Source organism: Bemisia tabaci, chromosome 9 (genome assembly GCF_918797505.1).
Source record: "Bemisia tabaci chromosome 9, PGI_BMITA_v3".
Classification (NCBI taxonomy): Eukaryota; Metazoa; Arthropoda; class Insecta; order Hemiptera; family Aleyrodidae; genus Bemisia; species Bemisia tabaci.
This window is the reverse complement of record NC_092801.1, coordinates 40,213,805-40,285,893: the sequence shown is the minus strand read 5'-3', so window position 1 is coordinate 40,285,893 and position 72,089 is coordinate 40,213,805. Positions and strand designations below refer to the sequence as shown.

Genomic DNA, 72,089 nt, shown 5'->3' with positions numbered 1-72,089 from the left:
TCTATAGGAACCAACAATTTGAACCAATAGAATTGCTCCATACTTCCTATGTCTTCTTTGCCTATGGCTTTGTCCATCAATATCAAAAGTGCTACTGCCCATCGGATCACCAGCGTTGCTAGTTTAGCACGGCAGACATTATTGTGCCCGAAGTGAGTGCGCCTGCATTGTCCTGTGTATGCAATACAGACAGTCGTCAAACACGAATAGTAGCATCGCCGCGCCAACTAACTCATGTCCACGCGTCCCTCAACAACTCAGTTGACATGTCTACTTCTCTTTCGTTGAAGGCCGTTATGAATAATCAATCCGGGGTAAAGGAACTTGCATCAGTTTATATCAATTGTTTCACATACGTATGGTAGAGCAAAGCCCTGTTGCCATCGATTATAATTTATTATCGAATTGTTTCGCTGTTTTCGGGTCCCTCATCAAACAGACATTCACGGAAAAAAAAATTGCTGATTCAACAATTCAATTGCTAAAAACTGTGAGTGCAATGTTTCAACGCAGATTTTACAACAAAAAAATGCTACTTTAACACCCCCGTGGTTAAATTAGTTTACAATGTGGTTAAAGTAACACTTTTTAATTGTAAAATCTGCGTTGAAACATTGCACTCACTGTTTTTAGCAATTGAATTGTTGAATCAGCATTTTTTTTCCCCGTGTAGAATTAATTTTCTTTTTTGTACACAATGATAACCACTGCATTCTTTGAAGACAGCTACGCTGAGATAAGAAATGTTATTCTTCTGTTAATTAAAATTTCAGCTGTCATGGGATAGCTGAGATTTTAGTTTGATCTCTTTTTGGAAGGATTTTAATCGAATTTACGAGAATTTCATTGCTAAAGGTCTTAACTAAAAGATTCTTCTCAATTTGAGGATTTCTTTCTCTTACGGGAAAACTTAAAATATATGACGACGATACATCGATGCGATAGTGCTTCCTTTAAAAAAATTGAGAAATAAGCCGAAAAATGTATTAAACGTAAAAATTCAATAAAAATGTTTAAAATTACAAATAACAAATATAAAATATAAAAAATTAAAATAAAAAATGAACGGAGCAAATATGAAATAAAATAAATGACAAACGATAAAGGAAACATTTCGTGAAAATAGAATACAAAATAAAAATTAAACGATCAAATAAATGGGCTGTTTCAATATTTGTACAATAATACTCGGCCACAGGCTGGTGGTTTTTTTTTTTTTTTTTTTTTTTTTTTTTTTTTTTTTTTTTTTATTTTTTATTTTCTGAACATGAATCACAAGAAAAGTTTGCGAAAATGGCGCATGAGCGCAGGAAATGAATGTTCGTAGACTCTATCACTGGCTTTTTGTTGAAAGGTAAGTTGGTTTTGAATGCGGCTGATTTCGTAACTCATTCTCTGACGTAGGGTATTGGTCTTCGAGTAGGTTTCTCCACTCTCACTCAAGTGAGCGTGAGCTATGTTGTTCTTATCGATGGTCAAAGTGCAAAACCGCGTATCTCTGTTTGCGATGTGGCTGACTTCCTATCTTACTTTATTGTTTCAATTTCAGAACCGATATCGACGGTGTAAGTCGGCAATCACATAACTCGGTTTGCGATGTCGCAGACTTCCCGTCATAATTTATTTTTTGAATGAAAAACTACCCAACGGTAATTCCTCAAAACTGCCGAGATTTGTCTTCTCTGTACAAAAACAATTCTGCAAAAACTTCAAGGAACAATGTCAATTTGTTCTCCCTTAAAAAAACAACCTAGAGACGGAGATCTTCAGACATCGTAAACAAGTTAAGTATGTGGTTGCCGACTTACACCGTCGATATACGTATGTAAACCAATGAACACTAATTTTTTTTATCAATCAGTCACTTTTAGACTTTTACGGCATGTCAAAAATTTTCTGCGTGAAATATTGTAATGAGGATACGCACCTTGCGATACTTTAATTCTCACATTGTCTAACGATTTCTTGAGCGAACATTGACAGAGAAGAACCAACCCTGCGGGCTGAATTTTGAAGTTGATAGACAAAGTGATAGACAAAGAGAAACAAGAGGAAATTAAGCGATCCTCTACATAGAAGCGGTGACAAATGAGGTAAATAATAGACTAATGGAGCTCTTGCATGTCTCAAGAATTTGCGATTTAATTACTCATCACCATGTCCAATTTCGCGAGAAACACGATGACACCACAGGTTTTCCGGTGTGGTTTCTTTCGCTTGAGTTTCTTCAGTAGGATGAGATTTGTCGATTTCAATTTGGTTCGTTTGGGTTTTTTTCTTGCTTTAAATTGTTGATGCGGTATCTTTTTATTATTGGCTTTTAGTTGTGAAGGAGGTATCTTTTTCTTTTAAAATCTTAATTTAATCGAGGCAATTTCAATTTGTTCGTCCGGGCGATTTCGACGATTTCATTAGCCGCGACCTTTGGGGGCGCGCAGTAGGTATCCCGGGAGTTGGCCTGCGTAGCGGTCATGGAGCGGGCCCCCTGGTCAGTATTATTATTATTATTATTTCAGTGTCCTCAATGGTATGATCTCCCTTTCTAGGCTTCGTAGAAAGGTGAATCTAAAGCACATTGTAAAAAATTCCCGTGACTCAAAGTTGCTTAAACTTTTGTACGCTCATTACAAAATTCCACGTTCCAACAAAACAATTACAGACAAGAAGGCCAAAATGCATCTATTAATTAGAAAAGAAGAGATAGCTGCGAGGGGAATCGTTTCTTTTTACGGTCATCAGTGTTATCTATTTTATGGGGGTCCCGTCCTTATCGGAACTTCAAACATGTAAACAAACACAGCGATTTTTTTTAATGAGTCAGCCAACGATTCGTCGCAAAATAGGAATTGGTTGATCAAAGATTGGTTTTACCCGCATCTTCATAAAGGAACTATTGAAATTCGATTTATAGAGGGGCTATCATATAATATTTAACTTCTAAGTATCGTTCAGATTAAACTTCTAATCTTTCGCGACTTTTAGCGTCTCGGTTGTGAAACTGCAGAGGATGCGTATCTTCGTTTTTGACGTCGCAGACTTCCTGTCATACTTCATTTTCTACATGAAAAACTACGAAACGTCGTTTCTTGAAAAATTCGGTGATTGTTTTTTGCCCCGCGTGGAGAAGACTCTGTGAAAATTTCAAGTCATGATGTCGATTCAATCTCACTACTCCAAAAAATAAAATAAGAAATATTGAACCGAGATACGCTCTCTTGCAGTCTCACCGTCGGTATGCAATACAGGGTGACCCAAAAGTTGACATGAAATTTGCGCTAAAAATTTTCTCTCTTTATTTTCTATCCAACGGTATGTCACAAGATAGAGGTTGCAATTTGATGTATATATATATATCCCTTAGTTCCCCCGCAGGAGGACCCCAGAATTTGGGGTGTTCAAAAAGTAGTTTACATAGGAGCATGATCAAAATTTCAACTATCTATATCAATCCGCGAATGAGCGGAGACGGGGATAATCACCCCGTTACACCCCCTCAGTATCCGATCTCAAAAATTGTCAATGTTTTGGTCTCGGGAAAGTGATCCTCTATCACCTCTCAAGTTATATTTCGAAAATTGTGCCGAGATTAAAAATGGCCAATTTTGAACAATGTCCTTTCATTTTCCATCTCTTACTTTACCCATATTGCCGTGCTAAGGAAGAACGCCGTACGAACATTCGAGAGTTGCCACATTTCCTCTCAGAAAATAGTTATTTTTAAAGAAAGTTATGAATATTTTTCCTTGAAATTTTCAGGAACTTAAGGTGAACTTGCGAACAAGAGTATTTGAAAAATTGGAGGAAAATATTCATAAGTTCACCGGGAAATTCGTCTTTTATCGAAGGAAATGTGGCAACGCCTGAAGGCTCATGTTTTTCCATGACACGGCTGCATAGGTGCTCCATCTCAGGGGCCGAATTTTGTCGGTCCTTCCACCGTACTTAATTATACTTAGGACGGGCTTCAACTTCACTCAAGTCCGGCTTAGCGCTTCTGATTGGCCGGTGGTGCGGTTTAAACTCATCGATGGATGTTGCACTCCGTGTGAAAAAGCCGACAAAATTCGGCCCCTGAGGAGAGTGTATACATATACCAACTCCGCTGCATTGCGTGTTGTATTCTGCGCCTTCAACGGAACAGCCACTTTTCGGGTATACACGCTCGGCAGTCTAAAGCTCCGGTCTCGTGAGTGGGCCCCAGGAGTCCAGGAGCCGGCCGGCCGGGGGCCGGGCCCATACGCGTGGCGAGGAGCGCCCGGGCCGTGACACGATGGAGGGAGCGAGGGGGGGGGGGAGTAAGAGCGAGTGCCCGCGTACTACGGTCAAGAACTTTTATTTGTTGCCAACAAGGAGGGTGGACCGAGGCGGCCGGCGCTGGAAGAGGGGGGGAGGGGGAAGAGATTGAATGAGGGTTGTAAGTCGGTCGTAAAATTGCCGTGGTCTCTCGTCTCGTTGTTGCGAGGAGAGACCACTCCAAACCTCCTGTCCTCTGCTTAATTTGGTTATTTTGCGGCAATCGTAGTCCAGGACCTCATACGGTCGAACAGGGCACCGACCCTAACGAAATTCCCGGAGCTTCTCGGATCCCCCAAAGAGGGAGTGGGGTTAAACATGCGTCCTCTCTTCAAATGGTGGGGTTTTTTATACATTTTAAAACCAGTAATAAAAATCTGAAAGCACGAAATATTTTGACCAAATTCGTAGGAGCGCATTAATGGCCCATTCCTATCTGAAAACCTGATCTCTAAAGGCGGAGTACAGAGCTTTTCTCATAAAATGTAATTTCGTAAAATTGACGTAGAGGCTTGTGGAATGATGTTCCTATGTGGAACACTCGTTTCTGCAAAAGACTATGTTAATATTATGATTGATTGTGAGGCACGACAACGTCGGCATTTCACGGCGACTGTTGACGGAATGAACCGAAAATGAAAGAACTTCTAATCGTTCATGTTTCTAATTTTTATTGTGTTAACAACACCAGTGGTGGACCTTTTTTGGTCCGGTCGGTGGCACCCTGTGTTTTGATAAAATACCGTTTTGGGAAATAGTTCACCTCCCGAAGATTTATGACGTTACCAACCGAGCCAAAGAAGGCCTCACCCCCCGCCCTCCCCTCCAGGGCCCTGGCCAACGAGCCAACATCCGCTGAGCTGATCTTGACCACCCCCCCCTCCCCCACGCCACCCATTGAAATGGCGCCCGTGGATGCGTCGACCGGTGTTGTCTGTTTTCGGGGAATAGTATAATATTTGAGTCCGAGTGGGTTCATGAATGCTAGTGCGGTAAGAAGACTGGCATAACCAAAGACCGAGACGGAGGACTTACGGGACCGTTTCGGCAACACTGCGCGGGGGACCCAGGCTCGCGAGGCCCGGATAGAGGACCATCTTGTTTGGTCTAAGTGTATTAATAATTGTACACCACCATCACCATGCCCCCATCCCCTTCGTCCCCCATCCCCCCACTTCTGACGTCCAGTCGAGAGAAGTGGTGCTATCAAGGTCGCTCGTCTACCGATCCCGATCTACAATTCGAGTTTAGTCATTGTTTCGCCGAGCATGTGAGCTCACTTGCACGCACACACCCTCGCGCAGACGGTCCATTCACGCACACACCTCCGCCTATTCGCCGCCAACCTTGAGTGCCCGTTCAATGGCGCGAATCGGCAGAGAGCACGCTGAGCTTATGGCGCTAAGTTCAAATTCAAACTGCGGCCTATTAGATTGATCTAGTGGCTACTAGAATAAAGATCACACAAATTGAACGTTTTTCGTAATCTTTTGATCGGCTCATTCTCAAATTCCTTTCTCCGTTCCTCCTCTTATTCCGTTCGTTCCTTGCCGAACCCGTTATTCCCCGGTCCATTCTAGATTATAATCTGCAATCGGTGAAAATGTAATCTGTATTCCCGTTTGTGACACTGTGGAGGCCTAAAATACGGGAACCAATCAGAAACGGATTCACATTGTCTTAACACTCAGTATACAGGGTGGCCCAGACCTACCGTACCAGGCCTTTTTTTCGGTTAATTTGGGTCGCACGAAGTCCAGGATCGCGGGGATGTATAGAGAAACGACCCCAAGGAATTCGAATTTCATGGTCCCAGAGCCCCCCTGACGCCCCTTGGGGGATAAAAGGGGGGTCCGTACTTCAAAGGTCAGGGTTAATGTCAAAATTTTGGAATTATTTCATCGGAATCAGAACTTACGGAAATTTTTAACTTGAATCGACGCCAAGAAATCCAAAATCGGCCCATCCAGGTCCAAAATACCGACCCCTAAAGGTGGGGGACAGAGCCGCCTTTCAAAAAAAATCAAGTTCTTTAAATTGACGCGGAGACTCGGAAAAAATGTGTATTCATGGGTAATCGACCCCAAGGAATCCAAATTTAAGGGTCCCATTGTCCTCAGACACTTTTCTGATAGGGCACAGGGGGCCTCTGAACTTTTAAATTTAACCGGTGTGGTGGTTACCCCTGTGCCCCATCAGAAAAGTGTTTTTGTTACAAGTCGTTCTAATGATCAGCTGGGCTGATTTTAATGATTTTCTTGCTATCAATATGAGATAGTTCTCAAGTAAGTCCGCTCTAATTATATTAATTTTAAGAGGGGCCCGCGAAACGGGTCTTAAAGGACGCGGAGTACTTCCGGGGGCTAGGCCGCGCAGCGGCTACGGAGCGTGCTCCGTAGCCTAGTAGACAACAAGGTGGCGAAATGGTGCTTGGTCCCCACCATTTCACCACCAACGAACAAACGAAGCCAGGCTCAGACTGGCCATAAGGCCAATCTGCCATTGGCAGATACGCCCCCTTGGTGCGCCGAAAACGCGCCCCTCTAGATAGCAAAAAAAGAAGAGAAAAAAAATTACTACCGAGAATACGTGCGGAAAATTCCTTAAGTGAACGGAAGAAGAGAGTTAGGGGTAAAGGAAGGTGCTTTTACGCATGATGTGGTGAACAGCAGTCCAAGAACAACTTTCTGAAGAGTTAACACTTTTCTGTGAATTTTTCACCTTTTTGTTGACATGCAGGCGCTTTATCATCCCCCTCCTCCATTCGCTATCGTAACTCCCCTAGAAGCGATAGTCGGTTTGACTTTTAGACATACGCACCCTCTATGGACCTCTTGAGAGACCTTTAAACATATTTTAAAAGTTAAAAAAGAGGTCCGAACACATCTCTCCTACCTTAAGCTGTGTTACTCTCGTAGTGCTTGAAGCACCATAACAAATAAGACAAACGCAAATAAACACAATATGGAAGTAAAACGAGGGAAAGGATACGCGTTTACGAAGGCGCAGAGATACAACTATTCGTACTTGATGAACGTCCGTGCTGTATCTGAAAAATTGAAGGCGCGATGACGCGAGGCGTGAGCTCTCCTGCTCTGTTGCATGCTGTCAATGAGGTGTCGACCAAATTTTGAAGAAAAGTTAAAAAAGGGGCTGGAACACATCTCTCCTACCTTCGGCTGTGTTACTCACGTAGTGCTTGAAGTACCACTACAAATAAGACAAACGGATACAAACGGAAACAAACACAATGTAGAAATAGAGGGAGGGAAAGGATGCGCGTTTACGAAGGCGTAGAGATACAAATATTCGTACTTGTTGGACGTCCGTGCTGTATCTGAAAAATTGAAGGCGCGATGACGCGAGGCGTGAGCTCTCAATGCTCTGCTGCATGGTGTCAATGAGGTGTCGATCAAATTCGGAAGAAAAGTTAAAAAAGGGGCCGGAACACATCTCTCCCACCTCCGGCTGTGTTACTCACGTAGTGCTTGAAATACCATTACAAATAAGACAAACGGAAACAAACACAATATGGAAATAGAGGGAGGGAAAGGATGCGCGTTTACGAAGGCGCAGAGATACAACTATTCGTACTTGTTGGACGTCCGCGATGCTGTATCTGAAAAATTGAAGGCGCGATGACGCGAGGCGTGAGCTCTCAATGCTCTGCTGCATGCTGTCAATGAGGTGTCGCGCGAATTCGGGGAAAAAGTTAAAAAAGAGGCCCGAATACGATTTTTCTATATTCGACTGTGTTGATACTCGTTCTTTTTTTTTTCAGGTTCTTGCCTGACTCTTTTTAGGATGGATTTGCAGACCTACGTCCTAAGCGCGTGTAAATCGCAGCACTGGCTCGCTTTTTTTGGAAAGAACGGTGCTTGGATGCGTCTAGTGGCTTTAATTTTTCATGTTTTTTATAATTTCAGAAGCCTGTTGGTTACTTCAATACGTTCAATTTTGCAATTTTTACTCCGTTCGATTAATAAACGTTGAACCTGAAAATAGCGTAAACTTGTGCCGCTTTGCCAAAATGTTCTGAACCCCTCTCCACGCAGGATGCCCTACCAGGAAATATCACATTGCGCCCCCTTAACCAGCCAAGGGTCTACGCCCTCACATGCGAGCCAGTCCGAACCTGAACGAAACCAAAAAGTTCCTAAAATTTAAGTATCCTTAGATTCATCCACAAGAGGTCCGTGAAGCTGTCAGGAGTCCCTCTAGTAGACTATAATTTTGTTGCTAATGATTAGCGGAGGATTTCGATGACTATCATTGGAATTGAAAAAATGAAGATGTTTTGTCCATGTCACCTGCGCTGGGAACAAGGTTGGATCTGGGTAATATACTATTTTTATATCTTCCGAATACATACTATATGTTTGGATTTCTCACTGTCAGTGCAATCAGTATGGGGTCAGGCACATGGTTGCCAAATCTAATGCAATACTTACTGTAAGTGCCTAACTGCCGTACCTTTAAAGTGCGAAAGCTTTTGGGCAACGAATTTACATAATTACTAATCATCCTTGTCCTTTCAAATACAGCAAATTGTTGTGTATTTTTCGAAAAATTTATAAAACTGTGAACCTCGGACAGTGGCCTTTCGCGCCCTAGATCGGATCACCTCCTCCTCTCCCAAACTCCTTTATAGGGGTCTGCGGGCCAATTTTTGAAATTTATAAACACAGCTATAGAAAAAGAAGACATAGGGAGTATAGAGCGATCCTTTTGGTTGAAATGGGTGGTTCTTATAGACTAAGGGAGTAAATGATGAACTAACTATCGGGTCTCTCGTGGGTTGCCAACTAGTTAGTCTATTCCTACATCCATTGTCCATTGCAACCGCCCGCTTCCAACTATAGGATCCCTCTATATCCTTTTCATCTTCTTTGTCTATTGCTTTGCCCATCAATTTCAATAAACAGCCCGCTGTCCGGCAGATCCACGTCTTCCTTCCCATCTAGATTCTGACGTACTTATGGCAGGGGCGGATTTCGAACGAAGCTAAGGAAGTTTCTGCCTTTGGTGAAAATCTGGTAGGAGCGTCGCGACTGCTTGTGGTATATTGTGGATTCTCTGGATGTTGAACAGTCTCGGGGCGTCCTTCTGGCTCCGTCGGGCCGCTGACTTGGGAAACTCCTCTTGGCAGTCCTGGCGGCCTTGGCGGCAACGATGCGAGCTTTCACTGGAGTCCTGCCGCGCGGCGCGCGGTGGCCGTGCTCCGGCTCCTGGATCCGTGGTCGTGTCGTGGAGTCGCGCGTCGTGGCGATAAGCAAAACAATAGCCGAGATTAAAATCGCCCGACCCGAAGTCCCGAACGCGGCCCGAGCGCGAGCGAGCGGGTAACTCGCTGCGAGTTGCGTTGCGAGTACAGTTATCGGCTCCTGCCACCGCTGCGCTGCGCTAGCTGCTGCGCCGCAGGACATCAACCAGCATAGTGTCACTCACTCTCACCTTCATAATCCATTCTCCATGCTCCCGTCCATGAGTAAATCCATGTGAAGTACCTTTAGAGTACCTTTATAGACAGAGTATGGTCATTTCTGTGCCGGTTTTTCATTGGTCGCGAGTAAACAGGCTGACACGATGTTCTTACGGCCATAAATAACCGAACAAGATGGCTGTTATTAGCAAGCAAGTTTGAGGTTATGCTCATCTTACATCCTCCTGTGATAAAGGCGAAAGGCGATTTAACAGTGTTTTCATGTGTCTTTTATATGTTACCTATTCGTAGATATGCTAGTTAAAATTGTTACTGCCGTGTGATTGTACCTAATTTTTGTCGAATTTTAGCTTCTTATCAATGTTACGATGAGTCGCCATCTTGTTTGTTTATTTACGGCCGTAAGAGCATCATGGAGCCTAAAAACTCGTTGACAAATCAAAAAGCGGCACACTTTTCCTGTGGTAAAAAGATACATGGCCATACTCGGTCTATAAAGGTACTCTAGAGGACCGTTAAAGGGAGAGTATGACCTCTAAGTTTCATGGAGGGCCTCAGGCAGAGACAAGAGACCCTCCACTGGCCTTTTGGTGACAGGTGGGAGCTTTTACTCTCGGGGATTCAATATTTCGTTTAAGCGTCCAGCCCGAGTATAAACTAGAGGTTTCAAAGAAGCTCATCGTTGGAATTGTAGACTGTTGGTTTCAAAGATCTTTGAAAATAACCGATAGGCTCGGTACCTATAAAAGTTCCGATCTTGAGATTTTCAAGGAATTTTGTGCAGAAATGGGTGAGAAATAAAAAAATTAGTGCCAGTTTGAAGGCCCTCGTTTGTACGTGGGCTGGACGCTTTATGGACAGTTATAAGAGGGCAACAGTCATCATCCTTTTTTCGGCTGTTGACCTACCAACTAAGTGGATGATGAGCTTCGGGTGACGTCATGAGCCAAGCAAACCTCCTAAACTTTGGTTTGTTTGCAAAACGAAACTCTCAACACGTTGTTACCCATCCCCCTAGTAGGTAGGTCAACAATTGAATGTCGAGTCCCCGAAAGTAATAGCATCCAGTATACTATTAGGACTCGATACATGACCAAATTCCCGAACCAATCACCATCAAAGTGTCGGGAGTCATCAGTCTGAAAATGGTTACTTCGCCTAATTTTTAAATTAAAACCTTGCAGAAATGTTTCGTGTGGCAAGAAAGGATGAATGGTGGCTCTCCATTCTGATTAAAATTTGACGGCCCATCCAATTTTGATCAAAGAGGACTGTTGCATATGACCATTAGTCATCAACTGGTCTACTTTGATCGGAATTGGTTCGGAATTTGATCGTGTATCGAGACCTATCGCTAAAATACCAATAGAGGGTCTCTTTGTCTCTGATTAAAACAGCGATTCTTGGTGAGGCACCGTTCCTCACCTAAAATCGATATTTTTAATGGATTTAAAAACAGGAAAAACAGTGTTGCCAACTGGCAAAATCGCCACTACATTTTAAGTGGAGGAGGGGGGCGGGAAACGGGAACCCTTAAGAGGATCGAGGAGGCGCAGGGAGAATGGTGGGGGGAGGGACGAATTCAACCCATTCAACCGAGAATGACATTGAAATTATTCTTCATTTCGAAGTGCCCAGAACTAGCGTGCCGAAGAGGCCAGAGGTGGGAGGTGGGGGTGGGGGAGGGCCCCTTTACTCCACCCCTCGCCTGCTAACTAGCCGGAGAGTCGAGACCCGCGAAATATGCACTGCTAATGTTCTCAATCTCGCCCCCGCCTTGTCCTCTGAGATACTTCGAAAACGTCTACTTAAGTGTCGTAGTGCTATTAGAGCTTTGACTGACTCTATGGATGCCTGAGTGGCAGCGGCTCGCACGATTGAACTGATTTTTCGCTGATTTGGTCTTCATTAATCTGATCCGACTAGTTTTTGCGAAAAATTACGAAGAAAAAAATTCTGCGGAATTAAACGTGGGGAGACATTCCATCAGTGCATCAGTCTGAGACACAGGCAAATGTCCATGCAATCATTGCAATCCCCATTCCATCCCGTCTCGGGGAGAGAATGTATCGGTCACTCTTCATTACCATAAAATGTTGCCCCTCTCGTTCTGACTCTGATTTGCTCAGGATCGCTTTATTTAATTACTAAGTCAAGTCATGCTAATGTAAAATTTCCTAATACCTACTGTCATGGAAGGTGAAATATATAAATGAAAGGTATAAAAAAAAGAAAAAAAAGACTAATAATTACACCTACGCGCCAGCGGTCTGATTGTTAAATACAAAGCTATGGACAAGAAACAAAGAATACGGAGGGATCCTACTCTGCCGTGCTAAGGAAAAACGCCGCGCCGTATGAACCGCCGCACAGTGGATCGAGTCAATTCGATAGGTCGGACATGAAATTTTTGACCAAAACTGATAATTTTGGTGTATATTTCGTCACATTTGAATTTCAAGAGGTGCTTTTAGAAGAAAATTTTACGAGGAAACCATTAGAATCACTTTAAGAGCATCAAAGTTTTGTCTAAACGGAGTTATAAGCGTTTAAAGTTTCCAAATGTTGTCCAACTTCTTCCATTGACTCGATCCACTGTGCGCCGTACCATCTAGACCATCTAGATCTGCCAACCATCGTCAGCGCACTGATAGTGAATCAAGGGTCCAGTACACGAAGAGATGAGCAAGTTGATCATGGAAATTGATAGATATAGAGAGTGTAAGTACGTTTTACATGCAGATTTTCATAAATTGAACTGGGAATTTTTTGAATGCGATGCTTTCATTCTTTTTTTGTATTCGTCCACGGAGAATGAGTGCTTTCAACTAGTCAATGGAAATGACATTTTCATAAGAGCGTTTTTCGAATTGGACATAAAATGCGCGTCTGCACTTGTCCTGAATGGTCGTACCTAACTTGTGACACTGATGGTTCCCCAAACAGCATGTCTTTTCGAGGGAAAATTGTGCGCGAATGAGCTTTTTCCCTTGGTTATGATAATTTCAGTTTTATACTGGATTTTGACGCACGTTGGCTAAATCAAACACTCATCTTGAGCAAGTGAACCAATTATTTTCCAGATTACGCAAACGCCAATCTCTATTTTGGTGGTTGAGGGTTTTTCCCCCTTCGTCTTCCTCGGTGCCTATAATCAATCATGTACGTCCGATTTCAAAATAGCCTTCTAAAAGAACATACATTACTTGGAAATCGAAGATTGTCAACAAAGCGAATAAAACGGTTTTTCCTTTTTTTCTCGCATTCGCAATTTTGGCGCTTATACATGATTTGAAAAATGGAGAATTTGGACGCATGTTTTTTATTGCTTCGTCTGAAAGTGCCTAAAGAGCTCATTTCGTAGTATTTTTTATACTTTTTTTCTGCAATCGGAAATAGTATGAAAATATATTTAAAAGTGAGAAAATGCACCGCCTAGTGACGTCATCTGGCGGCATTTCCCATTTAAACACATGTATTTTAGCAGATTAGGTTATTTTGTCGTATCTCCTCCAATAATTTTTCAATCTATGAACCAAGTGTATCCTCGTGTTCAGCTCACTTGGTAGCGCGGAGCGTCCACTTAAACACGGAATTCATTTTTCAGACACCTGCAAATTCTCCATTGGTCCAATTTTTGTTGCTACTCGTGTGATGGGTCCAAAAATCAGTTTTTGAGTCTCTCTAAATTTGTCTCCGAATTTAGTATATAAATGAATGCATGTAATTACCTAATATCCATTTGATGCATTACGTCTGGGAGGGTTATTGCATACTGGCATGCATACCTCTCTATCACCAGGCATGAGGCTCGGGTCGCGGGCTCAAAGGTTGGCTGCCATGCCGGCTCCATTGCAACGCTCACACCGGATACTTGCCAGCTTAGCCTATCAACTTACGAGCGTCTGGATAATTTTATCAATTCATTTAAAATAACTGGAAGGAAAAATAAGCGATAATGGAATCTTCTGTTATCTGAGACTCTGCACTGTTGCCGCCATCACTCGGACTAGCTTGTTTACTCAGGTCTGATTCCACCATCTCCTATCACAAACCTCTCGACAAAGGAACACTTTAATTGCTTATACCGAACATTTCAAAGCCTGAATGACATTTTCGACTCCTGTGGAACGCTTTGAAATTTAAAAATCTCGAACTATACCGTTACACGGAGGGATGAGGGTTAGCAGGTGTACGTAGGTCATTTGGCTGGCGGGGGGGGGGGGAGGCCCCCCTACCACCGGAGGATCCGGCCGGGGTCCTGTCCTGGAAAATGTTTGACATTTTAAATATATTTGGACGCATTTTAAGGCTGCCATGTCGCAGAGGTTCCATCAATTTCTGCGGAAAAATTATGTTTACTTTTTTTGAAAATGAATCGAAAAATAGTTAAAATTCAAACATTTTAGAACAGTATTCCCCTCTGTTATGGAGGAGCAATTCATTCCCACAGAGAAACATCATGGAAGGAGGTCAGAACACCTCTAGAAATATCACCTACCTATGACTATGCCGTTTAATCATGTTTTACCTAGAACAGGGATGGATAGGGAATGATAGATCTTTTCGAGATAACTCACGATAAAACGGGCATAGTCATCGTTAGGTAATATTTCCAGAGGTGTTTTGGACCCCCATAATAATTAATTTTAATAAATAACCTATCAAATCTGAAGCAAAATATAATTTTAAATTGTGTACAAAATGGAAAAATACTTTTTTTTTCTTTCTTTTTTTTAATAATTCGAGTAATGTAATTGTTCCGTCATTTAACGGGACCATTAATTTGCATGAAGCGACAGTTATTTGTATAAATCTTGACAAACGCATGAAAAATCAATTAAAATCATTGGAAGTGCATAAACTTTGATAAATAGTGTAACAAAAATAAAAAAAAATTACTCCCTTTTCATCATTGAAATATAACTCTATATTAACCTCATTATTTCCTTATAGAAGCAAACTTTGTAGCGAGTACCTAATTAATATCACATAATGTAACATATTTTTCACTTCAATATCACGGAAAAATGAAAAATTGTTCTTTACATCGATGCGTGCATAGCAAGTATTCATCAACGTTAGTAACTAGAGATAGATTAATGGATATGATTTTCCTTCAATTTCGCTCGATACCACATGCCTACTCCGAAGTCCGTACGGTTATTCGCTGAGTTTCCATGAATAAAAAGTGAGAAATAACACGAGAAATTTAGGTTTTACTCTAGAAAGTACTGAGACAAAAATTGCGAAATTTTTTTTTTGATGGAACGAATTCGCTGGATACACCTTGTACTTCTCACTATATTGATATGATACTCCCGTAATTTTTTACTTTTTGTTCGCGGAAATTATGCGAGCAACTATTCGAACTGCTGAGTAGGTATGTGGCATCATGCGAAATTGAAGGAAATCTTAGCTCCTGTCTGCATCATGTTACTATTCGAACTGAACTTTTGTAAAGCGATTTACGAACGGATTCTTTTAATTAATAAAAGCAACGTCAAAATAAATTAATATATCCATTAGAAAAAGCATGTGGTGGACTGGACTGAGTGAATGGTAAATAATAAGTAGTTTCGTCATACTAAAGCATAGGCGGAGTCTAGAGTCTTTTTTCATTTTTTCAATTAGGTTCTTTATTATATATTAGGTAAAATAGTTTGCTCAAGACATTTCAGTCTTGATGTGAACATATTTATTATAGATTTAATAAGACACCAAAAATTTTCACACTTTGTAAAAATAAATGTATACAAAACTTGTTCATAACAATGAAAGCAGGATCATGAAATTTAGATTTCTACGGGATCATCTACTCGTTTTACGTATTCTTCAAAGCCTTTGCGTCAACTTTGAGACACATACTTAATGAAAGGTTAATCTGTGCACTCGATTTACATGTAAGGCCAATTTGGATTGTTTGGTCTCGATTTTAGTGAAAATGTCTAGAATTTTCAGATTTTGAAAGAAAATTGTCAATATTTTGCTAAATGCAAAAAATTGTTAAAAAGGGGTAACTTAAATGGATACTTCCAAATCAATAGATTTTAGGCTCGAAATTTTGAAATGGTAACCCCCGACTTTTCATATCTATATTTCTTCAAAAGTTTTAGACCTTTCTCAGTTACTTTTGGCCCACCCTGCATAAAACTTTATGAAAAAGAAACATTTTAAGAATTCCAATACAAAAAAAGAAACTATCCAAAAAATAGAGCCATGCCATGACCTAAGACGGAGAATCTAGTACAGACATCGCAAAATTCCTGCCCATTTTTGTCAACGGTGTCTGTTAATGAAGAACAAAGAATGTGGAAGCTTGCAGGTATAAAAGCTTGAATCGGTGCATTAGTACTGCATTAGCAGGTAGTACGTCTCGAATATGAGAGAGAGAGAGAAAAAAACAAGTTTTTATGGAGCTACTCATTCCTAACGCAACAGTAATGAGTGAATGCAAGTACAGATGCATATTTTTATACTTTAGCAATCAGTATGTATATCTGCACAAGGTTGGGAGGAAACAAATCCAGAGGCAGGAAAGAGATGTGTTAGGTATATTATAATCTATATTTGATCATTTATCGACATTTAAATTTTATATTGATTCCGTTTAAAGAACGAAGAACCATGGCAAACGTAAGTCTTAAGTCCTCCGTTTTGTCCATTGATTCCATCGTGAAGTTGCGTATTAAGTTCGATAATAAGATTTTTTCCTCCATCATTGCATATTTTTGTCCTGAAATAAACGGAAAAAGGACATTAAATGTACATATAAATTGCGAAAAGTTAAGGGTCTCAGGGTCGTCTTTATACTCATTCTTTGAACCGACTAAAGACTCAAATTTCAAGTCGTGAATCTTCTCGGTGAAAACTGTCACAAAGTTTGTGACACAAACTGGCCGTTTACACCAGCCGTAATTCTATCCGTTGTTAATAAAACAGCGCATGCGCTGGTGCACAGCGCCGCATAGTTCAGCGTTTTTCGTTCGGGGGGTTTTGAAGAATTTATAACTGTCGTGAACACCACCTTAAAAGCTTTGTTAAACTTTCGAGCAAGGCACCACACACAAGCCAAATGAAAAAGTCCAAGCAATGTGCCACGGAGCAAAGCTCTATATTATAGTGGCGTGGCGTACTTTGCGACTTATCGATTGATCTGTCATTTAAACCTATGGGAAAGGATCGATTGCAGGGTGTTCGCAACAAACACGTTAATAGTCGATGTTTTACCATAGCTTCAAATGAGAAAAAATCGATAATCGATCGTTCACGCCTCGCAACTGCTATACTAAAGCTAATTTAACTGATATGTGTTAAAGCGCAAGCGTGACCCCACAACCCGTCGTGTCCCGAACGAAGGAACGTAGCTCCATTCCGAGGTTGCAACATGGACTAAAAAAAATTCAATTTTTTACAAGCACGTACTTGTGCAACTTTCGTCCGAAATGGGTCAGTTTTTGCATATGATCAAATGAAAAATCAGTAAAACTTTAAGTTCCAAGTGCTCAACATTCTCCTGGCAAAAATGGAATATTCGAAGGGAATTCTGGCAACATTGAATAGGAGCTACAATCTCTTGTGAAAGAAACGACGAAGTCAGGTCGCAGCAAAAATCCGGACAATTTGCCGTAGAACAAAGTGACATGATGCATGCACAGTTGCCTGTCGCTGGATTGAAGGCGCACGAAGACGCACTGACAGATACTCGTTTCTGCCAGTACGTACAATCTAGGTGCTGAGTAATCAGGCATTTGGCGCTTTACTTTGCGGTGCGTTTCCTTGATTTTTATCCCAACCTGCGGGCTGATTATTGAAAATTATAGACAAAGTTTTGGACAAAGAAGACGACGCAAAAATTGAGCGATCCTATTGATGGAAGCGGGTGGTTGCAATAGACCAAGGAGGCAAGTAATAGACTAACTAACGGCAATCCATGAGAGATCCTGTAATTTATTCCATCATTTTCCTCTTAGCCTATGACAACCACCCATTTCAACCGAAAGAATTACTCCATTTTCCCTTCGTCTTTCGTGTCTGTCACTTTGTCAATCAATTTAAATAACCACTGAGTGTTAGGCATGGTGCGTTTCGCACTGTGGCAATGTGCCAGAATTTTTCGAATGAGCTGATAGGTTACGACTTGCGCAAAATTTCGATTAAAGTTATCGGATGTTTTTATGTGGTAGTGAAAAATCTTCAAAGCTCAAATTCTCGCTGAACTTTGGGTAAATGATGACATTTCAACATTTTCAGCTGATATATGGTGCCACGATCTGTGCCGCCATACTTCGAATTTTCTTGTTTTTCGGGGGCCTGCGCGCTGATAATTAAAATTGATAGACAAAGCGATAGACATTGAAGACGTAATAAGTATGGAGCGATTCTATTGGTTAAAATGGGTGGTTCCTATAGAGTATTTTATTTCAAGGCACAGATATCGTTTCATAATATTAATTGTGACACATACTGCTCATTAACTCACAAAAACATTCTTACTGCCGGGCAATTAATTGAAAGTAATTGAAACAAAAGAGGCTAGATAAAGAAAAACTAATTTATTTTCAATGCCGTTCATTATTTTGCCTTGCTATAATCAAAGCCAAGGATTTTCTTCAGGGAGCGGAGTACCATCTAAGATGAAAGTTTTAAGTCCTCGGTTTTTTCCATTGACTCTCGTACACAATTGCGTATATTATATGATAAAATGTTTCTCTCTTCCATCATCGCATAATTTTATCCTGAAATGCAAAAGAGAAAGTTTGCAAGGTCTTATACCGAGATACGTGCTTTGGGAATTTCACCATCATTATAAACTTTTCGCGGCTGTTTGAGAACTATGCTCATAGCTTTCATTATATCGTGACGAGGAAACACCAACATTGAAAACAAAAGTTAAATTCCAAATCCAGGGAAAACTTTCAAATTTGAAGGTTTTCCGTCTTTACACAATTTACTTACAATGAAATACAGCGAATATTTTCCTCCAGTTTCAAGTGTAAATTACCTATAAAAGTGGACAGGTGTTAAATGATTCATTGTCGGAGACATTTCCGATTGCTTTTCGAAACGTTCAAAACAGGACATAAACTTGATATCTGTTATTTTTGACGTAAATATATACCATTTCACAAAAAAGTTGCTCACAATCCAGACATGAAGTGAGGGTAAAAAAACATGAATATTTTTCAAGTTATAGACAAGAAAAACTTACCATGAAAAAGGGTTTGACGTTTTGGTATTAAAATTGGACGTTATTGCCACTCTTCAGATGACATAAAAGTGGATAGTCTGACGTACTCTGCTATGCTAAGGAAGAACGCCGTACGAACATTCCAGAGTTGCCAAATTTCCTAAGATAAAACATGTATTTTTGAGGTAAATAATGTATATTTTTTCTCGAATTGTTTAGATATTTTCGATAAAATTGCGAGAAAAACTGTCCGAAAAATTTGTACAAAAATATTTACAGTTTCTATTTGGTGTTTATTAACGGAAATCTGGCAACGTCTAAAGGCTCATACGGCGTTCTTCCTTAGCACGGCCGTATGGTAAGTAGAAATTCTAAAGAGCTCTGTTTTCTTTTGGTGGATCTCAGGATGACCTCCAATTTTGCGAACGTTTTAGTCCACCGGTCACTGTTATATTCTATGTCTTGCTGTTGTTACCCATTGAATCTTCCGACCTTATTATTATTGTGCCCCATGGTTCTTAAAAATGATCCCGCAAAAAATCCAGAATAAACGGAGGGAATTCCAAAAGTATATCGGGCTTAAATTAATAATGTCAATTACTCCATTCCTATCTTGCACTGGGCCCAGCATACAGCGTCATATTCTTGACGATAAAGAAACCGTGCAATTTTTATCAAAGGTATGTATTTTTACAATGGAACGCTCACATCACCAGTCCTTTCATACCGTAAAGTTAGGGTTGAATTTTGGTCCTATTGATTTGATTCACGATTTGCAAACAAATATGATCCCTACCTCTCAGGTAAATAATGTAGAGAGCTTCAAAAGCTACTTCACGGACAAACGACCAAAAAACATGCTGTTTTTACTGGAAGATTATCATAGCATCATGAATTTGATTTAGGAACTCAAAATGTTGTATTAAACCCTCAAAGTAGCTCAAAATTTTCGAATCACGCATTACGAGAAGATAACGTGAACTATGATATTTGGCCGACACACCAAATTATTGCATAACTTATGGAAACACTCCTAACAACACAATAAAAGACCGGAGGAGACCTTGTGACGCGAATCTAACGATCTTTGAACATGACTTGGAGGAGCTTTCTGTCCTCTTTGGCGAAGTTTTCAGTCGCGTTTCTAGCTTGCCTAGAAATAACGTATGGAACCCTCAAAACTATCTGATATTTTCTCTAATTATTACGGAGTGTCCTCACTCGTCTGTGGAGCGGCAGGTTTCTGGCTCAAATTCTCGCCTACTGTTTGTATTCAAATTTATTTGGCGTACGTCCAAGGGTCAAGAAACTTTGCTTTGCTTGAAAATGGTATGCTACCGCTACGAGCCTTTCCACGAGACGATCGAAAAATACACCGGAGTAGACGGCGAGGGTTTTTTCGATTCTTCCTGGCATTCGATGAATGCAAAGACAATGTCTTGTTCTTTAACTGAAGCCGATGGTATCTCGGGCTTGGAGGATCCGGCGAGTTGTGTGTGAATGCTGGATTGGCCTTTATTGACGTTGCTCAAACGATAATTTCACGCTTAAATGGCTCGTTGAATATTACATTCGCTGTCCGCTCAAACACGGAAAACCCACAAGAGCAAGTTCTTGAAGTGGGATTGAAGCACGCTTAATAGATTTATATGCCGTTGAAATTGCGGTGAAAGTTACTCAAGATCTTGAAGACCTCGACGTTTCTGCTCCGATCGAACTATGCCACATGATCATAAGGCTTCCCCACCATAATTATCCATAATATCACACTAGTATATCAATTACCATACTAATTACCATACTAATTACCATACTAATTACCATATCAATTATCATACTAATTACCAATTCAATTTTATAAGAAAACAATTTTTAAATCAAAGGACGGGTATTTATAAGGGCCTTTTTTGGCCCCCTATAGCACATCATCTAACTAGAACCAAACCAGGGTTAAAATGCGTCCTTAAGCCTCCTTGATAACATATCAAAAGCTCAGTTAGACAATGTGCTCGGTATCAAAAAAGCCTCGGAGTGATAGAAAAACACGCATTTTTCGCTAAAATACGCCTGCAGACCAATGTTCAGGCAACCGTTTAACACGTATCCAGTGGCCTATGGATAGCAAATCATGATTATTTCCGTAAAATACAGTGAGTGAACTTGGAAAACCCGCATACATTTCCACATTCTATGGGGGGGGGGGGGGGGGGCAAAAAAGGCCCTTGTCGATACCCCTCCTTTTTAAATCAAATTTTCACATCTAAAATAAAAAAGCGAAACTATTATTAAAAACTTTCCATTTTATGAATAAATTACATGTTGTATAAATTATTGATAAATAATCATTAGAAACTCTAAGCGGTGCTGGTACTGTCATGATGTCACTTAGCTGGATGCGTGTGTTTTCCTAAAAAAAAAAGAAAGCATGCTTGGAAGTCTCCAAAGTCGCAAACGGGGATACGCGATTCCACATTTGGCCATGGATTCACTATATGAGGGACTCAAGCTATCGCAGTACCCTATCTTTAGGTCCCATTAGTCTTATAAATTCGCTGATGATGTGACCTTCCTGATGTTTCACGGTGCTCTGCTGTAGACTTGGGATCACACTGTCAGTTTTACTGCATTTTCTGAGATTCCTGTCCGTGACTGTGACCGAGAACCCGTGTGTCGGACACAGGACAAATACAATACGGAAGTCATCTTCTCGGATATCTGCGGGTGGTTTCCGATCGGAACGGAACTCGCAATGAAGGAGAGTATTTGCTATGAGGTACTTCATTGATATCATGGCGTATTTGTTTCCTAAAAAAGCAAATGGTTGTCAATAGAAAAAAGATAGCATAGATCAAAATAGAAGCATATGGAGGTAAAATATGGTGCACAGTGGTCTCGAAGCAAAAAAAAATGCGACAAACATGTACCCAAAAACGGTTTGCAGAGGGCGAGTCCATGGAACCTGTGGACTTAAAATCGCGAAAAATCAAAATTTTAGCTGATCCTGATTTCGAGATACCGTAATTTGAAATTATCATTGTAAATGCAAGCTTTTTACTGATTTTGATCAGCTTCTTTATTTATTTGTCCATTGAATCGGTGTTGATCGGTTCTCGTTTTTATTTTCCGTTCGATTCATGCAGATCGAATACATACCCTCTCGTTACATGTAGACATCTCATACTTTTTTTTAACTGAACAATTCGCCTTCTGCTGCGTCTGCAGCAATTGTTGTAACGCATATGTTCTGCGTGCTGATTTCAGCCCATTACATGCTCGACTCTCTGAAGGCGTTTTGTATGCGCAAGTAGCGCTGTCTGTCGAAGAAAGAACGAAGTAGGGATTCAGCGATTCGTTCAATCTGATTTATACAGGGTGATCCAAAAGTCCCTTCCACCCCCTCTAACTTTTTACCTAATTGAGGTAAAGATTTGAAACTTGGGGGATATTCCTAGGTCAAAGGGAGCTACTTTTTGGGCCCCCTAAAATTTTCAGGGGGGCCCCCCTTGGGGGGGCAACGGCCCCCAACTTTTAATTTTCAAATGGGAAGACCCCCTTTGTGATAGCTTGTTCAAAAGAGCATAAGAAAAGAAAACTTTTCGCGCAAACCCGAAGTCAATATCTCAAACCGTTTCAAAATGGCGGCCGGTTAAAGTTCAAAATGGCCGAAAATTCAAACCGGTTATTTGTCGATGGATTTGCGCGAAAATCGGTATGTGGGGGTATTTTGACACGAGAAAAACGAATTTGACGTTAGATTTTCAAAAAAACCGAAATTTCCAAAATGGCCGCCGGTTAAAGTTTAAAATGGCCGAAAATTGTCACCTCGGTTTTTTGCTGATGGATTTGCCTAAAACTTGGAATTTGAGAGTATTTTGGCATAAGATAAACAAATTTGAACTTAGATTTCTAAAAAAATCAATTTTTTGTCATTTTGAACTTTAATCGGCGGCCATTTTAAAAATTTCGGTTTTTTTGAAAACCTAACGTCAAATTCGTTTTTCTCGTGTCAAAATACCCATACATACCGATTTTCGCGCAAATCCATCGACAAATAACCGGTTTGAATTTTCGGCCATTTTGAACTTTAACCGGCCGCCATTTTGAAACGGTTTGAGATATTGACTTCGGGTTTGCGCGAAAAGTTTTCTTTTTTTATGCTCTTTCGAACGAGCTATCACAAAGGGGGTCTTCCTATTTGAAAATTAAAAGTTTGGGGCCGTTGGCCCCCCAAGGGGGCCCCCCTGAAAATTTTAGGGGGGCCAAAAAGTAGCTCCCTTTGACCTAGGAATATCCCCCAAGTTTCAAATCTTTACCTCAATTAGGTAAAAAGTTAGAGGGGGTGGAAGGGACTTTTGGATCACCCTGTATAGTTCTCCGACAGGGTGCTCTACTTTTGCACATTAAACGCCCTCAAAGAGTCAAGTATGTAATGAACTGAGATCAGCACGCACAACACAATCGTGACCATTGCGGCGGACGCACCTGCAGGCGAATTGAATACAGCCGTATAATACACGTTAAAACACAGTGTAGATCTTTAATTACTATTGTTACCAATAGAGTTGTATTTTATGGTCATTTTATGGGGGATTCTTGAAAAACTTTTCAACGAAAACGAGAAAATAAACTAAGTTTAAATGCAAAGTAAAATATATCGCGTTACAAATTTTCAGTCTTGGCAGAATTTTACTCGGGATTCGATCAACTTTGAAGCCCACTTTTAAAAAAAAGCTGAGAGCTACAAATTCAGTATACAAACACAAAAGATTTCATTTTCGTGTAATTCAGGTGATCTTTTAGATCTTAGTTGATCCTTGGCCCTGAATTTCATTAACACGTCGAAGACTTGCAGAATTAAGTGAAGCATTGTGAAGTCTTACCAATAATTCTTCTAAATTATTCAAAATCCACGTCAAAATAAGACATGTATTAGAACAATTCGGATTCATAGAAGGAATTGACGTTTTGGGATATCGGTCGGAAAAAAGTTGTGGAAGTGTCCGGAGTAAATTTTCGAAGCACCGAGAACCCTACACGCACCATAGATTCGGCCCCTGCAAACCGTTCTAGGGTACTTTTTCGTCGCAATTTTCTTTTGCTTCTGTTGGCGCTTCCTCAGTCTTGGTGAGATCTTTAGGCTAAACTTCGCGTCAAGACTGAAAATTTGTAACGCGATATATTTTACTTTGCATTTAAACTTAGTTTATTTTCTCGTTTCCGTTGAAAAGTTTTTCAAGAATCCCCCTTAAAATGACCATAAAATACAACTCTATTGGTAACAATAGTAATTAAAGATCTACACTGTGTTTTAACGTGTATTATACGGCTGTATTCAATTCGCCTGCAGGTGCGTCCGCCGCAATGGTCACGATTGTGTTGTGCGTGCTGATCTCAGTTCATTACATACTTGACTCTTTGAGGGCGTTTTATGTGCAAAAGTAGAGCACCCTGTCGGAGAACTATATAAATCAGATTGAACGAATCGCTCAATCCCTACTTCGTTCTTTCTTCGACAGACAGCGCTACTTGCGCATACAAAACGCCTTCAGAGAGTCGAGCATGTAATGGGCTGAAATCAGCACGCAGAACATATGCGTTACAACAATTGCTGCAGACGCAGCAGAAGGCGAATTGTTCAGTTAAAAAAAAGTATGAGATGTCTACATGTAACGAGAGGGTATGTATTCGATCTGCATGAATCGAACGGAAAATAAAAACGAGAACCGATCAACACCGATTCAATGGACAAATAAATAAAGAAGCTGATCAAAATCAGTAAAAAGCTTGCATTTACAATGATAATTTCAAATTACGGTATCTCGAAATCAGGATCAGCTAAAATTTTGATTTTTCGCGATTTTAAGTCCACAGGTTCCATGGACTCGCCCTCTGCAAACCGTTTTTGGGTACATGTTTGTCGCATTTTTTTTTGCTTCAAGACCTCTAAGGGTGATTGTTATAATTGGTTTCACAAAATTTTGGTCCTAAGTGGACTCTTTGGTGAGTATCTTTATAGTTTTGGTAGCAATAATCACTCCACTGTGATAGCTATGATCCAGGAGTTTGCTAAATGATCAGCTTTAAATATTAAATTAACGCCAGGACGAGGCTACAAAACAATAATTTTGTTGCTTTTAAAATGAGGCACAATTGGTTGTTTTCTCTTGCATAATTGTGGTCTAATCGATCAAATTAAAATGCATAGGTAAAAGTAGCATCGAATGTAAACAAATAGGCCAAACATTAAGTTTGTCAAACTGAGCGAGCGAGTTGAGCCTTGAGCCGAATAACATGTCTATTATACGAGCCAAAACGTCTATCGTAGTTCAGTCTGACAAACAAAAGCGTTTCAGCCTTATTGAACATGGTGGGTTTAGTTCATAATGATTTACTTTTTTGTCAGCAAGATGTACTCAAGTAGCAGTGATCGCGATAAATTGCGATTTAATCGGACCTCGGTCCAATCGGAACCTTATTTTACCAACCTTACTTCAAAGTATGAAATAAAATACAGAGTAGGGGAAATAAAAAAAAATTCCAATGAAAACTCGGTGTCAGTCTACGCAATGACAAAAGTTGTAAGGTTGCGAAGCGTCGATCCATCCAAGAGGCTTCAATTCGCACTCTTAAGCTATATAGTGGCCATAGCCTAGTGGCAATGTGCTAGCTTACCACCGCTGCGACTCGAGCTCGAGTCTCTGCGGAGGCTCTGGGGATTTTGCGCTCGTCTTCGTCAAAGGACCTGACAGGTGAACCTGACGGAAATCGGCTGACAGCGCAAATACCATTTTTTTGGCGATTTTATCGCGCATGGATCATCGACATCTGAGCGATTATGCTCGATCTTATCTCGATAAAATCGCAATAAAATCGCGAAAATATCGAGGATAAACGCTCAGATGTTGATGATCCTAGCGATTTTATCGCCGATAAAATCGAAGAAAAATCGCGATTTTTCCGTTGAAAAATGCTACTTGGGTATATAGGGCCATGAAATATTTTCATACTTACCAGCACAGATTCTTGGGCCACCGGACAAAGGTAGGAAAACGCCTTTTTGTCTCGCTGATTCATTCTTAGCCGAAAAATGTTCTGGATAGAAATCCCCAGGTCTTTCCCAATAATTTGGATCATGGTGCATGGAAAAGGTCACCAACAAAACGTTCATCCCCGCCGGAATGGTCGTTTCTTCTGTAAAATAAATAAAGAATACATAGGCTGATCCAGCAATTTGGTAACACCGGATTTCCCCCTTTAAACCTATGTTAAATAATTCACTTCTTGTCGGCACACCTGGCCCCTCCGAGAATCAATACATTTCCATAGGTACAATTATTGGAAGAGAAACAATGATGCTGCAAATTTGCTGGATCCGCCTAGAAAATTTCACCAAATTTCCTTTGTCCTGACGATCAAATTCAGTGAAAGTTTCAAACAGATTCAACCAACAATTTCTCTGTAAAAAGTAAAATGACGGCAGAAATTTTGAGGCGTCGCATGGTGCGATTGTGATACTTTGGCCGGAAGGTGACGATGTATACAGGAGCAAAGGATTTGTACTGGAGAGAATATCCAACGGTACTTTTCCAAGCATTTTAGTGAGAAATAATTGATGGAATAAATAAAAAAAATACGCCACATATATTCGACTAGTGATTAAAATACCTATATAATAAACTACACTGATGAATTTCAATACCACTAACTCGGAATAAAGCGCATAGTTTTGATTTGACGAACAACTTCACGTGTGCAACGTAGACTTGTAGAGATTATGTCAACACAGAATTACTTAAAATGACAATGAATGTAATCTTGACGATTGTAAAAAGTCTATTTAAAAGTTCGAACAAATTAAGACGGATTATGACTGAACTGCCTTTGAAAGGTGCAGAGTAAAAAGTAAATTATGAATGAACATATGAGGCACTACTGAAATGATGATGCGATTTCTCCCAATACCAGATTCAATATGATATTTGGACCGCATTAAGCAGAAAGGATATTGCCTAATTTTATTAAGAAACATACTGTTTTACGTGAAAATGGTTCTGCGGATTTTCGTGCAAAATTTCAGTGAATTTTCTGCACGAAGCAAATTCATTAAAATTTGCAAAGGGATGCCCATGAACGTTCTCTTGCGAAAAATTAAACTTCCCAGTTAAATTTGGCAATAACTGATATGGAATGGCTCCTTTTTGCTAAACGCGGTCCATTTTAACTAGGAATGATCTTAGTGGTAACAGTTGTGACATGCATGCTGAAATATATGAATTACAATGTATCCTTAGACGATACATGATATGTCAACCCAAAAATTCGATTGCTCTCCTGAGAGCCTGAGAATTGATCATACATTTAGATCGAAATAGTGGCGATTCTTAAAACTTGGCGACAGTGTCTTCCCTCTATTCAAATGCATGTAAGACAATCGATTCTTGGTGAGGCAGCTTGCATCGCTTAAAATCGATATTTTCAATGAATTTAAATGCAGGAAAAACAATGTTGCCAACATTAAAAATCGCCACTGATATATTACTACCTATGTCCAGAAAAATACTTCTCGCCTGGAGACGCAGTTTCTGGGCATGATGCATATCACCCAAAAAGAAAAATTTCCGAAAAATTTGAAAAGACATTGATTATGATTACCATCAACTTTGAGGTCCTCGTCTATATGCCGCGCTATGAATGGAACTGTGTAATGTCGAAGAGTTTCTTTAATGACCATTTCTAAATAGACCAGTTTCGAGAGATCGTTTGTAGTGACTTCATCACCGTTGCAGTTTTCTACGATTTCTTGATGCACTCTACGCTGAATCTCTGGCCACATCGCTAACGTCTGGAACACCCACGACATAATTCCAGCGGTTGTCGTAGAACCCTAGAAACAAAGAAAATATTGTTCAAAGGGACCACATTTTGCTGTACTGGGAACTACAATTTTTGACTCCTCTGTTAAAAAAACACTTATGTACCTGGAGAAACTAAGGGTACATACGCTGTTTCTAATTTGAGCCACAAACTGTAGATTCTAATTGCAAAATGTAGACCAAATGTGAATCTTAGGGATTCGTAGTTCACAGCATGTATCACTTAACTTTGCCACACCGTTGTCTACAAGAATTTATAATCGCTTTGAAAATGAGTTGTTTGAGATAATTCGAATGCTTTAATGTAAGACTGTCAGTTTTTAACTACTTACGGACAAAAAGATTTCAATAGCCTCCTCAACCGCTTGATCCTGAGTGACAGCCCCAGACTGAATATTCTCTAACATGATTTCCATGAAATTCCTAACACTCTCTGTAAATAAGAACGAAAATAAGCATTGAAATCCATTACTAAGTTTTAATAAAATACGTCATTGATACCTACCTACCTACTAATATCGTCTCCTCCTTGACAAAGTATCACAAGTGCCATGCAATGTTTCAAAATTTCCGCCGCCATTTTATTTTTTTACAGAGAGATTGTTGGTTGAATCTCTTCGAAAGTTTTACTGAATTTTAAGTGCAATTTTGGGACAGCTTCGTTGAACAATTTTTCTGTGAAAAAAAAAATGGCGTGGAAATTTCGAAACGTTGTATGGTGCTTATGATATAATTTGACCAGAAGGTGACAATAAGTCGAAAAATCAGAATTTTCTGCAACTAATGGGTACGTCATAAACCTTTGTTAGAAAGATAATATCCGTTGGGGAAAATGACTTTGAAATCGCAATAAGTGTATCAAAAACGTATGGAACTCACTCCTAATTTCACTTTCTACGCAACCTAAGACGCAAGTTTGAGCCTCCTGCTTCAAGAAGCAAACCACGGCAAATATATATTTTGAAACTGCAGATATTCACTCCGAAGGATCCTAAAATCTGACGCAGATAGCGGAAATAGGGGTCACTTTAAGGCATTCCTAATGCGTGTACATTGATTTTTGAGTCTTTCTCCATGAAAAGAAATTTTTCGTTATGTGCTAGCAAAAGTTCATATAGTAGACCCGCTGAAAACGTATAAATGAAGAGGATCTGGCAAAAATATTCCAGCGAATATTAAAAAGGGTTTTAGTCCATTCTCCGCAGAATGAAGCTATCGAAATTCGGTTGATGTATGCGCGCTGCACCACGCCAAACTGCAGCCTTAACGCTGGATACCACTTTTTGTGCTTATTGGATACCCGCGTTGCATACCAAAATAGATGAGGGCGCTTCGACTTTCAGTTTCTTTCCTTCAAAGTGCTTTCCCACATCAAGAATGTGCGCAATTTGCACACAAGTTTAACTTTTTCCCAGGGAACCATGCCATCTGCCTTCTCGGATTATTAATCTCTACCTATATATTTACCACATTTTTTTAGAATTCAGGAACCCCGAATGGAAGCGTAATCATCAATGCTAGTCATTCACAGCAAAAACTCAATCTTACTAAGAGTATTTAATAAATAAAAGAGTCAACACGAAAAAAAAAAAAAATTAAAGATGTTTTAGTACACATAATACATAAAGTCCCGTGTTTTACCTGTCTTGTCCGCGTTTTCACTCTGTGAATCCAATTTCTGTTTCAAGCGCTCATTAACAATCTGAAATAAATTTAAAACCGATTTAGAAAATTTATGAAAAAGTCTCTCTTTCCAAACAAATGATTCGGGGATATCACGATTAGAATAAAAGGTGAAAAAAAGAGAATTGAATTAGTTGCACTTCTATGTTCTCCGGATTTCTCATTCTTCTTTTACTATACAAAATGTGCTTTTTAACTTATCAGGAGTAACAAAGGTTGTGAAGTTCCTGCTTGATGGCTATTCAAAACGACTCGCAAATTTAAAAAAAACCGAAGAGAATTATTAAGGTAGAGATGCATGGGCCACCTGAGAGAATTTTAAAGAGACTGACTTCTTTTAAAAACCGTGTATTCATTTGCCAGCAAGAAAATAAAATTATTAAAGCCATTAAATTAGTAATCGTAAATAACTGTAACGACAAAAAAAACTCAACGATGGTGCAAAAAAAAAAAAAAACTTAACCGTACATTTTTAGCCAACTAAAGGCTCTATTAAAGCGGCTGCAGAGATTCAAAAATAGTAAAAAGGAGTGCCCTGACTTTTTTACAGCGTTTGAAAAAAACTTTAAAGCATTATTGTGAAATGCATGCAGGCAGTGCAAAATATTTCTGTCAAGATACAAAGATAGAAAGATAGAATTGCAAAGATATTTCTTGTCCTCATAAAAAAAAAAAAAAAAAAAAAAAAAAAAAAAAAAAATCATGGACTGAATACGTAAGGAAATTTCTTGATGATTGTACCTTTCGACAAATATCTTGCATTGGTTTTACCGCCGCATCTAATTCCTCCATCTTGCCTAGAGCAACATAAATGAGCCTTGACCATAAGGGAAAACTAAATGATCTCTCAAAAATCATTTCGGTAGACCTAGGTACAAATAAATGAAAAGATTATTGATGTCCTTTTAAGAAGTCTAACTGATCGAAAATCATGAAATCAAAGCAATTATATCGATCACGCACATATATTGACCCCCCTCCCCCATCTCCATCTTTTCCTTGGTATAGTCGGTACACCCAGCACAATGCCGCAATTTATATGTTATTAGACATTAATTTTGTAAAATGACCGCACAACTCTATTCAATAATTCTACTGAAACTTTCAATTAAATATATGAAAAATTACATTTTGACTGCAATTTCTACGAGCTGATTTTATTTTTTTTTATTTTTTAGAATTTGAACCAATAACAAGAAGCTATATACAATTAAGTGAGTGCGTGAGTACCCGTAATTAATTTTTTCCTCGTAAGTGTTGGTTCGGTCCTTTTTGATGAATTTTACCTTGAATAGAATTGGAAAGCTAATTGAACGGCCCTTTAAACATCAAAATTTACGGCACGAATATAACTTGACATTGGTTACATATTGGTAATACAATGAGCAGCAACAACTCAAACTGACAATTAATACTTACCTTTGTAAATTCGTCGAATAGTGGATGAGTCCTTTCTTTTGAACATCCAAACAGTATCCTAGCATGTTCTCTGGAAAATAAAGAGTCGAACAATTAAATGAGTAAGATCTTCCTTCGCCCCCAATGTGACTGTAAGGGGTCAGGAAAAATGTATACAAGGGTGGAAACTGAAATTCTTTTCTACAGAAAAAACCCAGGTTTTGGTAAAAAATCATATTCCATTTCAAGGTTGCGGCAAAAAAAACTAGGGGAGCGAGAAAGTAAAAAATATGATTTCTTTTTTGGCGGAGGGCTTGGATAATGGTTAAAACAATATGCCTAAAACCAAAATATGCCAATATGCCAATATGCCAATATGCCAATATGCTATGGTTTGATATCTTGAGCGTTAGACAAGACGCAACGGTCTGTTGACACCTTGCCATTATGCAACTCTTCCTGCTCAAAAGATGTGCGTGTTGCCTATGCAAAAAATTGAAGGCACTTTGGCATTTCCTGCGCTGAGACGCGTGTCTCTGGACAAGAGACGAAAAAAGGAGGTGTAACTTCGGGTGCCTCCAGGTGCACCAAAGCTGAAAAATAAAACACAAGAAAAACCAAGGACTAGACATCGAAAAGACGTTTCCTCACTACAATTTGGCACAAAACACGATTAATATTAAGAAAACTTCCAAAGGTTTGGTAGTTCCTGGCTAGTAACAATAGATAAAAATAGTTTCCACTTAATTCGACATGTATCACTGCAGTAACTCTGATCATACAAGTAAATGAAGGCTAGTTTCGAAAATGCTCAGAATATTATTCTGACGTGTTGTTTATTAGCTAGTAGGAGTAGGCTCACCGCAAATTAAATCGATGGTGCAGGAATGAACTGTCGTAAACAAGTCGAAATTATCCTCACTGCTGGAATATTTCCGTAGAATTTCAAGGAAATTTTCAGTATGGAATTTGAAGTTTTCTCCAAAAGACTCAAGTACTTTGGTTCGAAAGGCGGGATTGATTGTTTTCCTCATGTTACGCCATGCGGCTCCTAAAACATAACATTCACAACTCTCAAAACGAATCAAAGACAACTGACAAGATTCAAATTCAAAAACATAACTCTTAGTCGAATCGCTGGGTGCAAAGAGGGCATTTCTTGATTTTGGTGTCTCAATATCTCCGCTAAAGTTTCATCCATCATGATTAAAGCAAATGTATGTGATGCATCGAAACTTTTACCGAATGTTCTTTATGATTGTACATCACTGTAAACGGAAAATTTCAGGAAATTCACCCAAGAGTCCTCTCTAAAACATAAATTAGAAGTGGAGATTCTAAAACACCACAAACGAGCAATGTACTGTTTGCACCCGCCGTCGCACATTAGATCGAGTCAATAGAAAAAGTTGGGACAAAATTTGGAAACTTTAAACGCTCATAACTCCGTTTATACGAAACTTTGAGGTTCTAAAAGTGGTTCCGCTGGTTTCCTCGTGAAATTGTCTTCTAGAGACATACCTTGAAATTTAAAATGTGATGAATTAAACATCAAAATTTTGCAGTTTCAGTCAAAAATTTCATGTCCGACCTTTCCTATTGACTCGATCCAATGTGCGTCACTGCCTAGCAATCAAGTGTATAGTTTGTTTTGGTAGATTTTCTGTTCTTACCATTCGTTGTGAATATCCCATGGCAATGCTTCTGAAAATATTCGTAATCCCGCGTTTTGTTGATATTCTGCGAGCTTCCCAAAACTGCCTGAAAACATCATGATCAAACTAATAAAATTTCCATTAATTCACGAAGAATGTAAAAAAAGATGTGCGAAATACATACTCCTTGGTTTTTAAAAACAAAATGTCATTTTTATCCGTAAAATGGCCAGCAGTAATATTTCATTATCGGGAGTGCCGGAGAAATACGGAGCAAATTTTGAAAAATTCAGATCCAACCACAGAATGATAATATGAATGTGCAAGCGTGTCAGTGTGCCATGTTATACTGATTTTCTCTTGGAATACTTAAATTTACTTTTTAACTGAAAAATTTGTTTGACATGGTTACGAAACCGTGCATTTTAACATTTACTTTAGGTACTTTATAATTACGATTTATAGAGAGACGCTATGATTCCCTTCTACCAATTATGACGGATATCAATAAAGTAAAAGCTCGCTAAGTCTAATTATGTAGGGAACGACAAAAAATTCAACGTAATCGGCATTTCGTCATAACCGGAGTTCAACTTAACAAGATTTTACTGTACTATTATACTAATCAGCGCTGAACCAACACCATGTGCATAAGAAAGTCCGGTCCTTGCAAAGAACTTTTTTTTGTGTGACAAAATCATGATTATAAGTTGAAATTTAACGCTCTGAGTTTTCACATACTCGGAAAGAAGGAAGCAAGCTTAGCAAGTGGCTATATTCGTACACACATTAATGTTACTGCAATCGGGTTACCAGAGCGATAGAATCTTATCAAACTGTTTCCGTAAGCTTTTGAAGATTTAAAAGTAATTTACGAGATAGGCCATATCAAAAGCTAAGTTTCCTGAAAAAGTTCAATATTGGTTAATTTTACCTTGAAAACTGATGGGTCACTTGTTACCAAGTATGGATCGCCAAAAATCCAAAATCCTTTAGATCCCGGATACACAACGTCCAAGTTTCTAATCACCCGGAACAAATCTGGGAATCAAAACGCTCATACGAATACAGAGGTGACTGAAATAAGAATCGGATGAATTTTAAGTAGCAAAAGAGAGACGTTTATAAGATTTCAACCATCTCTCAAGGCTCGTTATATGTAGAAAGAACACATCTAATGCTGATCATCTCCTGACATCTGATGATGAAAATTTGGAGGCATTTTGACATTTTGAATTCTCGTAGTACACTCAAAATATTTATTTTTGAGGAAAGTCATTAAATTTTAAATAAATTTGTTTCAAAAATTTTGAAAAAAATATTCATGATTTTCCCAGGATTTGAGTTTCTTTATGAAGAAAATATGGCAAATTCTGGAGGCCCATACGGTGCTTTTCTTTCGCCTGGCCAGCAAGTATACAGCCCGTCATCACGCCACGAACCGGGCCGTGGGTATAAGGCGATGAGTGCCCGGAGACTCAAAGCGCCTTCTTTTCTGTGCGTATGCAACACGGGCATCCGTCGAGCCCGAATAGTTGCATCCAGCTCTCTTAATACAATTTTGTTGAGCGTTCCTCTAACTGAGGGGAGCTTTGCTTGTTTCTCTTTAATTTTGACTTAATTCCAGAGTTGCCTATGCAGTTGATGAAGTAAACTATCCCTGACTTTCATTGTGCAATGTCAATTTTCCGAAAAATGCATTGATTGTTTTAACGTTTTACAACGTTACCGGTCGTAGAATCGCAACTTATCTAGATATATTAGAGAATTTTCTTGCACCTCCTGTAATGAGTCGTTCTTTGTTTTGATTTTCCCTCTTTGAGAAAAATACTTGAAATATTTAAGTGCAAAATTAAAAAAAAAAAAAATCCTAACGCTTCCCTTTTACGCCGCACAGTGGATAGAGTCAAGCAGAGAGGTCGGACATGAACTTTTTAACTAAAACTGCATATTGTGATGTTTAAATTGTTACATTTTAAATATTAAGGGGTACACCTAAAAGAAAATTTCACGAGGAAAGCAATGAAACTAGTATTAATACCTCAAAATTTTGTATTGGCGGAATTATGAGCTTTTAAAGTTTTTAAATTTTGTCCGACCTTCGCCTTTCCTCGATCTATTGTGCGCCGTCTCCTTTCACGCGTTTACGCTTTCGAGCCATGCATTTTCTCAGTTTTAAGGTTTCCGCTTTTGAAAATTTGCGCTTTTGGATACCGAAAATAACGTTATAATAAAAAAGGACTTACTAAGTCGATTGATTCCAGCTAGAACATAAGCACTCCCGACAAAAGGTATCGTCATTGGTCCAGACACTGTCTTCATGAACGCATGTATCTTTCTGTTTCTCGATCGTTCAATAATAGATCTTGTGATAATTGTCAGCAATAAAGTAATTAACAGGCAAAATGTCACGTCCAACATCTCGTCCTAACATTCAGTGACCTATAAGTGAAGGTCAATGAATCAATTCTAATAGTGGAAAGTGTTCATTTTACAAATGTGCAAAAGCGTTTGATTTTAACAAATTTTTACTGGGTTTTACATCAACGTACCATGCTTATTGTGTCGTATTTTTCGATTGATAAAACAATTGGATCGCATTTAGCAAAATATAGCCAAAAGAAACCAGCGCAATCACAGTGTTTTCAAAATCGTGCGACTTCTCTTTTTCTTTTGAAAATACCTATGTACAATATGAAATTTTACACAGTTATTTTCCTTTAAAATCAACAAGTTTTTGGTGGGAAGCCAAAAGTATTTGCTATTCAGGGAGATTCTTTAGATAGGTAATTGTGGAGAAGCACTATTTTTACAACGCTGTAATCGCGCTGGTTCATTTTTGCTAAATACAATCCAATTGATGTCATATAAGTTTTTAAGACACCCGAATCAGTCTGTTTGGTCAATGAATTGTGTTTTGGTGGTTTTCTAGGAAAGTAAATAGACCAGCGAAAATATTTACGTCTATATTTACTATCATGAGCACCAAGTTTCCACGTCTGACCTTAAATGAGTTTGCAACCTCCAGGGAACGTAGTGTTGAACGTAATTCCTTACGGCATTTCCAACTATCCATGGTGTGCCTTAGGTGTTCTAAACACAATCTAAAATGTGGATATCAATCCATCAATAATCAATGAAACCAAGGTGGAAGACGCATGGGTATCATCAACTCCGTGGCCCACGTTATTTGAGTCAATCAATTTAAAACTTTCCCTCAGAATTTGAGTGAACTGAATCATGTTCAATAAAAATTATCAAATTTCTATGCATTGTCACAAGCTCAAAAGAAACAAACGATCACAATCCGAATGATAGCATCTGATTAAAATTTGCCAGTATGAAATTTTATGCTGACAAATTGTCATGGAGTTACACCAAAAGGTCCTTAAGGTAGAAATTTAAATTTTTCAGTACAGCAAGAACGTTGATGCAAAATTTTTTCTGCAGATTTACAATTTTTGATGCTGAAGTATTTATAATACTATTAAAATCACCAGGTAAAAGTTCTTAGCCATCATCTTCAGTATCAATCATTTCACAAGCATCTGGAATTAATTATTTCCAAGCTGGCAACAACGCCTGTAAACTTCAATCCTCTTTTTCTGGAGATCGCGATTTGTCGTTCGTCGATTCTAAAATCTTTCAAAGAATCATTGTTAAGAATTTGTCGGTATCTTCTCTGAAAAATTAGGCAGGATGAACCTCTCTCTGTGGTAAAATTCTCTCATTTTATTTTTTTACCCCCTCCATAGCCTTTGATTTTTCTGAACTTCTACTGTGTTAAACATCAAAGGACTTAACGAATTTATTGCGTTGTATATTTTAATTGAAAGAAGAAGAAGAAAAAAACAAGCAGTGAACTCCAACACAATGTGTTGATAAGGCGCGTCATTAACTCGCACACATCAACCCCTTTAGTTTTCATTTACAGAGATTTCAAAATAGGCAAACAGCACAACAAGACTGCGAGGTCAAAGACGCACCTTGACGAGACCGTGTATTGTGAAAGTAGAAAGCTATTCGATCGAATTTAAGTTTTTTGATCTGCCTCAAGCAAAATCTTATCAGATTCTTGAAGAAAAGTGCTACGGAATAATTTAAGCGAAGAAAAGAAAAATTCTGTCGAACTCCTAGAAGATAAAGTCGATTTAAAGGTATTTTGGGGCTAAAATACCCAAATCACCGGTAGTAAAAATCCCGTTATATTATTGAAAAGAAATTGACTCGATATAAATGCAATTGCATTAAATACGTCTTGATTTTGTTATTTTAAACGTCTTTCCATGCGAAGAAATTCAACCATGTCGTTGCTTTATTCATTCATGAATTGAAAGTAAGCAATCTACATCCCGAAAATCTACCGATTTGCCGTAAAAAATTGCAGAAACTTGATATAGCAGGTCGATGCACCCACTCGTTGAATTTACCAACCAATTTCGTGAGTGCAAATGTGTAAAGATCAATACGCTATAGTCATTTTGGGTGCATTTATTTTTCATGAAACAATTATAATTTCAATCCCGAAAAACCATCAATTTTCCCTATAAAATCGAAAAAATCAAAATATGTCGACTCCCCGACGTGAAAATTAGATTCTACGTGTGTAAATACTTATGTATCGATATGCTGAACAGAAACTATGTGTGGACACAGTCAGAAGCCCGCGGCAACATTAATTCAACAGAAAAACTGTAAAAATTAGATCGCCCGCCTCTCCTCGTTACTTACAACAAACCGTTCTTATACTCATCTCAAAATTTTTCTCAGAGCTTTGGGTTATTATCAGCTTCCATTTAAACTCCGGTTCGATGGCCGAATCGGCTGCCAAAAAAGCAAGCCACTGTTGAAGGGTTCTATGAGAAATTCGTGATATTATCGGCTCTCAGGAAATCACCCCATGGCTAAAATTGGTGGTATAAATGTTTAAGTGCTTAAAATAATCGTATCCAAGAAACTAAGGAATTAAACTACTATGGAGTCAATTTCTTTTTAATAACATAACGGGATTTACTACCGGTGATCTAGCTATTATAGCCCCAGAATACTTTTAAAGCGCCTTTGCGTTCCAGAATCTCGACGGAATTTTTTTTTTTTTTTTTTTGGCTTAAACGATTGAAGAGACATTGTAGTTAAAAATATAAAGATTTTTCGATTTGGACGTATAAAAAATGTTTAACTCGTCCAGGCACACCGTGTATTGTATGGAGTACTGCTGTTATTCGACCGTTGTCTTCAGGTCAAAATTCTTACAAAGAAGCCCCTTGCAAGAGGCGAATTTTTTGTAATTTCTCCCAGTTTTTTCAGCGTTAGGTATATAATTGAATTGCTTGTCAAATTCTGAGGTCAATTATATTTCATTGTAATTTATACTTCCTTTTTTCCCCCTTCATTTTATTTTTCGTATCGAGAAGTCGAGGTTTTGTTGATTTCTTCGGATTTCGATTACTGTAACGTAACTTCTCTTCTATTCGGCCGATTTTTATGAATGAGGTCTCTTTTTATTTGTGTTTTAACGGAGAGTAAGGAAAACATTGCTAAATACACGCGAAACAATTTTTTTTGAAAATTGGATGAATCCTAGCGTGACGGTGAAATGGTTAATGAAGCGTGAGTAATTGGGGTACGGGTATCGGCCGCGTTGGGACCCAAGACGGCCCAAGGCCCATTGTTCTTCGTGACGCCGACGCAGTGATCAGGAGCGTGGGGACGAGAGGGCTGAGTGGACTCCTGTATGAGCCACGTTTAGCAAATGGTCTAATGAGTCTCGAGGCTCATCACAGATTGCACTTACCACTATCCTACTGGCCCCGGCTATCAGAGCAAGGAGTACCAACTTTTGAAAAGCCTAACAGTGGTGTGGAGATCTGTCAAAGCAACGTTATGAACGAAACGGAAGAGTAAAATTCTCATTCCTAGAGTGTCGGCCTGGTCAGCCATCCTCGAATCAGTTCGCTTGCTTCCGCTTATATATGCATATTTTAAATCAGCGCGCCCTACTCTTAGGCTTTTTTTAAAAAAACCAAGTAACGTAGACTCTTGGTATTCACTGCACATAAACTAGCGAGCCCCAGAATGAGAAACAACTTTAAATCATAATTATTGACGGATAAATAAACTTTTTACACGCTTTGGAAAATCTCAGAAGTTCGCGGTAGTCACTTTTCGGTAAGGAACTAAGGGACTCGGTTATTGTATCGAGCAGGGTTCGAAACGATCGCAAAGGCGGTATACTACGTATACGCGCCAACAATCGATGACAGATCACTTCTTTGGATATGGCATAAGAAAATTGAATACTTAGTAATACCCGTCTCCCAACAACAACGATAAATTAAGCGTAGAGAAGGGGGAAGGGGCAAAACAAACAAAGAAAAATCCAAAGAAAACGAAAAATAACTTACCTGTTATTCACTAAAAAGTCCAAGAGTTGGGCACACTTTTTCTATTTAAAATGACTAAAATGTATTTTAATTAAAATTTTGTTGAATTAATTATTAAAAAAAAGCACGAAGTTGCATGATCGCGAGGCGCACAAATTTGTGAGTCTCGCTCTTGACCAGGTCAACACGCGAACCGCCTGAAGTCGTTATTGCATTCGGAACTGTTTGGACATATTCCGATTAAATTTCTGGTTTTTTCTGCCACTTCCGAAAAGTTGCTGCACAGCGTAATGGCATGCAAGAGGAAACTAATCAGGTTGTTTTTCTCTCCTTTTTTTCTCCCGATAATTTGGGTCACTGTGTAAAGTAATCGAAGTCATGCTGATTGAGGAGGTATAATTGAAAATACTTGAAGGCGACAAAATAATACCATCAGAATCGACGAGTGAAGTTCCACAATTCGACGTTCCCCGCACGATGAAGAGTGACTCTATTCCAAGATTGCCAAATTGACTCAAACAATTTAATGTTTTTACACAAAACCAGAAGCGCAATTTTTGTCCAAAATTGTTCTGATTTTCACATAAGATGAGAAGAAAAATCAGTGAAATTTTCAACTAAAATGGTCTAAAATTCTCCGAGTAAAAATGCAATTTGTGGGGTAAATTTGGCAACATTGAAATGTGGTTACGCTCTTTTGTGCGGGAAACGTCGAATTGTGCTTTAAGTGTTTGGCGAACCCAAGAAATCTTGCGGATACGATAAAACGCCTTTAGTATAAAATATTACATTTTAACAAAAAAACATTACGCTTCTAAAATAAAAAAACTAAATTTGGACTAGTCAGTCTTTAAATTAACGAAATATGAAAGAAGTAAAATCTAAGAAAATAAAAATTTTGACAAACAAGTGCGGCTTACGTAAGGCAACGCTTGACCCTCCCCCCGTAGGCACCTCTGACCCCCCCCCCAAGTGTATTACGTAATTTGTGGACGGCCTCTAAACTCGAGGAAGCCGATATGAAGTGTCTCTCAGAAAATGCGGTAATTAATAAATTTGCCGAATCTATAATAAAAATTGTAAAAAAAATGTAGTGGACCACTAGACGAGGTACGAAATTAAGCATTCTGATACATGTCTCTCAACCAAAATGTCACGTAGAACACGATTTGCGCAACAAAAATCACTGAAATAACTCCTAACCAGTATATTTAATGTTTCTTGACTCGTGAATTCAAACCTCCCGCTCATGAAAACTCAATGGTCTACGTGAGTCAAATCGCGCACGAATCATTACCATGACACTCTCTGCGATGTGACAATCTTGCAACCTCAATCTTGACGCTTTGGCTCAGCTTTAGCAAGTTGTTTATAGTTTGAACAACACAGGGTGGGAAATGAACAGTGCTGGATTGAGAAGCTTGTCGAAACCGTTGTAGTGCGCAATTGGACTCAAGTATAGAGTATCGAGTTTCGTGTGATCGGACAATTCAAATTTTCCTTAACCAATATGCAAAGTAAAAACGTTAATATATTAGGTACAAAATGATTTCGGTACTTTACGATGCAAGGACCGTGTTTTACGTGTAATTCTGGTTAAGGAACATGTATCAGAATCCTTAAATTCGTACCTTGTCTTGTCTAGTGGTCCATTGAGACCTTATAAAACTCATAATAGGCAATCAATTTACCGCAATTAAAGAGGGCTTTAATTCGCGTATCGAATTACTCGAACGAGAAACGATAGAAAATTTCGATGAACAAGAACAATACCTTCGCAGAAATGCAGTGCACATTCACGGTCTAAAAAAGACATAAAATGAAAATACGGACAAATTGGTCAATGATCTCTTCCGTGATAAGTTGAGAATGCAAGTGCCTACGGAGGCACTAGGCCATTCAACAACCTATCACTCACAACACGCACTTGTAAACTAACTTTAGCAAACTAGAGTTGTCCTCATGCTAGGATAAGAGAATTCAATGAAAGACCAGTCTTTATAAAGAAAGGAATTAAAGAAAAAGAACCGTGCAACACATTGTGAAACTGATACAAAATTTAAATTAACTTGCATATTTAATTCCAAAAGAATCTCGGGAAGATAGAGAAGAGAAAGATCGGGGATACATCTCTTGTTTTTATCGTTGAACACATTCTCCTCATTCTCTACTTACTGTAAGACAGCGTTCTTCCCGTCACAAGTAATCTTAGTGGGTAGCAATAGCGAGGCGTGATTGCCAACTTTCGAGGTATTCCCATTTGAAGCAATGGTAAAGAATCGATTATGAATGTGTTCGTTGCGAACACCCTGTTTATCGATCCTTCCCTATCGGTTTAAATGGCAGATCAATCGATATATCGCAAAGCCACTGGTGGAACCCGTCCTTTTTTGTGTTTCTATCGTATTTTTTTTTTTTAACTCGGAATTCTTAAATAATTTTAAAAAAGCAAGTGGAATTTGAAAAAAAATGTATACGTATGCAGAGAATTTTCAGTCGGAATAATTTTTATATTCCTGTTTAAAATCTGAATAATTAAAGGACGTTTGGCAACAATTAATTTTGAAAAGCTGATTTTAGGTAAATACACTCAACTGGGCTGCATCACACAGACTTAGTTAGCCTAATTATATTATACGTTGCGCGTTATCTTATTTTCTTGTATTTTCTTCTTCTTTTTCTATGACGATAAAAAACATGAAATATAATGATTCAACAGTGGCATAACTGGACCACATTTTGCAAGAATGGCCTCCTATAGTGTAGTGGTTGTAGCGCTTGCTCTATGATCGGGAGGTCCCGGGTTCGATTCCCGGCCAGGCGACCCGAGTTTGATGGTTTCAAACAATGGTTGCCTGGGACTGGTTCAGTAGGGACGGAGGGGGAATGGGACTTAAAGCGTGGGATTAGCCCTTGAGGGCTATTTGAAGTAGTAAAAAAAAAAAAAAAAAAAAAAAAAAAAAAAAAAAAAAAAAAGGAGCCGCTATTCCAGGCTCATTTTAGGAACGACATTTATGCCATTCGTTTCCATGTGCAGAAAGGTGTTTTTATGGAAGAACCGGAGATAGTGGTTCGTTATTGCAAAATGAAATCCAACTATACGACTGGAAAAGTAGGATTTACATAGCATTGCCAATGAGCATCGCGTGACAACGAATATTTTCTTTTCATGATACCAAAAAATGATAAATCTGCCGCACAGAATGTTATAACCACGACGAGAGAAACAATATTGTGCATCAGTGTAATAAATGACGTCATACACAATAGACTGAGTGATATGAGTATGTTATGTTCCATGCTGGACTTAGAAACCTAAAGTTTGGAGGATCATTATTTTTTTTTATAAAATACAAAACATCAAAACAAGACTCTGTGTCCATTGAAATTTGCAGTTGAATAAAGAAAATCTCCCGGTTTTTTGTGAACCGAGGGTATAACTCAAACTCTAATTGTTTTTTTTTTATTTTTTTTTACTACTTCAAGTAGCCCACAAGCGTAATGGGCCTGTTGCACCAATTTTTTTTATTGCTTTACTCGAAAGAACTGAGGCTCCTGATGTCACAAGAATTTTCCCGGAGTTTTTTGATCTCCGGAAACCCCCCAAAAATCAACTTAAAAACGCCTTAAAATTTGGATTTTCAAAACGGTCACTTTTACGCCGTAACGGATCCGCCATACTTGTGACGTCAAATGGTTCAACAGACCTGGTCTTTTCATCACTTACTATGTATTTTCCCATAAGGAATTGGCAGCCACTTTTCAAATGCAAATATCGAGTCAATCCATGATTTTTTGAACAAAATGAAATTCAGAAATGGATTCCTCGTACGTTTAAATAGTTAGAACCCTCATTAGATAAATAAGAACCGACGGGATAAACCCTATTTTTCAGGAAGACTGTAGTCAATGAGCGATTGTTTAGGTACATCTGCTTAGTGATAACAGACATGGACATTAGCTCAATATTTAGCTATTTTCATGAGTTTTTACTTTTTTGTCACTATTTGGAGGTAAGTTTCTATTGTAAATCAATTGTTTAGTGCTTATTTTAATGGCAATTCATCATTTTCAATAAAGCTACGATAACGGTACACTTTGTTACTTATGAATTCAGAACACACTCCGGCAGTCCAAAGCTCAAACCTGGATGTAGCGAGTCAGTTGTTGTTCCTTAATATTTCACCCTTCAATGTTTCATTGAAGACACCAAAATGATAGTATCAATCGTTGATGATAAAAAAAACTTACCTTTGACAATACTAATGAGATGAGGAGACCGGTATGTTTTAGATGGAGGCAAGGAAAGTAGACGTAGGATCCTCCTTCGGTTACCAGACTTATCGATAAATTTTTCTGTATAGTGTTACACTAAGAACACACAGGACTTTAAAGTACTAACATAAGTCCATAAAACGTGGAAACGTTCTGAATGATATTGAGATGTTTGTTGAAGAGTTAAGAATGATTTACACTCATTGAGAGAACATCCTTGATTTGAGCGTTGGACTGCCGGAGTGTGTTCTGAATTAATAAGTAACAAAGTGTACCGTTATAGCTTTTAACATGATCCTAAAGCACTAAACAATTGATTTACAATAGAAACTTACCTCCAAATAGTGACAAAAAAGTAAAAACTCATGAAAATAGCTAAATATTGAGCTAATGTCCATGTCTGTTATCACTAAGCAGATGTACCTAAACAATCGCTCATTGACTACAGTCTTCCTGAAAAATAGGGTTTATCCCGTCGGTTCTTATTTATCTAATGAGAGTTCTAACTATTTAAACGTACGAGGAATCCATTTCTGAACTTCATTTTGTTCAAAAAATCATGGATTGACTCGATATTTGCATTTGAAAAGTGGCTGCCAATTCCTTATGGGAAAATACATAGTAAGTGATGAAAAGACCAGGTCTGTTGAACCATTTGACGTCACAAGTATGGCGGATCCGTTACGGCGTAAAAGTGACCGTTCCGAATGGGTCGGTTCAAAAAACAGCTTATTTTGAGTTTGAGAGGTCATTTCAAGTTTTTTTAGTAGCGCCATCGTTCTTTTCGTGAAATTCGCCATAGGAGTCAGGCATCAATTTGCAAAGCCCCGCGCCGTGCAACAGGCCCATTGTCAGGCATCAATTTGCAAAGCCCCGCACCTTGCAACAGGCCCATTGTCAGGTCAGCTTCACAACATTGTTTAGAATGATAATCTCATGAATCGTTTGTTCTTGTGCATTTGGCAAGATTTAAACTCGTCACTATCAAGGTTGCAAAAATATTGCCCGTCATTGCTTTGCCTTGATTTTTTTTTTAACTGGCACTCATTTAAGAGTTCATATTTCAAAGTAAAGTTACAATTCAATGAAAATTCTCCAATGAACAGCCCCTCAAATGGAGATATTTCAGTTTTTGAGAGCAGCGCCATGCATAATCTTACAAAAACTAATGGCGTTGACAGATTTTTAATTCCCACTTTTCAGTTGCGATTCTCGATTTTTTGTTTGTTTATAATCTTTAGTAGTGAATGCATAGACGAATGCATAAATTCCTGGAACTTTTCCTGGCTAATACAACTTTATTAGACAGCGTGCTGTTTCTGTTTCATTTGATTCAATTACATGTTTGTTACATAATGATTCAGATGAAAAAAATGTGGCCGAACGACATGCCAGAACCATGTTGGTCACCTTATTTCCCTCAAGGGGCTCCAATTCATTGATAAATTATTCATGTTTACGTACACTTGAAAATCAGCTCGGGCACTGAACTCAGTTACTTCTATCAGCGATTCCAGTATTTGATCAAAATTTATGAAGTATTAATACCTTTCAATAGATTCACCATTTTTTTTTTTTTTTTTCCACGGAACTTTAAGTAGCCTAATTGGCTAATCCCACGCTTACCACCAGCCCCGGGTGACCATTGTCTGAGACCATCATACTTAGGTGACTTTGCCGGGAATCGAACCCGGGACTTCTTGGTTATAGGGCCAGCGCTACAACCACTACATTACAGGAGACCGACATAATGGAGGAATTCACAATCAAAATTGTTATTTGATGACTTGGAGGAAAAAGCGCATGGGCACAGTTTTTGAAAAACATGAGATATTAATCATTTCAAGTAAAACTGTTCTTAATGCATATTCTGTGAAAAATTTGCTCCCAAATTCCAATTTTTAAGCATTAAAAAATCAGTTTGAACTTCTTTTCTACCATGAGGATCCATATAATTTCGAAAATTTAAACACGATTTTCTCGAAATAGCAAAAACTGCACTTATGCACCTTGTGCTTCAAGATAATCTGGACGAATAAAAGCAAAAATTCACATTCATTTTGAGAAATTTCCACAAAAAATGACGATATTTAAAGTAAAGTAACTAAAAGTTCCTTCAGTAACTTAAAAGTAGCTTTAGGTAAGGAGGAAAAAGTCGCCACCTGCAGTAGGAAAGAAGAAAAACGACAAAATGTATATTGGAAAGTAAGTTTTGGCAAGCTTGTGACACAATTCATTCGACGTTGAAAATATTGAACCTAACAGTTTGAACAAATAAGACGTCAATGAATTGGATCGCATTTAGCAAAAATGGACCAGCGCGATTGCAGCGTTGTAAAAATGTTGCCTCTTCATAAATATCTAAGAAACCCTACCAAATGGTTTTGACTTTCCCATCAAATGATTGTTAATTTTAAAGGAAAATAATTACGTGAGTTTTAATAATGTACTCAAATTAAATATTTTTTTAAAAAAAGGAGAATTGCACGATTTTGAGAGTACTAGCTGTAATCGAGCCGGTATTTGCTAAATGCGATCCACTTACGGATGAAGCCATGATTTTTACAGGATGCCGTTTTCTCAAAATAATACTGATGTTAAGCACAATAATAAAATGCTTTCATCTTAATCCCAAACTGCTAACGGAGTCAACTGAGAGCAAAAAAGCTCTGATTGGTGCTGTGAGAAGAGAAACTTGCATATCCGATGTTGGAGGTCAACACTCCAACCACAGGTGCACAATGAATCGAGTCAATCAGAGATGTCAGGCATGACATTTTTGACTAAAACTCCAAATTTTTATGTTTATTTTGTCACATATTAAATTTCAAGGGTTGTTAATGGTAGAGAATTCCACAAGGAAACCAATGGAGCCACTTTTAAACTGCAGTTTTGTATTAACGGAGTTATAAGTGTTGAAAGTTTCCAAATTTTGTCCGACCTCATCTATTGACTCAATCCACTGTGAGCCGAAACTCGTTAAGATGCTTGTAATGCTGTCAAAGCTTTGTCATTCTTTTACTAGTCCCTGATTTATAAATTGCATGAAAACAAAAAATTATCGCGAATTTCTAAGGCCACACCTCCCAAAATTTAACGATCCTGCTTTTCCTCATTTCGCTGATTTTTTCGTCTTCATAGACCAATTCGTTCGGAAGTATATTCGTTCACCGCCGTATTGACATTGTCATGTTCATTTTTGCAAGCTTGTAATGAATTTGGAACTTTCAGAAAATAACGCTAAAATTCAGAAATAAGGCGATGAAAAGTTGGCAACATTACCAATGGTGAGAAAGTGACTGGTGCCGCCAATATGAGAGGAAATTATGTATTGCTTGGTCCCATAACAAAATCGCATGCATTCCTGGAGTTACCACCTTTGATCGAATGGTAACGAATGAGTAAAAATTTCAGAAAGACATAAGAAACACAGCCAAGAGACATAATTTCTGCCAAAGCCCTGTCGTGACTTATGAGTTACATATTTTACCTTTGATTCATAGTGGTTCATTATCAATCATTTTAACGATTTTTGTTGGAAATAAATTCATATGGATACATTTTTAAAATATAACCTAGAATTGGGTTTTCTTTTCAAACATTCGAATGTACGAGGCCCAAGGCCTTTATACATGCTTCGTTGAAAACAAACACTGAAAAAATTATTCTACACTTATTTTGAATTTAAACAAATGGCACAAGTTGCAGGTCAATATGTTAATTTTTCATAACATGGCGACCGGTCAAAGTTTAAAATGGCGGACATTTGGCAACCCCGACGTTTATTGACGGATTCGCATGACGCTCTGAATCCAGGAGTTTTCTAGTAAGAGAAAAACGATTCCGGCATTGGTTTTACTAGGATATTCAGTCCTTTTCAAAATGGTGGCCTTCAAAATGGCGACTTGGAGCGGGAAGTCGGTATTTTGTCCGATCATCAATAGACTTGCATGATGATGAATGATGAACATTTTAAAAAACTTCAGATCCCTGGGCATGCTCTTTTTAATTTATAGTTTCATTTTATTGAAGAGCAAATCTGAATTAGTAAAAGTAAAATTTTACACCCATACCGTCAGTTTCCAGAAAAATGGTACATGTCCATCGTCAAATTAGAGTACTTAAGAGATTATTTGAATGTCATCATATGGTTGGTGATAAGTAAAACATCAATTCGAGAACAAGTTTTGGCAAACTTTTGACTTAAATCACTCTCGATAATGAAAATGCAGAACTTAGCAAGTTTAAAAATTGATCCGTGAATAAAGTATGAATAAACTTGCAGCTAACTTCACACGTTGTAGTCACCTATACCATACCCATTCATACTGACATTAGTGGCGTGGCGTGAATGCATGAGCGACTATCGATATATCCCGCACTTGAATCTATGGTAAGGAATCGATTATTAAGGTGTTCGTTTTGAAGACCCTATTCATCGATCCTTTTCTATGGGTTTAAATGGCAGATTAATCGATAGATCGTAAAGCACGCCATGCCACACATTGGTTCCCAGATCCCGATCTAGGTGGCATTAAGTAGAATATCACTGATGATGACATGTAATATATGTTGCTAGAGGTTCTTTGGGTCGCTAATTACGGATTTGAAGTAAATTTGACTGTACCATTTAGAATAAGGTAGTAAATTTACATTTAGATTGAAAATTCGTACTTAATACTGCATTAATAATATTTCAACATGGCTAAATTCCTGGACTGATATATTTTTCAACTTTTTTTGATTTATCATCAAAAACTATCGATGAATTTACGATGATTTGTCCTCTAATCACTAATTTTTTTTGACGGGGGGGGGGGGGGGCAATGCTGTATAACTTTGCGAACCAGGAATTAGTGTTATCTGGTAAAATATAGGTACTTCCTAAACTTTGTGGCTTTTCTGAGGAAAATCAATTCCAGTACCAAAGAAAACGGTTTATCCCACTATTCGAGTTGTTCATACAGTGTTGACAAAACAATGTAAGAAGAACTCTATTTGAACCTCAACGCTCGCTGATTTTGTGATTCGCAGCGCTTTAAAACCAACAGAAATTTTGAAGCTTTGTAATTTAATGGTACAATTATACCATCAGAATTATTATGTTATCAGAATAATTATGAATTAAGATTCGATCTTCGTCAATAATTCAAAAAATACGTTTAAATTCATTATACGCGGCAATTTAAACATACGTAACTAAACTTGAACAAGAAGTATATTCACTCAATGAAGGAAAGCAGAAACCAAAATTAATGACAAAGTATTTTGAACGAACAATGATTGCTGTATGTAAGAGCAAGAAAATTATCATCGGTATAATATTTTATTACGCATCCTAAAGAGTAAGGTCACACTTGCTTTTTTTTATTTTTTTATTTATTTTTTTTAAACAAAATATATGAAGTTGTCAGCTTGCGATGATTTCAGAGCCTTTCAAACCTGAGAGAATAAAAGCGCAAAGAAATCATGAGCCAAAGAAAGAAATAAGCATTCGTTGTTAAGGTTTATCTACAGCTGCGTGAAGTAAGAAATTTCTCCGCGCAGGGGGCGCCACCGCTGTGTTTTAGAGTCCGTACAGCTCCACGTGAGTCCTTGAGCTTTTATAAAAGTTGCAGGAATTTCTGTTTAAATCGAAGAGTTATAAGTTCTAGCCATAACATTCTTCTTCCTATTGACCCTAAAAACAACGTGAAAAGTCATTTCTGAAGCTCTGCAATTTGATCCCAGAAAAAAGTAGGGTTAAGCATGATGACCTCGATGCAACCAATCGCGCTTGATCGCTCTCAGCAGTTGGCAGATATCTCTCTCCCACCGTGAGCTGTCTCTCTCGCACTTACAGATATCCCGTAAGAGAAACTGGGATCAATTTACAGCTTTCATTATTAGACTTTCAAAGCTCGCGTTTGTTTCTAAGGATTCCAGACGTATGCTGCTAGAACTTAAGAGTCTTAGAATTTAAGATACCTATTGTGATATTTAAATAATCACCGATTTCGGAGTCGGATTTTAGCAGCGCGACGTGGTGGATTTTTTCGGAACTACAGCTGAAGATTAACCTTAAGTTAGAGGACATTTATTCATACAATCACGGAATAATGCGCGAGGAATGCAGTAACCTCCTTTCCTGTGGCACAGTGCTATGTCTATGGGCCTCTCTAAAGGTAAAGACAAGGTGGAAAATAATCATCCCAATGATCGTGAGGATTTGAGAACTCACGTGATGTGCAAATAATGCAGCATTTATATCCTCAAAGATCTGGAGTCTGCAGTAAGCTCCTCAGTGTGTCAATTATTTATTTCTGGAACGCCGGTTTTGGAAATTCAAAGTGCGCTAGCCTCCAGGGATGCAAGTATGCGCACAATTTTTTGCTCCGAAATCAAGTGTAGGGTTAGCACTAACTACTACAGTCAGTCTGCACGTGTGCGAACCTACGCAGGGCCTTTATTTTGAGCCATAAATGTGAAATTTCCATTAAAAAAACCGGAGCTGTGCTGAGTCTATGGGCGTCTCTAGAGGTATGGACAAGGTGGAAAATAATCATCCCAATGATCGTGAGGATTTGAGAACTCACGTTATGTGCAAAAAATGCTGCATTCATATCCTCAAAGACCTGGAGTCTGCAGTAAGCTCCTCAGTGTGTCAATTATTCATTTCTCGAAGGCCGGTTTTGGAAATTCAAAGTGCCCTAACCCTTAGGGACGCAAGTATGCGCAGAATTTTATTGCACTAAAATCAAGTGTAGGGTTAGTACTAACTACTACAGTACGTTTGTACCTATGCGTGCGAACCGACGCAAGACATTCATCTAGAGCCATTTTTGTAAAAATTCCAGTCAAAAAATCGGAGCTGTGCTAAGTCTATGGGCTTCTTTAGAGGTATGGACAAGGTAAAAAATAATCATCCTAACGATTATGAAGACTTGAGAACCCATATGACCTGTAAAGAATGTAGTATTCATATTCCCAAAAATCTGAGGCCTGCATTAAGCTCCTTAGTGTGTCAATTATTCATTTCTCGAAGGCCGGTTTTGGAAATTCAAAGTGCCCTAACCCTTAGGGACGCAAGCATGCGCAGAATTTTATTGCACTAAAATCAAGTGTAGGGTTAGTACCAACTACTACAGTAGGTCTGTATGCGTGCGAACCGGCGCAAGACGAATATTCATCTAGAGCCATGTTTGTAAAAATTCGCTTGAAATTAGTAGAAAATAACGCTATATGTCTAACGGCCTGTCTAGATGTATAGACACGTTTTGGAAGGGTAGTAAAAACGTATAAACCTTTGACATGCCTTATATTTTTGATACACCATAACAGGACACTTCACATTTGCATCTATTTCTGTGTGATGAACTTCAAATCGTAGCACCAAACAGTAAACACTGAAAACTGGTGTGGGTCCGCCCGAAAGTACCTCGCGGCCTCACTTTTAGGTGCTTATCATTTCCTTATTGGTGATCCAATCTTCATGATATTTGGCCAAGTTACTGTCGAGAGTATGCACTATCAATCTGTGGTGTCAAATTTTAAGTTTTCCAAAATTCATTTTTTCCAATTAATGCCACCTAAATCGGGGTCTTGGTACCAATGTGCGCCACTGACATTAAACTCAATTGTTGTGACTTGTTGTCATCGCATTCTTAAAGTAGAGGATTTAAGTGAATGCAAACAAGCGCCGATTAGTACGCTGTAAAAGAAGATATTCTCGTCTCCAATGTTGGAGGTCAACGCTCTAAACCACTGTGTTACGCGTTAAGACGCTGACAACGCTGTTGGAGTTTTGTTAGTTTTCCTCTGAGACCCGCAATATTACTCATCGCATAGGAACAAAAAACTTTAGGTTCAAGGCCGTTTAAGGCCGTACTAACGTTTAAGTTCACGCCTCATTTGACGATTCTCCTTTATTACTCCTTTTTTTTTATTTTTATTTTTTTTACCATGCCGCTGATTCCTTCTTCATCAAGACTAATTCGTTAAAAATATACACGTTTATTGCTGTATTGATATGGCTATGTTTATTTTTGCCAGCTCCTAACGGCTTTGATAAGTTCCTAGAATGAAGGGTCAATTGGATTGCATTTTGCAAAGAGGAGCTTAGAACATTCCAATGTCGCTAGCATTGTGCAACTTTTTCTTACCTTGCAAATATAGAATGATCATCTCAACAAGCTTGATCTTTACTCCCAATAAACTATACATTCAAGACAAAAATGACCTCAATAAATTTAACTTTTTGCATGATTTCAGTTATTTCAATGCAAAGAATGCAACTTGCACAATCCTAGCAACATTTGAATGCTCTTAGTTCCTCGTCGCAGAATGTAATCCTATTAGTCGCACCTCTGGTGTAAGGGCATATCTCAATATCCTCGTGAGCCCTGTTCGCCGCATAAATCTATGCTTTTTGGGTCTCATGTGGAAATAGAGATACGCCCTTACGCTAGAGGAGCAACGAATTAAACGAAGGTCCCAGGAATATATTACCAGGCAATATTACCAACCATGAGAAAGTGATTGATGTAGCCAATTTAAGGGGAAAATTTGCACAACTTAATTTCATGAGATGAGTTAATGCATTTTTTAATTCGTCATCATTGATCGAGATTTAGTGAATGAGTAAAAATGACAAAAAACCGGTGTTTCCTTGGAAATTTTAAAACTACCCAGTGCGTCACACAAAAAAATGATGTCTAGAAACATCAATGTGTTGATTCTATGGTGTAAAACACTACATTTTATTCCTGAAATGAAGAAAAGTGAATGAAATTTCTTTTAAATTAAATTATATTTGTTTTAAAAAAATAGAACACTTGAGATATTCAGTTTATTTTTTATTGAGTTCATTATGAACACAGATTTATCGAGCACTGGCAAAAATGATTCACCACCTTTGCCAGAGCATTCAAAATAGTCAACCATACATAAAAAATAAAATAAGAGGGACGGTGGAAGGTATCCAAAAACTCTGATCAATGTACTCTATGTCTTGGAAGAATAAATCTTTGTTAGAGGTTATGGGTGATTTCACGATAAGAGGAATAGTCGTGTCGCCGTGGGTTATGAACGATATAGGGCAAAACGATTGAAAACCAAATGAATAAATCAATAGGAATGATGTCCCTGAACCTATCCACGCTAAAAAATATGATAAATTATTATCATATTTCATAATATGAGACTTTAAAGGCCGAAAATGTCCGGTCGGTTACGCGTCGCCAACCCCGATTTTGAAGCAAAAGAGCAATTTGCGGTAACAAATCAGTACTGATCATGAACTCTTTGGCAATATTTGCTGAAAAGAGACTCTAATGTTCAAGAAAATTGCCAGTTTGAACTGAAATGTTTATTATTGAGCGAGAAAAGTCATTAGAAAGAGGTGTCGCCACATTTGGCAACAAATTTTTGCAGTTGTATTGAGTGCAGTGTTTATCTCGCCAGACGGAGTCAGGAGTTTCAAAATTGCCATCAAATTGTTCGCTGAAGTCTTCTCGACAAAACCATTACTGATAAGTCAGTTTTTTTTACAATGAAAACTTTAATTATTATGAAAACCAGTGATTTTTAGGTGTGTAGCACTAATTCCTCACTACGCAAAAACCTCAATTTAATATTATTAAACTAAAAGGAAGTCTCTAAAGTTTAGAAAACTTTTAAGGCAGCATCAATTCCACCTCATAACTCAAGAATTGCCAAGTTTCATCTTTTGTATCATCTTTTATCTCACATTTTCAAGTGTCGGTTACGCTGCGTCTGTTACGTAACCGACACAATATGGCAGGGCCGCCATGTTTGCGTGGACCTCCAGCAGTCCCGCGGGAAGCGCTGATACCTGATTCAATGGCTTGTTTATCAATCACTTTAACTTTGCACTGAATCAAAATAGAGCGTGCCAAAGCTGGAAAAAGGAGGTTCAATACCTTTAAAATGAGGTAATGAAATACTGTTAAAATTGGTGCACTTTTATTTTTAAGGTATTTCACATTTTAACTATTCCTGTTATCGTTGCCAAACAGAAAAATCGCTAATTAAGCGTGGCGTTGCCAAATTTCCGTTAAAATCGTTAATTAAACGCTGCGTTGTTGCCGAATGTCCCCTAGAATCCCGGAAAAAAAACCCGATTACCAAATTTCGCGCACAAGTCCTAACGGCAGGATCCCGGAAGGGACTCCGGGGTAATCGCCGATCGGGTGCGGCGTTGCCAAATTTCCTGGAAAATCATTAATTAAACGCTGAGTTGCATAATCTACGCTTAAAAACTGACAAAAAACGTCCGATTACCGAATTTCGCGCACAAGTCCTACCGAGAGGATCCTTCCGCAGACTCCCCCGTCCGGGGACCGTCCCCTCCGCCCTCCCCCTTCTTTTTACCTTCCCCACCTTGCGCCCGCGCCCACTTAGCGCCCCTGTATCGCCGCGGCAAGCCTTCCCCGAATACCTTTTACCACCTCATACATAGCCCCTAACAAATTCGAAAAAATGAAAAATTCACTTTTCCAACCCCCCGGAAACCTATTTAAACCTCTCCCGCCACCCGCACGCTACTCTGGTCTCCATCCCCCACCCGTTACGTCACTCCGGCCTACTCTAAGGCCCGATCCATCCCTTCCGATCATCAACAGTCACATAATAACGAGTATCTTAAAAATAAAAAAAAAAAAAAAAAAGAGCCCACAAAATGTTTCCTTCGCCCTCGCCCTCCATCTAACCTTCCCCACCTAGCACCCGCGCCCACTTAGCGCCCGTGTTTCGCGAATGCCGCGGCAAGCCTTCCCCGAAAACCTTTCACTACCTCATACTTAGTCCTCCGCAAACTGAAAAAAAATGAAAAATTCAGTTTTCCAACCCCCCGAAAACCTACGTACACCTCTCCCGCCACCCGCGCGCTACTCCGGCGTCCACCCCGCACCCGCTACGTCACTCCGGACCACTCTAAGGCCCGATCCATCCCTTCCGATCAGCCAGGGTCTCATATGTAATAACGAGTATCTTAAAAAAAAAAAAAAAAAAAAAAAAAAGAGTCCTCAAAATGTTTCCTCCGCCCTCGCCCTCCATCTAACCTTCCCCACCTAGCACCCGCGCTCACTTAGCGCCCGAGTATCGCGAATACCGCGGCAAGCCTTCCCCAAAAACCTTTCACTACCTCATACTTAGCCCTCCGCAAACTGAAAAAAAATGAAAAATTCACTTTTCCAACCCCCCGAAAACCTACGTACACATCTCCCGCCACCCGCGCGCTACTCCGGCGTCCACCCCGCACCCGCTATGTCACTCCGGACCACTCTAAGGCCCGATCCAACCCTTCCGATCAGCCACAGTCACATATGTAATAACGAGTATCTTAAAAAAAAAAAAAAACAAGTTGGATTTTGCAATCGCTAGCGATGGCAATATTCGTCATGGGAACGTTAGCTTCTGGGATATGAAAATGTTAAGGTACAGTTCGTTTGTAGTATCTTCTGAATTGAAGGGGCTATGTAATTTTGTGTTGACATCTCTTTTTTAACATTTTTAATTATTTTCTTTGCATACAAGAAAGCTGTTATGTACCAATTATTTATTTTCGTTGGATTATATATGGTTTTCGGAAGTTAACGCATTTAAGTTTCAGGTTCGCTTTTTCGGCGTAAAGTATACATAAGGTATCCCAAAAAACTTGTTCTGTAACTTCGAAAGTAAGATAGATACAGACATGATCTTGATCTCATTTTAAAGATCAACTCAATACCCATCGATTATAACCAAGATCAGCTCAATCGGATAAAAATTGACCGAGTTATGGCAATTTGAAATCAGCGAGGAAAGTTTACGCCTACGGTTTTTAAGGAAGATTCTTCATCGCCGTAAATCGAAAAGTCGGCCGATAAAGTGATGCTTATTGTGTTTTTTTATTTTCGAGGTGTCATTTATCAACATTTTGTACCATCAAACACAACAGTTGACAGTGCGTATTATTGCAAAGTACTAAAGGAGTTGAGAATGCACATTTCCCGGAAACGGTCGGACTTGAAAGCTTCGTGGATACTCCATCAAGACAATTCGCGGCCTCACACATCGAGCTTAACACGTGAATTTATGAGTAAAAATGGAGTTGAAACAATCCCTCATCCCCCTTATAGCCCTGACTTGGCTCCATGTGATTTTTGGATGTTTCCTACGCTTAAAAAGGAGCTTCGCGGACGAAGATTCGTACCGAAGACCGAAATCCAGAATGCAATTCAAAACTTTTTCAACTCCATCCCAGAGGAAGAATTCAGGAAAACAATGTTGGATAAGTGGCAAGAGCGCATGAAAAAGTGCATCCGGTTTGATGGACGGTACTTTGAAAAGCAAAAGGAAGTTATGGAAGATTCGGAGGAAAGTGGATACGAATATTAACTTTTTGAATCCTGGTAAGCGAAAAATCTTCCTAAAAACCGTAGGGGTAAATTTTCCTCACTAATTTCAAATTGTCATAACTCGGTCAATTTTTATTCGATTGAGCTGATCTTGGTTTTAATCGATAGGTACCTATTGAGTTGATCTTTAAAATGAGACCAAAATCATGTCTGTATCTATCTTACTTTTGAAGTTACAGAACCAGTCCCGGTACTTTTGGGACACCCTACGTATGATATTTTTACTCTACACATATGCCCGAATACGCATCATAAGGGACCTATGTGCTTCCTAAGTTGCCAAGTATTAATTATTGTTAGATGATTGGTCTAAAACATTCAATACAACCAGTAAAAATTAGCTGTCCCCTACGAGATTCGAACCCCCGCTCGCACAAAATGTAACGCTCTCCCAGAGTCAGAACAGTGGCGTAGCTAACTGAGCTATCTCGCCGCTCGAATGTAGGTGGAGAAAAAGAGAACAGTTAAGTGATCTCGGACGCTGAGCGGGGCTTCACAAAAGACGTCCTTGAGATTTCAACAGTTCGGCCACTGGCGTCCTAAGAGACAACGGATTAACTGCATTACTCTGTGAGACATTGTTTACCTATGCTGTCATATGTCACAAGGTTCATCACACCATGCATTTGCAATCGCACCAGTAAGCTGAGGCAATATTTCTGTATTCATGGATTAAATCCATCAATCGAGTTCTGATTTTGGCTCATATATCCGTAACGGGTCCTCCAGAGCAATTTTCCACCTTGTACGATGGTTATTATTTCTTTATATCTATGTTTAAAATTTGAGGTGGGATAATGGCGGCTTCTCAAGAACACCGAGGTAGGCGATCTTTTGCACCAACGAACAGAAAACTGATGGCGAAAAATAACCAATCAGAACCTCCCAAAAAAAAGAATTTGCCTAAAAACGGAACTTCGTGGTTCTGCGCAGATTTACCAGTCAGACACGACATCTCAAAGTGGAAAAAAACTCGCTGAAAGCGAATTTTAGCAATCAACACAACTTGACGTAGAGACATGATTGGCTAAAAAATACAACGGTTTTTGATACATCGGAAAATCAACCAAAAATCGGAGACTGGGCGAAACGCTCAAGGTCGCAGAGGTATAGGGAATCCCATAGCGAAAGCAACGGAACGATTGTAATATCATGGGGAACTCCGTTCCCATGACAAATGAGTCCACAAAATTTTTCCTCCGACCTCGCCCTCCATCTTACCTTCCCCACCTAGCGCCCGTGTATCGCGAATGCCGCGTCAAGCCTTCCCCGAAAACCTTTCACTACCTCATACTTAGCCCTCCGCAAACTGAAAAAAAATGAAAAATTCACTTTTCCAACCCCCCGAATACCTACGTACACCTCTCCCGCCACCTGTGTGGCATTCGCGATACACGGGCGCTAAGTTGGCTCGGGCGCTAGGTGGGGAAGGTAAGGTGGAGGGCGAAAGCGGAGGAATTATTTTTTGGACTCTTTTTTTTTTTTTTTTTTTTTTTTTTTTTTTTTTTTTTAAGATACTCGTTATTACATGTGCGACTGTGGCTGATCGGAAGGGATGGATCGGGCCTTAGAGTGTTCCAGAGTGACGTAGCGGGTGCGGGGTGGACGCCGGAGTAGCGCGCGGGTGGCGGGAGAGGTGTACGTAGGTTTTCGGGGGTTGGAAAAGTGAATTTTTCATTTTTTTTCAGTTTGCGGAGGGCTGAGTAAGAGGTCGTGAAAGGTTTTCGGGGAAGGCTTGCCGCGGCATTCGCGATACACGGACGCTAAGTGGGCGGGGGAGCTAGGTGGGGAAGGTAAGATGGAGGGCGAGGGCGGAGGAAAAATTTTGTGTGGGATTTTTTTTTTTTTTTTTAAAATATTTTTTTTTGCGAATTTTTCATTTTTTTTTGGTTTGCGGAGGGCTAAGTATGAGGGAGGTTCGCCCCTAGGGGCGAATTTTAAAAAATGGCGTAAGCTCCGTTACCGAGGAGGGATACCTGGGATACCTGTCTACGCGTATACACGGTGGGATCCGATCCAACCCCGTAATTATCGGTCGGACAATTTTTCCGGGTCGACACTTTGGAAATCCCTTCTACAAGACTCTATCGTGATAATATAAAAGCCCCCGGAAGATGTTCCCACGTCCATCCGCGGAGCGGGGTCTGCCGCGTAGACTACTCTGTTTACTTTCTTTTTTTTTTTTTTAAAGATATTTTTTTTTAAGCGAATTTTTCATTCTTTTTCAGTTTGCGGAGGGCTAAGTATGAGGTAGTGAAAGGTTTTCGGGGAAGGCTTGCGGCGGCATTCGCGATACACGGGCGCTAAGTGGGCTCGGGCGCTAGGTGGGCGCGGGCGCTAGGTGGGGAAGGTAAGACGGAGGGCGAGGGCGGAGGAAAAATTTTGCGTGGGATTTTTTTTTTTAAGCCGTAGGGGCTTTTGCGGTGGTCTGCGGTGGGATGTCCCATTGGAGTTTTTTTAGGGGACTGGTAGGGGTATCCAGCGGGCCCGGAGCCGAAGGGCTGGGAGGCGTTTCTATTTTGGAAAAAACTTCGGGCGCGAATTTACGGCGCTGTAATTGCCCTGGAGGGCACTTTGCGAGGTAGTCGTATTTGGGAGTGGTTTGCGATGGGAGTAGGGGTGGTGAGGCGGAAGATTCGGCCCTAGGAGGGTAGGGGGGACCCTTGGGAAGGTATCTATAGGTCGCGGAACGATTTTGAAAAGCTGGCGTGGTGTAGCGGTGAGTTTGAAAAAAATGTGGAACTTTTGATAGAGTGGTCGGGGGGAGCCGAATCTGTGCCAGGTTGTTGAGGAGGTCAAACTATAGAAAAATTTTGTGGACTCTTTAATTTTTTTTTTTTTTTTAAGATATTTTTTTAAAGCGAATTTTTCATTTTTTTTTCAGTTTGCGGAGGTTTAAGTATGAGGGAGGTTCGCCCCCAGGGGCGAATTTTACAAAATGGCGTAAGCTCCGTTACCGAGGAGGGATACCTGGGATACCTGTCTACACGTATACGCGGTGGGATCCGATCCAACCCCGTAATTATCGGTCGGACGATTTTTCCGGGTCGACACTTTGGAAAACCCTTCTAAAAGACTCTATCGTGATAATATAAAAGCCCCCGGAAGATGTTCCCACGTCCATCCACGGAGCGGGGTCTGCCGCGTAGACTACTCTGTTTACTTCTTTTTTTTTTTTTTTTAAGATATTTTTTTTTTAAGCGAATTTTTCATTTTTTTTTCAGTTTGCAGAGGGCTAAGTATGAGGGAGGTTCGCCCCTAGGGGCGAATTTACGGCGCTGTAATTGCCCGGGAGGGCACTTTGCGAGGTAGTCGTATTTGGGAGTGGTTTGCGATGGGAGTAGGGGTGGTGAGGCGGAAGATTCGGCCCTAGGAGGGTAGGGGGGACCCTTGGGAAGGTATCTAGAGGTCGCGGAACGATTTTGAAAAGCTGGCGTGGAGTAGCGGTGAGTTTGAAAAAAATGTGGAACTTTTGAAACAGTGGTCGGGGGGAGCCAAATCTGTGCCAGGTTGTAGAGGAGGTCAAACTATTGAAAAATTTTGTGGACTCTTTAATTTTTTTTTTTTTTTTTTTAAGAAATTTTTTTAAAGCGAATTTTTTATTTTTTTTTTCAGTTTGCGGAGGGCTAAGTATAAGGGATGTTCGCCCCTAGCTGCGAATTTTAAATAATGGCGTAAGCTCCGTTACCGAGGAGGGATACCTGGGATACCTGTCTACGCGTATACGCGGTGGGATCCGATCCAACCCCGTAATTATCGGTCGGACAATTTTTCGGGGTCGACACTTTGGAAATCCCTTCTACAAGACTCTATCGTGATAATATAAAAGCCCCCGGAAGATGTTTCTACGTCCATCCGCGGAGCGGGGTCTGCCGCGTAGACTACTCTGTTTACTTTTTTTTTTTTTAAAGATATTTTTTTTTTTAGCGAATTTTTAATTTTTTTTCAGTTTGCGGAGGGCTACGTATGAGGTAGTGAAAGGTTTTCGGGGAAGGCTTGCGGCGGCATTCGCGATACACGGGCACTAAGTGGGCGCGGGCGCTAGGTGGAAGCGGGCGCTTGGTGGGGAAGGTAAGACGGAGGGAGAGGGCGGAGGAAAAATTTTGCGTGGGATTTTTTTTTAAGCCGTAGGGGCTTTTGCGGTGGTCTGCGGAGGGATGTATCATTTGAGTTTTTTTAGGGGACCGGTAGGGGTATCCAGCGGGCCCGGAGCCGAAGGGCTGGGAGGCGTTTCTATTTTGGAAAAAACTTCGGGCGCGAATTTACGGCGCTGTAATTGCCCTGGAGGGCACTTTGCGAGGTAGTCGTATTTGGGAGTGGTTTGCGATGGGAGTAGGGGTGGTGAGGCGGAAGATTCGGCCCTAGGAGGGTAGGGGGGACCCTTGGGAAGGTATCTAGAGGTCGCGGAACGATTTTGAAAAGCTGGCGTGGTGTAGCGGTGAGTTTGAAAAAAATGTGGAACTTTTGAAAGAGTGGTCGGGGGGAGCCGAATCTGTGCCAGGTTGTAGAGGAGGTCAAACTATTGAAAAATTTTGTGGACTCTTTAATTTTTTTTTTTTTTTTAAGATATTTTTTTAAAGCGAATTTTTCATTTTTTTTCAGTTTGCGGAGGGCTAAGTATGAGGGAGGTTCACCCCTAGGGGCGAATTTTAAAAAATGGCGTAAGCTCCGTTACCGAGGAGGGATACCTGGGATACCTGTCTACGCGTATACGCGGTGGGATCCGATCCAACCCCGTAATTATCGGTCGGACAATTTTTCGGGGTCGACACTTTGGAAATCCCTTCTACAAGACTCTATCGTGATAATATAAAAGCCCCCGGAAGATGTTCCCACGTCCATCCGCGGAGCGGGGTCTGCCGCGTAGACTACTCTGTTTACTTCTTTTTTTTTTTTTTATTTTAAGATATTTTTTTTTAAGCGAATTTTTCATTTTTTTTTCAGTTTGCGGAGGGCTAAGTATGAGGGAGGTTCGCCCCTAGGGGCGAATTTTAAAAAATGGCGTAAGCTCCGTTACCGAGGAGGGATACCTGGGATACCTGTCTACGCGTATACGCGGTGGGATCCGATCCAACCCCGTAATTATCGGTCGGACAATTTTTCCGGGTTGACACTTTGGAAATCCCTTCTACAAGACTCTATCGTGATAATATAAAAGCCCCCGGAAGATGTTCCCACGTCCATCCGCGGAGCGGGGTCTGCCGCGTAGACTACTCTGTTTACTTCTTTTTTTTTTTTTTTTTTTTTTTAAGATATTTTTTTAAAGCGAATTTTTCATTTTTTTTTCAGTTTGCGGAGGGCTAAGTATGAGGGACACTGAAAAAAATGTTTCCTAAGTATAAGGTGGAGCCGTCTTAGACCAAGTAAACTGGATACTTAAAAAGCATCGACAAGAAACGGAGGTTTGAACTAAGACAACGGAGTTACCTTGGATCAAGAAATAGCGTTTTCTCAATCCAACGCTCCACGTCCCCTTAAAAGAAGAAAGCGTTTACTTAAAAAAAGGAAACATTCCATGCCGTGAAAATATTTCCTAAATTTTAGAAGTTATCGTTGGTTTGAAGTGAGTATCCGTCGTATTGATCTAGGTAAACTGTTTACTTAGAAATAGGAAACAGTTGCGTAAGTCCCACGTGCATTTACGGGCTTCAAGTTAATGGTTTGTTTAAAATTAGTAAACGGCGTGTTGGACGGGAATGCGCGTTTATTGTATTGAAACCAACTGTTGTCTTAGAATTAGTAAACGGGGACGCCCGGCATGAATGGATGTTGCCTAACTCCCAGGCGTGTTTACTTATTTCTAGCCAATTGTTGTTTTAAATTTAGTAAATAGTCAGTGCAGGTATGCGCACTGCACCCATATCATATGTATCATTATTGATCAATATTAGCAAAAAATGGTTTAATTTATCGAATTTCTGATGAAAAAAATTTTCAATTGTATATCTGCAAGTATCGAAGACTCGACATGGCAAGTACCGACTTGCAAATTTTGGCCTACCTATCGGGATTTGAACCTGGGACCTACAGTTTACGAACCTAACACCCTACCTACTTAGCCATCGGGGCTTATGTCTACGTCGGCCGAATTTACACTATATAAGTCATTGACTTAGGCTCTCACCATTATTGTGATAGTGAATATGTGTGAGACCTGATGGGTTAAGATTTTTTGAACCCGAAAAGATGAATTTGGAGCAAAAAAGAAATACGCGTGTTACTGTTGTCACTTTTTTTACGTTTATTTTTGTTTCTTTCCCATCTTATATTAATTTTTAATCTCTTTAAAAAGAATTTAAAGCAATGCGCCTTTTTTAAAGTTTTCTCTCTTCATTTTTTCTTGAAGAATCGCTGACTTTAAAAAAATAAGAATAAAGAATGAAACTCTTCGAAAATGTTTGTAACACAATAACTTTTTATTTTTGATGACTGAGATTGTTACATTTTTTAAATATTACTAGTTATATTCAATTCGATTATAATATTCAAGACTATTCTGGACCATTTATTAGACTTTTCTATTTCAATTAGAATATTAATAGTTCTATTCAATAGTTCTAATTAATTCAAATCGGGCGGAAAAGGAAGAATGTGAGCACTATAAAAGAAACATTAAAAGTTCTAATTCCTTACTTTAAAAAATAAGATTTGAAAAATAAGCTTTGAGATTTTCTGGATTAAGGCATCTTTTTCCGTGGACAGTCACAATTTATTCATAAAAAAAGTTCAATCTTCGATTACTCTTATATTTTACTCAGTTTACATAATCACACGCGTGACGTTCTAATATTTTATTGTATAGCTGCACTTCATTTTCGTTACACTCTCTAAAGTTGATAGGAAGGTGGTAAAGAAGTGCTGGATCCACCCTATTTTGCAGGGAAACAAGGTAAAAAGGGTCAAATGCTTCAATTACGGTAAAAAATGTTGAGCTCTTTATGAGTATCCGTATACAAGACTGTGGAGGGAGGGGGGGCGGAAAGATCGGTCCCGACAGGCCCTTCGACCCAAAATTTCCCCGGACACAAATGAATCAAAGTTTTAAATATCAACAATTTTGCACTCGCAAATTCCTTTCGAAAATACAGAAAAAACTGTATTTTGTTTTCGATCCACTCCATCGTTGCGTTCATAAATCAAAGGGACCCGGAAAATCGATATTGAACAGTGTAAACACTACGTAGCAGCAGAGTTATTCGAATATCTTCATCTGTCAACTTGGTGGGTGACATGCTGAAAAGTATGATTCTCTCCACATTTTTTTAATTTCTTCCTCGGCCCTCAGCATAAGCATGCATTTTATTTGACCCTTTTTAATTCTATCTGCGAGGGATCTTTCATTCATCAGGACAGGAAAAGTAAGGAAGAAAATAAGTAAAAAAAATTGCGATTTTTTAGTGTGAGGAAATACATTGTCCGATGAAACTGAACTGAGGCAATGCAAAAAACTCCCGGCTTCAATCTACTTAAGCATTTAAGTCCTCTTTATGAGGCCCCCTTCATTTAAAAATAAAAATTAAAACTTCAAATGCACAGTGCCGATCTATTTAGAACAACGCAAATATTTCCTCTTCCTCTCCTTCTTTACTTCTTTATTTATTTAATTTTTTGTCGACGCCGAGCATATGAGTGATTTCTCAAAGGACACATTAAATGAATTTCTCCCTAAAGAACAATTATTTTGTAGACAAATATTATGGGCATCTTGATTTTTTAACTTCCGTCTCCTTTTATTCCGTCATAAATGGTGTTGGTTTAAGCAGATGCTAACGGCATCTGGCAGCAATTGCATGTATCATTCTCATAGGAGGCGTCACCATCCGGTTTACTAATTTTAAGGAAACTGGTTTCTTCTTCGAAGCAAAATGTTATATTGAAAGTAGGCAACCGCACATGTCCCATGCCGCATCCGTTCCCCGCGGAAGGGACTCACTCCGTTTACTACTTTTAAGGTAACTGGTTTCTTCTTCTGACGTACCGTGTTTTCTTTCATCAAACAAGCTGTTGGGTTATTAAAAGGCAACAGCGTCCGGCTTATTGCATCCTCCCCCGCTGAGGGCGTTCGCCCCGTTTACTAATTCTAAGGAAACCGTTTTCTTCTTTCGACACAACGTGTTTTCTTCTACCAAGCAAGCTGTTGGGTTAAAAGAAGGCAACAGCGTCTGGCTTATTGCATCCTCCCCCGCTGAGGGCGTTCGCCCCGTTTACTAATTTTGAGGAAACCGGTTTCTTCTTTAAACGCAACGTGTTTCACTGTACCAAGCAAACTGTTGAATTGTAAAAAATCAACGGGCGTATTGCTAATTGCATCCGGTCGCCTCGAAAGGAGTTAGCCCCGTTTACTAATTTTGAGGAAACCGGTTTCTTCTTTCGACACAACGTATTTTCTTCTACCAAGCATGCTGTTGACTTAAAAAGAGGCAACGGCCGGAATCAGAAGGCGTTCACCCCGTTCACTAATTTTAAAGAAACTGGTTTCTTCATTCAAGCAAAAGTTGGCTTATTTTAAAACAACGTTTATTTTATTTAAGAAAACACGATTCGCTTGTCTCAAGCGAATCACGTTGTCTTACATGAAGAAAACCGTTGGTTTCTTCCAAGCAAACCCGTTTTGAAATAAGTAAAAAATCCAAGTAGACGCGTTTACTTAAATTCAGTAAATCTTTTTTTTCCGTGGAGGTTCGCCCCTAGGGGCGAATTTTACAAAATGGCGTAAGCTCCGTTACCGAGGAGGGATACCTGGGATACCTGTCTACGCGTATACGCGGTGGGATCCGATCCAACCCCGTAAGTATCGGTCGTACAATTTTTCCGGGTCGACACTTTGGAAATAACTTCTACAAGACTCTATCGTGATAATATAAAAGCCCCCGGAAGATGTTCCCACGTCCATCCGCGGAGCGGGTTCTGCCGCGTAGACTACTCTGTTTACTTCTTTTTTTTTTTTTTTTCTTTTTTTTTATGATATTTTTTTTAAAGCGAATTTTTCATTTTTTTTCAGTTTGCGGACGGCTAAAAATTAGGGAGGTTCGCCCCTAGGGGCGAATTTTAAAAAATGGCGTAAGCTCCGTTACCAAGGAGGGATACCTGGGATACCTGACTACGCGTATACGCGGTGGGATCCGATCCAACTCCGTAATTATCGGTCGGACAATTTTTCCGGGTCGACACTTTGGAAATCCCTTCTACAAGACTCTATCGAGATAATATAAAAGCCCCCGGAAGATGTTCCCACGTCCATCCGCGGAGCGGGGTCTGCCGCGTAGACTACTCTGTTTACTTCTTTTTTTTTTTTTTTTTTTTAAGATATTTTTTTTTAAGCGAATTTTTCATTTTTTTTCAGTTTGCGGAGGGCTAAGTATGAGGGAGGTTCGCCCCTAGGGGCGAATTTTAAAAAATGGCGTTAGCTCCGTTACCAAGGAGGGCTACCTGGGATACCTGTCTACCCGTATACGCGGTGGGATCCGATCCAACCCCGTAATTATCGGTCGGACAATTTTTCCGGGTCGACACTTTGGAAATCCCTTCTACAAGACTCTATCGTGATAATATTAAAGCCCCCGGAAGACGTTCTCACGTCCATCCGCGGAGCGGGGTCTGCCGCGTAGACTACTCTGTTTACTTCTTTTTTTTTCAGATATTTTTTTTTTAAGCGAATTTTTAATTTTTTTCAGTTTGCGGAGGGCTAAGTATGAGGTAGTGAAAGGTTTTCGGGGAAGCCTTGCGGCGGCATTCGCGATACACGGGCGCTAAGTGGGCGCGGGCGGTAGGTGGGCGCGGGCGGTAGGTGGGCGCGGGCGGTAGGTGGGCGCGGGCGCTAGGTGGCGAAGGTAAGATGGAGGGCGAGGGCGGAGGAAAAATTTTGCGTGGGATTTTTTTTATTAAGCCGTAGGGGCTTTTGCGGTGGTCTGCGGTGGGATGTCCCATTGGAGTTTTTTTAGGGGACTGGTAGGGGTATCCAGCGGGCCCGGAGCCGAAGGGCTGGGAGGCGTTTCTATTTTGGAAAAAACTTCGGGCGCGAATTTACGGCGTTGAAATTGCCCTGGAGGGCACTTTGCGAGGTAGTCGACTTCGGGAGTGGTTTGCGATGGGAGGAGGGGTGGAAAGGCGGAAGATTCGGCCCTAGGAGGGTAGGGGGGACCCTTGAGAAGGTATCTAGAGGTCGCGGAACGATTTTGAAAAGCTGGCGTGGTGTAGCGGTGAGTTTGAAAAAAATGTGGAACTTATGAAAGAGTGGTCGGGGGGAGCCGAATCTGTGCCAGGTTGTAGAGGAGGTCAAACTATTGAAAAATTTTGTGGACTCTTTAATTTTTTTTTTTTTTTTTTTAGATATTTTTTTAAAGCGAATTTTTCATTTTTTTTTCAGTTTGCGGAGGGCTAAGTATGAGGGAGGTTCGCCCCTAGGGGCGAATTTTAAAAAATATCGTAAGCTCCGTTACCGAGGAGGGATACCTGGGATACCTGTCTACGCGTATACGCGGTGGGATCCGATCCAACCCCGTAATTATCGGTCGGACAATTTTTCCGGGTCGACACTTTGGAAATCCCTTCTAGAAGACTCTATCGTGATAATATAAAAGCCCCTGGAAGATGTTCCCACGTCCATCCGCGGAGCGGGGTCTGCCGCGTAGACTACTCTGTTTACTTCTTTTTTTTTTTTTATTTTAAGATATTTTTTTTTAAGCGAATTTTTCATTTTTTTTTCAGTTCCAACCAAAATTTTGCGTGGGATTTTTTTTATTAAGCCGTAGGGGCTTTTGCGGTGGTCTGCGGAGGGATGTTCCATTTGAGTTTTCTAGGGGACCGGTAGGGGTATCCAGCGGGCCCGGAGCCGAACGGCTGGGAGGCGTTTCTATTTTGGAAAAAACTTCGGGCGCGAATTTACGGCGCTGTAATTGCCCTGGAGGGCACTTTGCGAGGTAGTCGACTTCGGGAGTGGTTTGTATAACGAGGGTCAGCTCTCAGAGCCAAGTAGCTGAACACGTTGGGAATGGTCGCAGAATGGGGGGCGTAAATCCACCAGATAGGGTAGTCCTAGAGAAAGGGGTAATAGTCTAGGTGGGGTGTAAGAGCCCTATCACTCTAAATAGATGGTCACCTACCTCAAGAACGTATCCTAGAATCCTAAGGAAAAGAAGGAACACGTAAGTAGGAGATGGCCACTCGATGTATTGGGTAACGGTACTGCTACAACTAGGTCACACAGACCTCTAACAACTATCACACAGATACAACTACTACAAAAAGGGGGAAGGGGGTCTCCAAGCAGGAAGAGCCGTCGGGGATGCTGGACGGGACTTTCGGCGAGGGGAGGGATACTCAAAGCTCAATCACCGGGGTGAGACGCGGGACGGGGCAACTTGAGGAGTCAAGGACTCAGAAAGGGGGTAAAAGGCCGCTGGGGCGAAAGGGGGGTCGGGGACGGACCGTAGGACCACAACTTTCGGCCGAGGGATACTCGAGGACTTGACTACGGGGTGAGACGCGTGTCGGGGTCCGCGAGGAGGCGTATGCACGGTTGGTGAGACGACTGACTTCAGGGGATTTCAGAGAGCTCCTCGTGGGCCTCCAGGCCTGCTGATTCCCACGGTTAGCTCGCCAAAAACCCCTGACCAAGCATGTCACATCCGTCAGGACTCCGAAATCCGCGGAAAGCAACTGGTTAGGTTGCCGCTCCGTGGACTCCCGGTCGCCCGGCGCCCGAGGTAGAGGTGTATGAAATAGTAAGGTTTCTCGGACTATTTGGCAGCGGCCTGTCTAGTGATGTCACCGGGCGATGTCACTACCGGACGCGACAAGCTGTGTCATGAAAACCTCGCGGATCCACCGGTTTCGCGGCGCAATATTGGCTCGCTGCTTCCAAAACCGCCGTAACTCCAATATTCCGTTATACTCCCCCTACAACGACACAGGATAATGACCTCATTATCCGCAGTAGGTCACTGGGAGGTTGAGCGTTTTGGAAGTAACTAGTCAACACTGGGGAAAAAAAATTTTGGGGGGGGTGATTTGGGAAAAAAAAAATTTGTTATCAGTCTTTATGCCCGTCCTTTTGGGAGCATTAACCTGCTACTGTCATTCTTAAATCTAAACAATGGGTCTAATTACAAAGATTTAACTGTACAGGGATAGAAGGAAAGTGAAATATGACGCCGGGGAACGCTCGGCGGTTGTCGCCGGCGTTATACGAGTCGGTCAGCTGGCGGGAAGGTCGCTGACTCTCGGCGCGGGGCCGGAGAGCGAGGGGCTTCTTGCTATATATCGGGTGTCTCGAACAGCTGAGCGTTGTTCGGCGTGTAAACTTTTGGCCATGATTGATGCTTGACTGGTTACGTGGTTTTTACTTTGTAAAGGAAAGGAAAGAAAAAAAAGAATTTTACTCCTAATTATGTATGTACACTTAAAGCTAATGTTTCTTTCTCATTTCACTCAAATTGTGTCGGCGGGGGGGGGGGGGGGCGTTCGCCCTGGGCCCCCTGGAAGCAGAGGCATGGGGTGGGGGGTTGGGGCGTCTGCCCTGGAACCCAGTGAGGCTGAGGTCCGCTTGCAGTCCCGTGAATTTGGTGTGGCCCGTGGGTAGAGCTTTGGGGTTGAGTTTTTTCGGCGCCGCGAAAGTTGCAACATGTTATCCCTCTAATACTCCTAGTTCTACAATTTTCGAGCGGTGTTGGCAGCTTTGATACGATTGGCCATTGGCCATTGGCCATTGGCAATTGGCGATTTGGGCGACGATTTCGTGGTTGGTCGGTACATGGCAGGTCGTTTTGCGTAGCCGTCGAAGTGGGGCGAGGTGAAGGTAATTTTCTGGAGGTCCTGAGGTCGGCTTGATTTTTAGCTTTTTCGGAAAATAAAGGCTTGAGCAGTGATATAATGGATTTACTCAAAAAATAAAGATTTTTCGCGATCTCCCCGACCTCAGTCTGCGATTTTGTGCTGAGTAATCGCAAGTAGCAAGAATATAAAAAAAGGTGGGCTTAATATAGAAGATTTTGCCCCATAAAAAAAAATGCTATTTCCTCCTGCAGATCTCCGCCTATTGCTGTCGTAGAGATCAATTTGGTAGTTCAGAGTTGTTGCCAGTTGGTGTTATGATAAAGGAATTTGGGTTTCTTTTGCATAGCGGGTTTCCATGCGTTTTAAGTGCTGTGTAGATTGTTGGGCGATTCGGCGGAGTTGCCAATTGTGTCTGAATACCCTGGTGTCCACATCTTCGTATTGGTCAGATTTCCACATGAAGTTAGTGCCGCGGAGACTGATTTGGTATGTCGGCGGGGCTGCTAATTGTGGTGGTAAAAAAATCTGACGTAAATCCAACCGAAATCGCACTGTTTGGTTGGATTTAAATTGGCAACCTGGCGGTGTTGCCAACTGCTGTTCCACGTTTTTTTGGTCGCGCTCGAGTGTTCGAGCTCGTCAGGGCGCGATGAGCTGCTTCGCGCTGAAACTTGTGGTAATGGAGTTGTGAGGGAGGTGGGGAGGGGGGATCCCTTCCCCGCTAAGGCGTCGTTGCTGGCGGTGTCCATTTTTCGTCATCCCTTTTGCTCTATGGGGTCCGTCGGTCCGACTGCCGGAAGCTCATTAATTGCCTGTCCGCGGAATTTGAGTGGTTGAGTAATTTCCTTAGGATTTTTATTGTTCTAATGTACATACTATTTACAATGTTGGGTAATATTTTTTTTGTTTCGGTCAAATATGCTGAGATTTCTCGTGTTTTGTTGATAAGTGCATTCAAAGCTAAGTGCATAAGTGCAAAGCTATTTACAAGGCCTGTAACAAGAGGAAGGGGAGGAAAACGGATAAATTTTCTTTCGTCTGAAAAAGTTAGTTTTTTTTTTTTTTTTTAGGAAGTAAGAATTACCCTGTACGAGGTTCTTGCTGTATACAAGCCTTTTTTATCTCAATAAGTTAACTCTTCTACTAGTACGGAACTACTTAGCATGGAAGAAAAAAAAATGCTGCAAATCATGCGACATGTTAATAAATCATGCGAACTATCGTGGAGAGTTGAGGGTGTATAGGCATGTTTTTTAAACATGTAATTATGCAAAGTTATTTACGTGCACTAGTATGGTTCATTATGTATGAGAAGGAAACTACTAACCTACTGAACTACGATTGACTACGATGAACTAATTAATTAATTAATATTGACCTACTGAGCTACTGATTTATAACTTTCTTTTCTATAGTTTACTATTTTACTGTACAACGCTATTAACAAGGCATGAAGGCTGAAGTAAAGAAGGCTGAGATGGTTGTATGCGCTAGGCGACGCAAATAACTCGACGTAGAGATCATTTTAGCTCACAATTAAGGTGCAGAGGAGGGTCGAGAAATTTGGCAACGTTGGGTTTCCTCCATTTAAGCAATTATTTTAATTTAATTGCATTTTTCTGAGCCTAAAGGTACTCGAAGTTATTTACATCTTATTTCCAATGCCTAAATTTTATTTCGAAATGGTGTGGCTACTATTATTACTGTTATATTCATCTATTATTTATTTTATCTACATTTTTTGGAATGGTGTGGCAGGTAGGGGCCAGCGCAATCACAGTGCTGCCAAAATGCTGCCGTGAACGATCCCGTTCGGTTCTCGTCATGAACTGAGGGATTTTTTGAGGGAGATAGTGAGTAGATCTAATTAACGTGTCGAAGATGAGGAGTTACTTCATTTTGAGAACACTGCCGCTGCGCCGGCTTTTACTCTGGCGCTCACTTTGCTAAAATTACTAAAATACATTCCATTTAAGCTTAATTCACTAAAATATATTTATTGCTGGAGTTTGTATTGACAGTAGCAGATGTTCCCCCGACGGCTCTTAATTTTAATGGAAGGAAAAGACCCAGTTTGAATATACTACACAAAGTTTTCCTAAGGAGAGTGGCAAGTCTTAGGGCTTCGTGAATTATATTCACGTCTGGATACGTGTAATCGTTGAAAGCTCGTTTTTACAAGATGCTGATTTTCGTTTCTTCTGTATATCTCAGAAATCTAGCATTTTAGGAGCCTTAATTTATGTTGCCGTGTCTTGCGACAAGTGAATTGAAATCAATGTTGTAAATGGATATTTATCTTCAGTTAGGCCCCCGAAGCACGTTTTTTTTGAGAGTTCTGTTGTTAGGGTGATCTTCGGAGTCCTAAGTGAAGACAAATTTTGTGGTGTTCTGAAGGTAGGTGACCGTTAATGGGTATGATGTCCCTAAAATAAATGGTACAATGGTACCAAATACAATGTATACATGGTATAAATTTCCATGTCGTTTGAAGGCTGTTTCTCAAGCGTAGTGAGTGGCCTCCTAAAAAAAAATTTTTTTTCCTACATACTACCCTTAACCTTTTTAATTCTAATACTTAGTGAGCATGATTCGTGCTTTAAAATATTTGATGTAAATTAACAGAATTTGCACGGTTTAAATTGTTAAAAATTGGAGATAAACTCCCTGTCATTTAGGTATGACTAGGTTTTGTTCTGTTTAAAATTTAACTTTTAAAATATTTTTCAGTTACTTTCTGGGTAAGTTACTTTTCTAACTAAGGACTAAAGTAGAACTAATTTCTGGAACTAATTTGGTTTTGTTTTTGATGCTTCGGCGAGGCATTGAGCAACGAAAGATCAACCTTTGTGAAGGCTCGGTGCATGTTTTTTTGTAAAACAAAATTGATTATGGCAAAATTGTACTTTTTGAATTGACGCATTAATTGTGGAAATTACATTTCATCGGTGGCGTTGCTTGTCTTGCGATTTATCGATCGATCCACTCAAATATATGGAAAACCTACGGCCGTAGTATCGATCATTTTCCACAGATTCAAATGGCTTCGCCATTAACACGCCGTGGTTTACGTCGCACAGTGGTATGAGCAAACAGTAAAGGTCGGACATCAAGGTGTTGACTGAAAATGTTAAATTTGGTACGTGTTTATTCAAAGAAACCAATCAGACAGGCTGTCTCTGAACGGGAAATTTATGAAGGAACCAATGTAGCCGCTCTTGAACTTTCTCATTACTAGTTTCGATCTTATAAGTTTCCGAAGTTTTTAGTTTGTTTTCGACCTCTCCTGCTGGCCCGGACCAGTGTGCGCCGCGTTTGTGCAGCACGGCATTTAAAGAAATGGAGTGTAAAAATAATTAAAAGTTGAATTTTCTGAATGTTGAGAAGCTTGCAAGGAAGCCACCTAGGTATTAAGAGGTCTGCTTCATTGTAATGTGGGCGTAAGTTCTTCCATGTATTTCAAAAAGCATAATAATGAGACAAATTAGTTCTTTTTGGAATTGTAATTTAAGTGTGGGACGTTTAATGCCGAATTATCGGTCTTTTACTTAAGTATATTTACTCATGGGACCTAACTATTAAAAACTAAACTTATTCCTATCGGAATTGCTCTTTTTACAAACTGCGCGTTGCGCTTCGTTTCTTTACCCAGAGTAAAGTTTCAAGAATTTTCCTGTTAAGTGTGCAAAATAATTTGGTACCAATTTCCGTTTTTTTTTATGAA

General features: G+C 39.9%; 1 protein-coding gene across 5 annotated transcripts; it reads right to left on the bottom strand.

The window, feature by feature from the left end:
- Positions 1 to 16,289: 16,289 nt before the first annotated feature.
- LOC109036872 (cytochrome P450 4V2) lies at positions 16,290 to 41,007 on the bottom strand. 5 transcript variants are annotated; one of them, XM_019051285.2, is made up of 12 exons: positions 40,692 to 41,007; positions 34,782 to 34,977; positions 33,470 to 33,576; positions 32,554 to 32,641; positions 31,743 to 31,931; positions 30,902 to 30,971; positions 30,224 to 30,350; positions 29,441 to 29,501; positions 28,132 to 28,232; positions 27,579 to 27,810; positions 25,938 to 26,117; positions 16,290 to 16,472 (listed from the first exon to the last, which is right to left on the bottom strand). In XM_019051285.2, the coding sequence occupies exons 2-12, from the start codon at positions 34,954 to 34,956 to the stop codon at positions 16,315 to 16,317; spliced, it is 1,488 nt and encodes a 495-aa protein (XP_018906830.2). In that variant the 5' UTR covers positions 34,957 to 34,977; positions 40,692 to 41,007; the 3' UTR covers positions 16,290 to 16,314. The 5 variants fall into 5 exon arrangements, with proteins under 5 accessions (XP_018906830.2, XP_072160335.1, XP_018906828.2 ...); XM_072304234.1 differs by lacking the exon at positions 16,290 to 16,472 and adding an exon at positions 21,207 to 21,731 and having other exon boundaries at positions 40,610 to 41,002; XM_019051283.2 differs by lacking the exon at positions 16,290 to 16,472 and adding an exon at positions 21,207 to 21,731 and having other exon boundaries at positions 40,692 to 41,002.
- Between the last annotated feature and the right edge of the window lie 31,082 nt (positions 41,008 to 72,089).

What these genes read in the sequence shown, in the direction of transcription:
- LOC109036872 (XM_072304234.1), bottom strand. Translation starts at nt 34,956, where the DNA reads ATGTTGGACGTGACATTTTGCCTGTTAATTACTTTATTGCTGACAATT. An exon ending in AGCTGGAATCAATCGACTTA is followed by an intron (nt 33,577 to 34,781) that starts GTAAGTCCTTTT and finishes TTTGATTCCCAG; the next exon opens with ATTTGTTCCGGGTGATTAGA. An exon ending in CTATTGAAATCTTTTTGTCC is followed by an intron (nt 27,811 to 28,131) that starts GTAAGTAGTTAA and finishes CTTTGTTTCTAG; the next exon opens with GGTTCTACGACAACCGCTGG.